The 72,089-nt window shown below is 44.8% G+C and overlaps 1 long non-coding RNA gene across 1 annotated transcript; it reads right to left on the reverse strand.

Annotated features, from left to right (window-relative positions):
* Positions 1–11,786: 11,786 nt before the first annotated feature.
* LOC135225719 (uncharacterized) lies at positions 11,787–34,742 on the reverse strand. Its single transcript, XR_010317071.1, has 3 exons — positions 34,662–34,742; positions 33,505–33,585; positions 11,787–11,968 (listed from the first exon to the last, which is right to left on the reverse strand). It is a non-coding gene; the product is annotated as an uncharacterized LOC135225719 (long non-coding RNA).
* Positions 34,743–72,089: the final 37,347 nt, after the last annotated feature.

Genomic DNA, 72,089 nt, shown 5'->3' on the forward strand with positions numbered 1-72,089 from the left:
TTGAATATTAATAAGTCTATTTTTGATTTTATAATTTCCTTTTTGTATTTTAAGGATTCAGAACATAATTCGTTCTCATGTTGGTGTGTTAAAGGGCACCTCCTTAATTTGGTAAAATTGTCAATACAATTTCGTACTGTGTCCTCTGTCTTGGTAGTTAGTTGGTTATATGTACTTACAAAGCATTCATTACAACCACAAGATGAAGCATGTTTGGTAATGTTAATTATTGGTTCAGAAGTTTTTGGTCTAGCTTTAGAAATTTCTGGTTTTGTAATTCTATTGTTCCTTTTCTGTAGTGATAAGGACTGTTGGTTTGAGGGGTTATTTGTTTTGTTGTTGTTAATGGGATATTTGGGTCTTGTGGATGGTTGGGGGGTGATAGTTATATTTTGGTTTGGTTTAATGGTATGATTTTCATTAGTATTATTTGATGGAAATTGTAAAGAGTGATCTTTACTGTCCAGATGTTGGCTGTTTGATTGAGATTGAGGGTAATTGTGTATTTCCACTTGTGATGAGGTTAGTTTAATATCTTTTTTAAAATGTTCTCCTGGTGTAGTTGGAGTCTCTCTGGATTGATTGTAATTTTCAATATTTACTTTTTTTCCCTTAGGTGGGGTTCTTTCTAGAATTCTTTTCTTTTTGCCAGTTCGATTATCATCATTATTAATTCTCTTCTAAAATTTGGAAGTTCTTTTCCATGGATAACTGAATCATCTATGTTAGTGGTGGTATTGGTTGTTGTAATATCACTTTTATTTTGGGTTTCAGTATTATTGGTATGAAATCCAGTTTCCATGTTTATACTATCTTGTTTGTCATTGTGCTGTTTGATGTGTTTTTTTTTAGTCACATTTGAAAAGGTGGGGGTTTTGGATGGATTGTTAACGCCTCTTACTTTTAGCTCAAGTCTTGGCTTCCATGACCGACATTCATGTCCTATTATTAAACAATGAAGTTCTGTGTTATATTGGTAAAATGAACACTCCTTAGATTTTTGCGTGATGGGCTAGTCCACAATTAATACATTTTGATTGATTACAGTTTCCAATTAGTGTATGGTCATCTGATGCACAGACTGCACATATAGCCTTATTTTACGGCATCTTTTGTATGTGTGTCCATACCTTGAGCACTGTGTACATTGTAGTTGGTTTAGGAACAAAAGGACGAACTTCTCTATTTTGTCCAAGAATTTTTATTTTAAATGGTAAGTCTTGGCCTGTAAATTTTATTTTGGCAATGTTGATATTTTTACTTTTATCTTTCCTACTTGAAATAGAGTATATTTCTAAATCGTGGATATTGTTATATCTCAATTTTAGGGAGTCCTAGCAATAGTTGTTTTGAAGGAAGCTCCTGCTCGCTATTGGGTAGGATGACTGTACCCTGTACATAATTCAATGTTTCATGGCTTGTAATTATTACCTTTATATTATTTATTTCTCTTATACTTAAAAAGGCAGTGGACTGCTTTTTATTGGTTACTTGGATAAACCATTCATTGTCCTTGAGTGTCTGCATTCCATGTCTTGAGTTGGATATATGTTTAGTAATTTGTTTTGTTTTCTAGCATCGCTGCTGAGATTTTGTTGTCAGCTTTGAGGACTAGAAATCTTGACCAATTATCTGGTCTAAAGAGGTCATCAAAATGTACCAATGTGGGATTAAGTCGGTAATTTTTGTTTCTTTTTGGTCCTTGTTTAATGTATGTTGCTTGTCTATTATGATTTTTATATTTTTCTGTATTGCTGGGAGGATTATTTGTCTCTAATTCAGAATTATTGTTCATCATATATGGTTCCATTGTTACGATATTGGAGTTTACCAATTTATTTTTGTTTGTTTCTTTTTTATTTATGCACTCTATTTGGTTTTCTGGCTCTGCTGTCTTTACTTGGAACGGATGTTCCTTTGTATCTTTTATAGTACTTTCACTACTTGTGGCAGTACCTAGGAAATTCGGGAGTGACGTGCCAATGGTCATCAACTGTGCCGTAGTTTTCCATCATGGGACCCAGGGGTACTCAAATCATTTATTTCACAGTTCATAAATTTTGAGTTAAAAAAAAAAAAAAAAAAAAAAAAAAAAAAAAAAAAATTCTTGAAAAGATATCATTTGCCCTTCACGAAGTAAAATCTTCTGCCAAAGGCACAAGTGAGAAAGGACTCCCAAATGTCCGCATTCCTACCCTACCCCAAAAAAGGGGATGGCATAACATGATTAGTATGGCCCAAGTGTAAGCAGAACCCGCTTGCTAGGACTAAAGAGTATTATGTTAATACAATTATCCCATCCTAATCACATTATGGGCAAACTGGATAGAATGCCGAGAGTTCTATTCCTAGAACCAGGCCCCCCCCTGGAATCCGTGGTCCAGCTCCACAGAATAGTTCCGCCTGAAAAACAGGTCCCGAACATTGTCGGGTGATGATGGATCTACCACAGTTCTCTCTATTTAGCTTCGGATTTAACTCCACGTTAAGCCAGGATATGTTTTCTCATTTATTTGCTTTCAAAAATTTTGGCAAAAAATGAAAAGTCTACATAAGTTTACTCGAAAATATATAATGTCATATGGGACTCTCGGGTTCGAACCTGGGAAGAGATTCCTGAGGTTCGAGAGCCCCTTCACCACGTCAAGGTGGTCCCAAAATGAGGGGGCTTCGCGAAAGAAAACCTCATTATAATTTGACTGGTATAAACTCGATTATCCAGTTGAATTGACCCAAGGCTTAGTCAGATGAGGTTGAAATACGGATAATTACAAGTAAAATACCTCTACGGGTGTAAAACAGCAGCTCCGTACCCTTAACATCCCCCGTCCCAACCAATAAACATCACTTAATATGAACTCACTATATGCTTATAAACAACATCCATCATACTTTAAGCTGAAAAATGTGTAAAATGCAATAATCTACCTTCCCCAAATTATCTTTTCAAAGTGATTTATGCAATATATTACTTTGATAAAAATGCAACCCCTTCCTTTTTCTCTCTCTGTTTACCCACAGCTTATCATGGTTTTACAGTAAGTACCTTTCTCTGAGGCCATCTTCATACAAAGGTAGAGCAACAAATTTAATTCTTAGACAAGTTACTGCCACATTGATGCTAGAACTCGCCAATTGCTGACATAAACACACAAGGATTATGGATGCCACTATAGTTTCTAAAAGATTTGTTTGCATAAATGTTCTGTTCAGATTCTAAAAAAAAAGTAAAGAAAGGTTCTTTAAATGAGGCACCAAAATACATTTTTTTCTGACTCACACAGATAGCACATAGTACGATACTTGAGGTTGTCTGATGAAGTAAATGATTGAAATTTATTTTCTTAATTGATGTGTGGGTTCTATCCTCCTGTAGTCCAAAGAAAATGAAAATGTTCACTATTTATGAACAGTCAATCCACTGGGACAAGAATAGTTTGCCTTAGCATGGACTGCAGACGGAAAGGAGCAACACCATCTATCAACTAATACCAAGAACACAAAATGACAATTTGTCCAAAATTGCATTTTTCCTAACTATACAAACCTGAGGTCCTTTTACAATAGGAAGGTACTAGCGGCCGCTGGTTAGGTCGTAAGCTTTCGAACAAGGGTTCGGTAGTTAACTGCTTGTCCGACAGGCGCGCGCGCGCGCGGATCTGGCTAGGTAAACAAATCACTTTTGCTTTTGGCCCAAGCAAAAACTGCAGAGTGAGGGGTGGCATGAGGTGGGGCTATGTGTAAAAGGACCTCAGGTTTGTATAGTTAGGAAAAATGCAATTTTGGACAAATTGTCATTTGTTCCGACACGGCATACAAACCTTCGGTCCTTTTACAATAGGAAGACTCACTTCTTGGTGGGAGGAATCTGAGTCTTTTGTGAACAGACTGGTGTTCGCCCAACCTTGGAATGCCTCCCTGGTCGTAAGAGCGAGGGAGGGATCCAAGCCTCTGTCCGATTGATCGGGGTGTGCACGCAGGATCAATGGTCAGACCTCTGGACCAAGTACTAAGAGAGAGGCAAGCGTATCTCTTCGTACCAGCAAACAAGAACAAGTTCCTATTTGCAAGAGGCAACATAAAGTTATGGTTTGTCTCTTGTTGGCATCCACTTCCCCCCCCTTGTAGGAGGAAGTGGTGGATATTCGCTCCCATCCCTAGTGAAAGAAAGGGATAGGATGGGGCTCTGTCGAGTAGCTCACCGGCATCTCGTCCTTATCCAGCAAGGTGATGACCGTATCCCTCTACCCACGAGGTAGAGGGGAGAAAAAGATAGGAAGAGAAGCCAGTCACTCTCTCATTCACTTATCTATTCTTACAGTCACACCAGGACTCGATGCTGTTCAGACCTGCTAGGGTATGGGTTAGCTAGACAACGTGTTGAGCAGCCACCACGGGTCCTAAGGAAAACGATCCAAGGACCTGTGGGCAATATCCAAAAGGTAGAAGGAGGTGCCGGTGGTCTGGTTGTACCAGACCCCTGCCTTCAGTACCTGCGCCACGGAGAAGTTCTTGTGTAACTCGAGGGAGTGTACTTCTAGGTCATCTTGGTGCTGACGAAGAGTCTTCAACACTCAGCCTGGGATGTCGAGTTTCTTCAGAAAGCGCGGTCGCGCTTTCACAGGACAAAGCAGCATCTCCTTCGCATCGAAGGCGGTGAAGTCCATTAGGGAGGGGATTGTGAAGGACTCTAACCGATCGTCAGGAACCGAAGGGTTCAGAGTCTTCGCTACGAATTCGGTGCGAAATCGAGCGTCACGAATCCCCATCCCTGGATGCTTGACTTCGCAGTAAAAGTCATGCAATTACCTCAGAGGAAAAGAAGGGAATGGTCGTATGACCTATCCCTCTTCTCAACTTCGGTGATGTCCTGTACCCATACTGGTCTATCCGTCTGCAGCGAAGTTGTTGTTCTCGGTAGTGGATAGGACACCGACACTCAATGTTGGGTGTCGATGGTATGGGTACTGTGACAAGCCGTTAGGACGAAGAAAAGATTGTTATGGAACAACCGAACTAAGTCCACAGCGAAGTTCGTAACAGACGTGGAGCTCTGACAGCTGCCGACTGACTGCGTTCGGTAGGAGGCAAGTTGTCCAAGCACCCGAGCAAGTCACGTGACCTTCGCCTTAAAAGGGTTATGCCAAGAGACTAAACAAATAATTTGTTCGTCACCGATGCCAGAAGGCAAGGTGATGACTCTCTTAAGGCATGTGCCCAACAGGCGAAAGTCACTTGCCTTCTAGAGACCGAGGTCCTTGATGGCAAGATAACTCATAGTATAGTGATTCTCGGCTAATTAGAACAACACTATGTGTCGTTGAAGACGAAGGTGTACAGAAAATGCAACCTACGTCTTCACAGCTGAACCGAGAGAAGGATTCTCAAGATTCTGAACCTGTGCTACAAAGACTGAGAACGCTAACGCTATTCATTGCTGTCCGGTGAGGATCGTAGTTGCAATAAAAGCGGAGCGCTTTTCAGTAATGAAGACAGGGAAATACTGCCTGAAGAACTGCTTCTCATGGGCTGAACATTTGGAAGTAGAGCTGTCAGGTCGGAGAGTAGGCGATGTCTTCTGACATATCTGTTAATTCGGGGCGAGCAATGAATAATTGCACACCTACGAATACGAGATATTTTGAAGACAAACTCAGATGTCTGCAAAAATCATTCGCATTATCGCGGTGCGATGAAGCGGTTGACTAGTACAGACTTCTGTTACCGTGCGGTAAACAGAAAGATGAAAGAGTCCAAGAGATATCTCTGTTGAAAATTCTCGCAATGTCGAAGGCGATGAAATCGAGCGTCACAGCAGTAGATGGTCCTTCATTATTGCGAGAATCCCCGTTAATCAGAGACCTAAGTCCATGATTGTTGGGCAGAGATACGGTTCGGTAGTCAATCAAACCAGGGGAGAGAGAGACGTAACCGACCGTGCATCTCCGAGACCTAGCTGATACTGAGCCGCTATCAGGCAGTTCAATACGCAGTAGCTCTCGGTGACTCGTCATCCTGAGTTTGGCCACGTTAATCCATTATTCCACGAAGGAATGCGTTCGGCTAGAACCATCGAGCATAAAGAATACGCTCGAGCAATTATATTTAACCGAAACGGATTTCGGTAAATACAAAAGCTGATTTGGTGTTGTCATGACAATACCAAGTATCTAAAATCGAAACTGGGATAACTGCTGGGAGGTTGCAGGCAACCCCGAGTTGCAGTTCAATTAAGATACAATTCGTCTCGGTCACAAACCGTAGAGTTAACTACGGTATGCGCCTACCCCCCGGACAATTCAACTGTTAAAAGAATCATGTCGCGAGGGTAATATACGTAGTATATTTTGTAGGTTCTGTACCACGACCTCCATCCTAAATTCTTTTCCCCTCGAGGAATGAGAATAAGGATTGGAGATCGACCACCTTCGTTCTCTAGTCAAGAGAGTGAAGGAGAAGTCTTTCCCAAAGGAAAGCTTCAATGGTGAACAGAATACCGAAGACGATAGTTCAAGCCAAACTGGAAGTTCCCGTCCGTTCTTCTCTATTCCAGGTTAAACGCGCCTACTGTGAGATACTCTTCTTCCAGCAGCAGTCTTCTTCCAAATGCTAGAAATTACAGGAATTCGAGCATAAGCGAGGTTCCCGATTATCGTGTAACAATTATTGGGGATTCTCGCTCACTTTGGACCGTGGTCTCGCCTAAGTGTTTGGAGATCGTAAAAAACTCGAACACTCTGAGTGCGCTAGAAATTCCGTAGAATTCTAAGCACTCTGCGAAACCCCCCACCGAATTCGTCAAACGATATCGGCTGGTGGTCCTCTCGATTCCCGTAGGAATCGAGAAAGGGGCAGGATCCCTCCTCAACGACCGGGGTTTACGTCAGGTAGGACCCGAAGGTCCCCCCGGTAGCGCAGCCCCTAACGTGGGATCTTACAGAGAAATCTCTGTAGGATCCCTCCCCTTTCCCTCGTAGCCGTAAGGAGAGAGGGAATGGGGGAGGAATTGGATACTGGCTCGCCTTCCCAGCGGAACTAGCAGTTGGAGAAGAAAAGGAGCAGCCATCGCCTTACGGCGATGGCCTCTCAGAGCCTGGGAAAACGTATCGTCAGGAGAAAACGTTTTCCCCCGAGGAGGGTTACGAACTCATACTGTAGGTAAGGGTCTGCCGCCACTGAACGTCGTCTGGGTGGGGCTGATCGACACCTGACAGGAGAGAGCCGATACCGTCCTCCGACTCATTCCAGTCCTCGTCGAGGTCGAAACCTCAGGAGGACCGAAGGGGTATTCAAATACGGTGTCCGAAGACACGTAGAAACGCCTCTGTCGCAGTAGAGGAAGTGAAGTAGCTTGTTCGACCGGCCAGAACTGAGAGAGCCTTCTTGTCCGGAGACGAGAGACTACCTGGTTCAACACAGTCGGCAAGCTCCGATCGCGGCAGACCCACCGTCGATTTGGGTTCCCTCTCGGGCCCCAAAACGACTCGAGCCGAGACGTGGCTCTGCTGGTGGGAGCGGCGATCCTTCCCCGAGGTCGTTGTGCTGACGAATCAGCGCCATAACCTCGGCAAAGTTCCTCTAGATCTCGGAAGTCACAGCATCTTGCAGAGTGGGGCCGTTAAGCCCTTCGAACAAGAGCATATTCCGAGAACCTTCCTCCTAAGAGGGGGAACAGCGACAGCCCTCTCGGTCTTCCCCATCCACTTGCGCATACGTCCTGGCCGGTCCAAGAACCGTGCTGGCACGTAGGGCGTCGTGGTGGGATCATGAGGGGCGCACCCCTCACGATCACTCCTCAATACCTCGCTCCTCCCGGTGTAACCCGAGGAGGTTGAAGGTACGGGAGAGGCAGACCTGACGCTCCCTCCTCGCTCGCTGGCAGAACCAGCAGGCTTGGAGGGCTGCAGGCGATCGTCAACCCGCGGTGGCGATCGAGCTGCAGGCCTGGTCGAACCGTCTCGCTGTGGAGAACGGCTGGACTGAGCACAGCGGCCCCGATCTCGAGTGTCAGAAGAGCTGGTGCTGGTTGCCGTACCCGATCGCTCTCTGTGAGAGCGACGGTCAGGCGACCTGCAGGCTCCACTGTCACAGTGAGACCGGTGCTTGTCCTCACGGCACGTCACGTCGCTGGTTCCAGCCGTGGCTGGCACCGGCGAACGGGAGGACCTCTTCCCAGCCTCAGCCCGTGGCCGGTCGTGGACCGTCACGTCCCCGGGTAGCCAGCTGGTTGCCGCGAGAGCGAGAGCTGGTCTGGTGAGAGTCGCGTGAGCGGCTGTCACCAGTCTTCCGCCCGTGCCGTGAACCTGACGCTGAGCGGACTCAGAGGTCTGGTTCCTGGCTGCACGGTCGCTGGTAGGCGACCGTACACTCGGTACCTCCCGCGAACGAGAGGCCGAGACGGACCCTGATGCAGTGGCAGAACCACTGACACCAGGCGAGGAAGTACCGGTGTTAGCCGGTACCCCTCTGGTCCCCGTAGTCTTCTTCCTTGCGGAAGAAGAGACGGGCCCCGCTCCCGAAGGAGCAGGAGGACCAGCGGAAGGAACCCTCCCGTCCCACCGAGGTGAGACGGGTCCCGAGAAGCTCCCGAGGGAGACTTCTTAGGAGGGAGGAGGCAACCTTCTTCTTCCTCGGCTGTGAAGCCTTAGAAGTCGAAGGGGAAGAGGCGGCAGCCGACGACGATAAAGAAGATGAAGACGACGACGACGACACCTTCCTCCTCTTCTTCGTCAGCTTCCTCAGGACAGACGTAAGATCTGCTATCCAGGGCGGAGCCGGGGCTGCTGTAGCCGAAGCCACAGGGCCCGGACGCACCTGTACAGACAGACCAAAGTCTGGGGTAGTACCACCACGAACAGGGACGACATCAGCAGGTATGGGCATCTCAGGAACAGCAGGCACAGCCAGCACAGCATCGGTAGGGACAGCCAGCGCAGCAACGGCAGGGACAGCCAGCGCAGCAACGGCAGGGACAGCCAGCGCAGCAACTGCATGGACAGTCAGCCCAGAATCGGCAGGTACGGCAGGCAGACCGGAAACACAGGAAGTGAGCAGCAGCCAGCAACATCCTGGTACCGGCGGCAGGTCCAGGGCGAGCTCTAGGGCAGCGGAAGTGTGGTCGCTGCAGCGCGGCAACCACGAGCGGCGGCGGCACGCCCCCCTCTCGGTACGGCGAACGGCACTTCACAGCGGCTGTAGGCAAGACTGTTACCACGTGAGGCGAGTACACCAGGTGAGGAGGGACGTCGTCACCTGGTTGCGTGGTCACCACTCCATGGGTGACCGCAGTAGGCCCAGACATAGAACCGCAGCCCTGGACACTAGCACGCCCTGCAAAATGGAAGGACGCCCATACCTCACCAAGGTCCACCCTCGTGGCAGTAGCACCTGCGGAAATAACAGTAGTAGCGATTAGTGGGGGGGAAGTCCCCTCGCGCGGGGGGGTGAGCCCTCTCCGAATGAGTGGAAGACCCCTAATACAATTGTACATCGGGCACCGAGCGCCCTCCCCCGCGCTCGACGGATCGGGCGAGGGAGAAGAACGCCGATAACCCCCCCCCCCCAAGGGGAAGGGCCATCTGTGGGAGCTGAGCGGGGGGGGGGGTTCTCGTTCCCCACCCCACACAGTACCCATGTACCCAACAACAATATAAGAGCCCGAGAGCAATCGTGCCATCGGCCCGAATGCAAGGGCATAAGGATCAATTCCCTGACCTGAGCGGAACTTGAACCAATAATATTGATGCAATCAATAATAAGGAATAAAATGAAAATGCATCTTGCATTACGATTCACTTCACAATGAATAAGGGCTCGGATCGAGCGCATTTGCGCCCTCGGTACCGAGCGCAAGGGTAAAAGGATCCATTCCTTACCTTTATGGATCAAGGTTTATGGAAACCTTGATCCATAATGAATTGATGCAATCAAAAAAATATATGAAAATGAAAAAGAATACTGCGCTTGCGATTTCACTTCGTACAAATAAAAAGGGGAAGGATCAATTCCCGGGAAATAGCGGAAACATTGATCCCAGTAAACAATGCAATCTCAATAAAAAATGAAAATGAAAAAGAACTGCACTTGCGATTTCACTTCATTCAAATAAAAATGGGAAAGGATCAATTTCCGGGTAAGCTCGGAAACTGATCCAAAATGAGTATTGCTACAATCAAAATAATATATGAAAAATGAAAAAAAAGAATACTGTACTTGCGATTCCACTTCCATACTGAATAAGTTTCCGTGCCGAGCGCATTCGCTCGGCAACGGGCATACAGGTCAAAAAAAAATATAAATGAAAAGAGCACTTACTTACGATTTTCATCTACACATTTCCAACCCAAATATACGCTCGGAGCGAGCGCCACGCCCTCGGCACCGAGCATACACAATACGAGGATCATTTCTGGGAAAATGAATTCCCGCACTTACGCCCTTCAGTCCCTGGCACTCGGGTAATCGGAGGGCGTGGTGAAACCAAGATCCTTTAATTCACAATTGAATTCAATGGAAATAAATATGAAATGATTGTACTTACAATTCAGTTTCACTAGATAAATAGAAAAAGAAAAACACAATCATGCGAAAGCAACGACGATGAAGCGGCAGAGAGCGATGATACACGTCCACACGCCAGCAGGCCGAAAGCAAAAGTGATTTGTTTACCTACCAGTCGCGCGCGCGCGCCTGTCGGACAAGCAGTTAACTACCGAACCCCTTGTTCGAAAGCTTACGACCTATCCAGCTGCCGCTAGTACCTTCCTATTGTAAAAGGACCGAAGGTTTGTATGCCGTGTCGGAACAAACATTTCTTTCAATGAGCACATAGCTATTTGCCCTTACTACTTAACTGAATGCTGACTCCATTTGCCTGAATCTTAAGAGGATGCAGAACATGAATCAATGGACGAACCTGGAGCATAGTAGTCCTTGATAAGAATAGCAGAAAGAAGGAGAGTTCCAGGGTAGGTAAGGAATGGCCATAGGTAACCAAAAGTAAAACTAATTAGGTGAACTTCCACTGATAACAATTCACATTTGTTTCCTAATTTTTGTATAGATAACCCAAAAGAAAACTGGAGCAAGAGGTGAAGAATATTGACCGCAAGTAGGAAGAGACCCTAAGGACACTGATTTGAAGTATAAAACCAAATAGGATGCAGCTGGGAGTCCAAAGGCTACTGCCAAAGACCATTAGTACTGCCTAGAACGTGCTACATGAAACATTATTGGCAGTGACTGCTTTAGGGCTTCAAACCCATTATCATATTTCTCCCTGGTAACCACCAATTGATGATGTCAAAATTACTATCTTAATTCAGATAACAGTTTTCAACAACCCTTGCCCACCTTTAGCATCATCAAAGATAGCTTGTTGAGAGCAGTCTCTCCATACCTTCATATTTTGGGAACAGCCAAAGAATGTTCAGATACAAACACAAACGCATAAATGTATTAGCAGATACCTTTCAAACAAACTATCACTAAAATCGGTCATAAAGGAAATGGATGATGAACTGAATAGTGTGCAACACACTATTACTATACTGACACTCCCAGATGAGTCTTATTCCAGTAGACAGTTTACCCACACTCAACATAATGGTTGTTTTAATTTAAGGAGATGTATTTTTGGATTGAGGTACATGTAAAATGAAATGTTAAACTTGTATGGAATCATTTTGCATATCATTCTGGCATTATTTTCCAGTGCCATAATGCAACAGCTAGTTTGCTATACAACTAATCAAAATTTGTCAGTAGGGATTGAATGAAAAGCATCAAGTGATCAAGAAACTTTATATAAATATTCTTTTCATATAATAATGTACATAGATACAAGGAATGGTATCAATGATGTTCATAAATGGCAAACACACTACATTTTTAAGAAATGAAACACACTAAGAAAGAACTGGCCTTCATTCCTTGATCTTCTGGGCACGAGGATCCTCAGGACGATATACTGTAAGTATAAACAGGGATGTCAATCAAAACCAGTTAACACCCATATGAATCTTGGAAAAACAAATGTATTGGAAATTTACTTAAAAGCATGTGGCCCCCAAAAATAATAGATGCCAACCATATATGTAGTGCATAATCTGTAGAACAAATATTTATGAAACAAAATCCAAGTAATTTAAAAAAAAACAAGGGCTTTTACCTAAATAAAAGAGAAAGGAATTAATGTTAATTTATTCTGGACTTATATTTTAGGTAAAATAAAAGAATTATTGCTTACATAATATCAACTACTACTACACACAAAAATAAAGTCCTTGCAGAAAACGTAAAATTCAGATAAAGGTTATCATTACCAGGAAGGAATATAAATCAATTCTCCCAATCAAGTCTTTCTGTTAAAATGGATTGCAATGTGGCTCATAAAAGTTCTTTATGGTATTATGTATTTTCAAATTTTTCCCCCCAATATTAATAGATAAGATCTTCCAGGGTACCAATCTTTCAAGACTACCATGTAAGATGAAGAAAATATTTTGGGTTTCCCTGAGGTAAAAGGGAAAACCAAAGCTAAACTTCCAAACTAAAAACAATAAATAAAAACAATAACCTTTACCTGCCCAATGAAAGCTGGGTTCCCTAGGTCCCTTAGTGAGGAGCAACACTATTATAACAAGGGATGGAGGCTTGTGAATTCTCCCCTGCCACTGATATACCACAAGGTGATGGAACAAGCACTGCACCTTCACTGACTCCTGATAAAGAATCCTCTCCTGATCAATAAAATTCCACCTCAAAAGGAACAACAAAAGCCCAATGAAAAAAGCAGCAGCAGTATTGGAAGGAGGTTTGAAGAAGGACTCTGATGCTATTCTCAATACTATTACTTTCTCTCTACACAAATTCCCTTCTTTGTCTCTACTTTCTGAGAGACAAAAGGTGAGATGGGTTTGGTGCAAAACCAGGAATTCTAAAGGTGAGAAGGCCTTCAATCTTGTTCATGGGGAAATAACTGTCCTTCAATAATTTAAGCTCAGAGTTTTGGCAAACCATCAAATTTGTGAGAGAGAGAGAGAGAGAGAGAGAGAGAGAGAGAGAGAGAGAGAGAGAGAGAGAGAGAGAGAGAGAGAGAGAGAGAGAGAGAGAGAGAGAACTAGTTTCCTATCACAGCAGTTTACCTGAGATGTCTCAAGACTTGACTGCCTTCTCCTTGAAAATATATACTGCTAAGACTATAATGAAAATATATAACGCTAAGACTTTAACAAGGGATATTCAGCAAAAGCTATAGAAACAATACCCAATAACATCTGAAGTGTTTCAAGCTCATGAGGTTCTATGAGACTTGAAGAAATCTGAAATCTCATGCCTAAATCATGAATTGCTATGACTCTACATGGGTCGAAAAAGCAAGTCATAATGGTTCCTCCTGATTTCAGGAATGGGTCAGAAAATTCTCAGATAGTGATACTCTGATCCTGGAGAAATTAAAGGAGGATTCCCCATGGAAAGAATTCTTAACTTAAATCCCAAAAGTAAAAGCAATAATTCCTGAGGTACAAAAGTCCCTCAACAGAAAGCAAGAGTTGAAGCCTGATGGTTGCATGAAAAGGTGATAGGCGCTAAGAAAGCAAGCACTGACACAAAAAATTGTCTGAAATACTAATGCCGGATCAGACAACAACCAGTTGGTAATGAGTCTACTTGGTACTGAGCACCATTTAGATGCTTAGTCTATAACTGGCACTAGCAACAAAACAAAGAACCTAACCATACCCAGAATAGTTGCTGCCAAGTGCAGTCTCTATAAAGTAACAGTAAACAGGAGATATTGTGAAAGAACTGTCCACAGGAAAATAGCAACAATGAACCTCCAACCATGATGATAATCCTTTAATGCCAAATCAACAGTGCAGGAAATGTCAAGCATATTTCACAGATCAAGCCAGAACTGATGCAAGGTACTGGAATGGTGGTGTTTAAAATTAAAGTGATGCTAATAAATAGACATCATAGCATGTAATAAGATATCCAGAGCTGCTGCCTGTGTGCTGGCAGCCTATCAGTAACAGGGACGAGTGTGCACAAACGCACCATTTACAAGCACAGGTAGTGCTTGTACTACTGTATTCAGGAAGAGATCATCAATCAGCACATGTACATGTCATATCTGCCTATGTACAGTACAGACAGAGGTAGTGCATGGATACTGTATAAGTACATGCAGCATGCAGGCACAGATAGTTCACAAACATAAGCAAATACAGCTCTGCACTGAGAAAAACATTGCATAAATATGAACAGTGTATGGGCACTGATAAACTTTTGAGCAGTTTTCAGACACAAGAATTGTAAGCACAAGCAATAACTGAATGAACATGACTAATAAAAAAAAGTCCGAATATTCAAAATTTCACTACAGCTCTGTCTATAGGGGGAGCAAGACTGCGAGCCTTTATTCAAGGGCAAGAACACTCCTGGGGATCCTGGAGGATTACCCACATGATATACCACTGATCACCTTAGTAGTGATCCATCCACAAAGAGATTACAAAATGATATTGTTATGATACAATAAAGTTTCACACATACTTACCTGGCAGATATATACATAGCTATCGACTCCGTTGTCCCCGACAGAAATTCGAATTTCGCGGCACACGCTACAGGTAGGTCAGGTGATCTACCGGCCTGCCGCTGGGTGGCAGGACTAGGAACCATTCCCGTTTTCTAATCAGATTCTCTCTTCCACCTGTCTCCTGCGGGGAGGCTGGGTGGATCTGCAATTGTATATATCTGCCAGGTAAGTATGTGTGAAACTTTATTGTATCATAACAATATCATTTTCACACATTCAACTTACCCGTCAGATATATACATAGCTGATTGACACCCTTTGGTGGAGGGTAAGAGACAGCTAACTACTGACTAGACAGGTAAACAACATATGTTGTAGGTATTTATAGACCTTGGTTCCTCTGTGTTTCTAGACGAAGGGTCGACTTCCTAGCTATTGCACAGGAGTCTGCTTCGTCTCAAGAGCCTTAGCAAGATAGTGATCTGTGGCCAAGAGTTCTTGTGGGTCTACCGATGGGGTCTTATCCACTTACTCGGTCGAGCCTAATTGGCATTTGTCAATGGGTGCTAATCTGCTTATATGACAATATGCCTATGCCTATTGGCATAACTAAGGAGCGCAACACCGATCCCGATCACCTGTTCCTAACATGAGGGTTCGCGCTAGAATTGAAAAAGAGTTATCCCCCAAACTCCTTTCAAACCTCAATAAAATTCACTAAGTTAAAATAAATTCAACTCTTTATTAAAGGATCAGTGACGGCTCCTTATCCCAGCAACGTATCCGCTGACACGTATAAACCAAGAGAGAAGGATCTCTCGTAGGTTAACTTGACGTCCTTCGTGTAATGAGCAGTCAACACATAGTTGCATCTCTCATATGTTAAAGCTAATATGTCTTCCTGACATATTGTTACGAAAAGAACAAGAATTTGCAAAAGCTCGCGCTTCATGAGCTTTTAAATTCTCAGCTGTTTTGAAGGTATCATCAAGTCACTTATGAAGTTGCTTTAGAGATCACCATTGTTTCAAAGAAGACTAGGACTTTCTTTGAACTGGATCTCATCTGGATGAAGCCTAGAGCCTGGCTGCGCCTGGCTGGCGCATCCTGTTTTGCCTGGCGTCTCGTGCCTGGCTGGTGCCTCGCACCTTGACAGTGCCTTGCGCCTGTTTGGAGCCTCGCGCCTGGCGCGTGGCTGACTTCTCCCCACTTGCTGGAGCTTCGAGCTTTGTTAAGAGTCCCGAGGAAAACTGGCGATGTCCACAACGGACACTTTTTCCCGATTTGTTCGCCTCTAGCGAACTGCGCCAGGTTGGAGGCCCGCTCCTTCTCCTCATCAGACAGTGACAGTGTTCATATTGACTGTCTTTCTCTGGCGTCTTCACGCATGTTTTGGCATTTGGCGCCTGACTGGCGCTACATTGTCCGTAAGTCCTGAAGATCCACCATCGTTTATCAGGAGACTGGAGAAGGGTGGAAGAATTCTTTCACTTTGAGCTTTTGGCCTTTCCGGCAAGGGGAGGTGATTTTAGTCAGCTACATCCAGTAGACGATAGGAAATCTAAAAGTCCGAGAGACAAGTCTTCCTCCGAGGAGGATCCTTATTGAATACTTCCGTTGCTAACGAGTTCTCCTCCTACTGTGATGAGTTTTCTCATTGCAGAAGCTTCCCTATCCTTGCCCGAAGGAAGGGAAGGAGCCTGGAAGTTTAAAGAGATTCTGAGCTGAAATTGGTAGGACTCCTGATTTCTAGCTCTTTAATGTATCTCTCTGAACCTTTTGGGAAGTAGTTTGAGCCCTCGTCGCGTTCCCAAGACTGTCAGTAAACGTTTAAACCTTGTCTTCTTCTGTAGATGACAACGTCAATACATTACCTGGACAACGAAACTTCTATCTGAAAGCGTTGATCCAGGAATAAAAGGCTTTAGTTCTTTTGCCAAACATACTATGCTGGCCAGAACCCATTGCCGAGTCTTCATAGAATTTGATTCCAGATTCTAAAGCCCAAAATTTCACTTGTCCTTTTGATCGTTTAGGACCAAGAGAAACATTTGATGAGGAGCAGTTCCATCTTGACGGAACACGGAATCTGAGGCCCAAATTAGGATCCCATTCTAAGTATAAGATCTCTTTACTCTTATCGTATAGAGGTATTGTATAAGATCCCGAAGATCTTAATTCTCTACTACCTCTAATATTCTTTGTCGAGACAAGAGTATATCTTTTTACTGTGTTCATTGATAGCATAAAATACCAAGGTGATTCTTCCCCCTGAAAGGGAAGAAAACCATTATGTGGTTCACAGAGGTATCGGAAGAGGACAGTTTCCACTTTCCATCTAGCACGATCTGCAGCAACTCTATGTCTTTAACATATTTGAAGGAATTATCAAGCTTCCCTTGAAAAATCCTCTCATTCATATTTACTTCTGGTCACTCTGCACGCAGACAGACTCAGAGTGGATAGATTTTTCAGGTCCAATATTTATAATAGATTCCGATAAAATCTCTACTCTCTTAGAAAAACCTTCCGACACATGCTGAGAGAAGAACGTGACCTCTGTGAATCCAACCTTTTTATTGCCAAAATGATGCATTCATCATCTTCCTTTGACGCCCATTTATCTTAATATCTGTTAAGAATATATATAACTAGGGGAAAAAAAGACTAAAGTTTATTCCCCTATTTAAATTAAAGATGGCGTATCTTGCTACCTCTCTTGTTTCGAGGAAAAGGAAGCAATCTATAAGAAGCTTGTTCGTCTTCTACCTTGCGAAGAGATCTGTGAATACTTTCCGCAGGTTCTCACAACTCTTTCCAATAAATGTTAAACATACGTTAACAGTTATTATCGTCGATCAAGAAGGTTCTCACGGACGTGCAAAATCCCGCATCGAACCTGGTAAGGATCGTTACGTTCCGTGTGTTTCCAAATAGGTTAAATCGTGCTCTGCCGAATTAAAATCCTTTATAATACCGTCACATTGTGGTAAACAGCATTCATCTAGGAAACTCTTGTAAGGATAGTAGGAATTCTGTAATTAACCACGGTGTGTGCATAAGGCTTAACCGTAACCGTTATCTTAAGGTGAATTTTCTACTACATTCTTTCCTCGCCGAGGCAGAGAGAGATCCTTAGCAAAACGAATACGATGTTATTCATGTTTGCCTAAAAATCCCCTCAATTCGTGGTTAAGTCCCTGATTGTAGGGGGAATATACGGTGAACCATTCGATCCCTTAGGAGAGAGATGTAACCAACCGCTCACGACCGAGAACCGGGTCCGGATGGTACTGAATTGGCTTACAATTACAGCCGTCTCGTTCACTGCCTGGCTGCATTCATTCTGAGTTGCCAGTTACTCCCTTCAATGAAGGGATATAATAAAATTATTCTCGAGCCTAAGAAAGCTCTCAATAATGCAAATTTAAGCCAAACAACCTTTGTTAAATACCGAAGCTGAGTAGGTATTGTCGTAACAAACCTTTTAAGCGAAGTCCTTACTAGGAAAATCCTGTAAGGATATAGATAATTCCGTAGCGAACCAGAAAGGCAACTATGGTATGCGTATATGACTTGTCATTCAGTAGTCGTATACACTAAGTCTTCTACGACATTCTATCCTCTCCGACATGCAGAGAAAGAATGGAAATCTTACTCTCTTCGTTCTTTTCGTCAATAAACCGAATGAGTATTAGTCGAAAGAGATCGCAAATGACAACCGAGGATCGAAGAGAATCTCTCCAGCTTTTATTATCTTGGAGATAAGTATGATATTGTTATAATACAATAAAGTTTCATACATACTTACCTGGCAGATATATTTACTTAGCTAAGACTCCGTCGTCCGACAGAAATTCAAATTTCGCGCCACTCGCTACCGGTAGGTCAGGTGATCTACCTGCCTGCCCTGTGGGCGGCAGGACTAGGAACCATTCCCGTTTTCTATCATATTTTCTCTCTTCCACCTGTCTCCTGCGGGGAGGCTGGGTGGGCCATTAATCGTATATATCTGCCAGGTAAGTATGTATGAAACTTATTGTATTATAACAATATCATTTTCATACAATGAACTTACCTGTCAGATATACTTAGCTGATTGGCACCCTTTGGTGGAGGGTAAGAGACAGCTAAAATGGAATAGACAGGTAAACAACATATGTTGTAGGTGTAAAAGAAAAACCTTGGTTCCTACCTGATAGGTGGTAGACTTCGTGGCTGTAGCCCGGTAGTCTGCATCACCTCAAGACTTTTAGCGAGATATGTGATCTATGGCTAAGAGTTCTTGTGGGTCTGTCGATGGGTATATGAGCCGCTTACTCGGCAGAGCCTGAAAGGACTTTGTCAATGGGTACTGGACCACTTCTATGACAACACACCTTATGAAGGAGCACAACCAATCCCGACCACCTGATCCTAACCACCATGTTAGTATAAAGAATTGTTCTGAGTTATCCCCGAACTCATATTACAAACACCCATAACTCGAAACTAATACACATTCATACAAAAATTCTCAAAAAAAAAAAAAAAAAAAAACAAAAAAAAAAAAAAAAAAAAAAAAAAAAAAAAAAAAAATTTAATACTCCTCTAAAAGATATCACAAGAGTTCCTTACTGAACAACAGTGACTGGCCGCCAGTGCAGCACCGAGCCCTCTTTGTCAGCAGAAATCTAGAACATATCTAGTAGAAGGTATGTACAAAGTTAAGGATTGGTGTTTGCTCCCGTACCCAGTATCGTATCCGCCGATACGAAAGGCCCCAGAGAAAAACATTTCTCGTAGGTCACGCGAACGTCTTTAAGATAGTGAGATGCAAATACCGAATTGCACCTCCAATATGTCGTATCAATGATTTTCTTTAGCGATATATTCTTCTGAAAAGAGAGAGACGTCGCCACGGAAAAGTGTCGTCAGGACAGAACTTGTGAGCATCTGTAATGACGCTCCTTATGAAGAAAGCTAATGCATTCTTAGACATGATTCTTGTGGGTCCTTAATCGAACACCAAAGACCTTGCCTAGAGCCTCCCATTTGTTTTCTTCCTTTGTAAGTAGAACTTCAAGGCTCTTACAGGGCAAAGAGACCTTTCTGTTTCTCTACCCACTAAACTCGATAAGCCTTTAATCTCGAATCTCTTGGGCCAGGGATTCGAAGGGTTTTTAATTTTTCGCTAGAAAAAGTGTTCTAAACGAGCAGAAGGCCGAGTCTCTGTTAAAGCCGACTTCATCTTCAAGGGCGTGAAAGTTCACCAATTCTTTTGGCTGTCGCCAAAGATAGGAGAAACAAGCATTTCCTCGTTAAATCCCTAAACGAAGCTAAATGAGGAGGCTCGAATCTGTCAGACGAAAGGAACTTGAGAACTACATCCAGGTTCCAGCTGGGAGGAGTTAGTTCCTTAGATTTTGTTGTTTCAAACGATCTAATCAAGTCGTGCAGATCTTTATTATCAGCAATCTCTAGGTCTCTGTTTCTGAAGACTGCCGAAAGCATGCTCCTGTATCCTTTGATAGTCGATACAGATAAGTGAGAGTCCTCTCTCAGGAACAAAAGGAAATCAGCGATTTCGGTTATAGAGGTACTGGAGGAGGACAACTTCTTAGACTTACACCACCTTCTAAAAACCTCCCATTTAGACTGATAGACTCATCTAGTGGAAGCTCTGCGGGCTCTAGTGATAGCGCTTGCAGCTTCGCGAGAAAACCCCCTCGCTCTGACAAGTCTTTCGATAGTCGAAAGGCAGTCAGAGCGAGAGCGGGGAGGTTTTGATGAAACCTCTCGAAGTGTGGCTGTCTGAGAAGATCCATCCTTCTTGGAAGGGATCTGGGGAAGTCTACTGTCCACTCCAGCACCTCTGCAAACCAATCTTGTGCTGGCCAAAACGGGGCTATCAGGGTCATTCTTGTTCCGTTGGACGCTACAAACTTTCTCAATACTTGCCCCAGGATTTTGAAAGGGGGAAAAGCGTACACGTCTACATGAGACCAGTCTAGCAGGAAGGCGTCGACCACGAGAGCTCTTGGGTCTTCCACCACTGAGCAAAAGACTTCCAGCCTTTTGGAAAGGAATGTGGCGAACAGATCTACATGAGGAGTGCCCCAAAGATCCCAAAGACTCTGACACACCTCTGAATGAAGGGTCCATTCTGTGTGAAGGACCTGGCTTCTCCTGCTCAGTCTGTCCGCCCTGACGTTTCTCGTACCCTGAACAAATCTTGTCAGGAGGGAGATGTTCCTCTGGGAGGTCCAAAGTAGCAGATCTCTTGCTATTTCGTATAGGGACAAGGAGTGTGTTCCTCCTTGCTTCCGAATGTAGGACAGGGCGGTAGTGTTGTCCACATTCACTTGGACCACACTGTTTGCCACAAAAGGTTTCGAAGAACTTTAGAGCCAAGTGAACTGCCAGAAGTTCTTTGCAATTTATGTGCCAGGACACCTGTGCTGCCTTCCAGGTGCCTGACACTTCTCTCGGTCCTAGTGTTGCTCCCCAACCCTTCTCCGATGCGTCTGAATATAACACTCGGCTTGGGTTCGGAACTTCCAGAGAAATTCCCTTGTTCTCTTTTAGAGGGGACAACCACCATTGCAGGTGTGGTTTCATTTCCATTGGGAAGGAGAAAACTGTCGGAGAGAAGTCCCGTCTTCCAATTCCATGATCTCCTTAGGAAAAACTGAAGAGGACGAAGATGAAGTCTTCCTAGAGGAAAGAACTGTTCGAGCGAGGAAAGGGTCCCTAGAAGGCTTAACCATTCCCTCGCCGAAGTTCGTTCTTTCCCTAAGAAGAGAGAGACTTTCTCCAAGCCTCTCACGATTCTCTCTTGCGAAGGAAATACTCGAAAACCCCGAGAATCCATCTGAATCCCCAGATAGACTAAGTTCTGTCTGGGGATCAGCTGTGACTTCTCGAGGTTCACGAGTAGTCCCAACGCCTTTATCAGGTCTAGGGTCAAAGAAAGGTCCTCCAAACACTGTCTCTCTGTTCTGGCCCTGATGAGCCAATCGTCCAGATATAGAGAGATGTTGACGCCTTTGAGGTGAAGAAACCTCGCCACATTCTTCATCAGGTTTGTGAAGACCTGAGGAGCTGTGGACAGGCCGAAACACAAGGCCCTGAACTGAAAGATCCTTCCCCCCGTCATGAAACGGAGGTACTTCTTCGAAGAAGGGTGAATCGGGACATGAAAATAAGCGTCATGGAGATCCAGCGACACCATCCAATCTCCTTGACGTAAAGCCGCAAGGACTGAGGCCGAAGTCTCCATAGAGAACTTCTCCTTTAGAACGAACTTGTTCAGAGCGCTGACATCTAGTACTGGTCTCCAGCCCCCCGAGGCTTTCGCAACCAGAAAAAGACGATTGTAAAACCCCGGAGAGTTTTGCTCCAGAACTAATTCTATAGCTCGTTTGTCCCACATTTGATCCACCATCAGACGAAGAGTATCCCTCAGTACAGGGTCCCTGTATCTGGCTGACAGTTCCCGCGGAATAGCCGTTAGGGGAGGACTGTCCTGGAAGGGGATAAGATATCCCTTCCTGATTATAGACATCGAAGAGGCGTCCGAGTTTATGAATGTCCAGGCGTTCTGCCAAATTCGAGAAGCCTGGCACCCACTGGTGTTTGGAGGTTGTCTGTCTCACTTCCCTTTCTTAAAGGGACGGGAAGAAGCTTTACCTCTCCTCTCAGGACCTCTCCTCTTAGAGGGAGCTCTGGAGGGAGGGCCTCCTCGAAAGGGCTGAACAGTAGAAGTCGGTCCTTTCTTGTCAACCGCAACTAGGGGTCTCTTCTTCCTTGCAGTGTGAAGGAGAAGATCCTGTGTCGCCTCTCAGTCAGTGAACGAGAAATGTCCTTCACTAACTGAGAAGGAAACAAGAAGTCTGACATGGGAGCGAAAACCAGGGCTGCTCTCTGTGAGGGAGAAACCGCCTTGGTTAAGAAGGCACTAAAAATACTCCTCTTCTTAAGGAGTACCGCTCCAAAGAGAGAGGAGACTTCTCCCGATCCGTCTTGTACTGCCTTGTCAATACATGACAGAATACTAAGAATGACTTCGGGGTCTCTAGACCTTCCGAGTCATGAGCCTTCTTAGACATCACCACAAGGGACCAGTCTAGGAAATTAAACACTTCCAAAATATGGAAGAGGCCCTTGAGGAGATGATCAGTCTCAGAAATCGCCCAAGTCACACGAGCTCCATTCAAAGCGTGTCTACGCGATGAATCATCAACCAAGGTTGAAAAGTCTGCTTCAGCCGACGCGGGACGGGAGAAAGGCACAAAGGCCCATGTTCTCCCCAGTTCGGTACCAGACACCTCTTTTACCAGAAAGTATGGCTGGAGGCATACAGAGGTGGGTTCTGCCCAGATCCTTCTTCGACAACATCCACTTGTCAAGAGACTGTAGAGCTCTTTTCATAGAGATCGTCGGTCTCATCTTCAAAACCGATGAAGACTTCGGTACGATCGCACTCGAAAACAGTGATTGAGGCGAAGGAGGAGCCGCAGGAGTCAACGGAAAACAAATCTCCATACTCCTGCAAAGAAAAGAAGGTCCGTCAAACTCTATAGTTAGAGAAGCCTTCTCTACCGTTAACCTCGTCTTCCGAATCTACGTCCACACCGTGCGGAGAATCGGCTTGAAATACGAGAGGATCTTCACCAAGTTCTCTCTCTACTGGCGACAAACTCCTACTAGGAGAGGGACTCATAGAGTGAACAGATTCTCTCTCAAGTCTACTAGTAGTCTCGCGTCTGCTTGACTTCTCACGCCTGGCAAGCTCTTCACGCTTGGCTGGCGCCTCGCGCTTGGCTGGAGCTTCGCCCTTGGCTGGAGCTTGTTTGCTTGGCTGGCATCTCGTGCCTGGCTGACGCCTCGCGCTTGTCTGGCGCCTCGCGCTTAGCTGACTCCTCGCGCCTGGCTGGCGCCTCGCGCTTGGCTGACTCCTCGCGCCTGGCTGGCGCCTCGCGCTTGGCTGACTCCTCGCGCCTGGCTGGTGCCTCGCGCTTGGCTGACTCCTCGCGCCTGGCTGGCGCCTCGCGCCTGAGCGTATCCTTGTCTGGAGCAACTCGCTCGGATAGCTCCTGATGCCTGAAAGAATCTTCGCGCCTGGAAGACGTCTCGCGCTTGTAAGGCTCTTCATGCCTGAAGGACGCTTCACGTCTGGCAGGCGAAAGAAGACGAGACTTCTTAATAGGAAGTCTAGCGTCCTTCTTGCGAGGGGGATCCCTCGAAAGAACTCCAACCAAAGAGGCTAACTGTTCTTGTACAGCTAGCAATATCCTCTTGGAAGCCACACCAGCGTCCTCTTCAATAGAAGAAGCAGGAGAACTCGAAGGAGTGCGATCCTCAACTACCGATCGAGGAGGCGTCGAGACCATCTTAGCCTTCTTGATAGAAGAGGGGGCTTCCTCCGAGAAGCGCTCCGGGCTCGAGTCAAACGCGCGTTCTTTCCAGTGCCTTTTCAGTGGCCTAGAAAGATCCGAGTCCTTCCACCCTCGTTTAGGTGAAGGAGAACCAGACGACGAGAAACAATCTCGTAGGACGCTTCTATTAAAGCGGTCCTGAGCAGACTGTAGCGAAACAGAACCTGCTGAAGGGACGCCTGACCGTTGGGGATTCCCCACAACCTCCGTACGACTTTCGACTTTCCTTCTCCTCTGGGTATGTGAGTTTGGAAGAGGTCTAGGCCTGGGAGCATCGCAGGGACGGTCAGACCGCCCCCTCCACAACACTGGGAACACTCACTTCACTAAGTAATTCACTATCACTTCCCTTACCTTGCTTGATGGCGCCATTTTTGTCTTCATCTTACGAAGAGTAGCCTTCAGATTGGCATTCAGAAGCCGAATCCGAATGCAAAGCCTGTGAGGGTTCAGATACATAGGGAGAATCAAAATCATTAATAACAGGAGAGTTAGACTCAGAAAAAGGCTCAATAGGCCTTGTACTCACACCCTTTTGTGCAGCCTGTCTAATTCTATCCCTCTCTAACTTCTTCAAGTAAGAAGTTAGAGTCTTCCCATTCATTAGCATTCAACTTTTCACACTCAATACAGGTGTTAGCTAAAGAACAGTCAAACCCCCTACACTTACGACATACAGTGTGAGGATCAACCGAAGCCTTCGGTGTCCTCACCTTGCAGCCTACATTCACACACTCTCTCACACTAACACTTGAATCAGACATTCTATCAGAAAAATCAAAAGCAAGTCCAAATCCAGTCCACAGTAGCGAATGCCAAAACAACGATCCAGTACGTCACCAAGAAATCCAATATACATGATCAAAAAGTCTTGAAAAGTGAATTTCCAGTCAGGAGGTAGTAACAACAATGTTGATACCACCGGCGACAGAGAAAATATGATAGAAAACGGGAATGGTTCCTAGTCCTGCCGCCCAGGGCAGGCAGGTAGATCACCTGACCTACCGGTAGCGAGTGGCGCGAAATTTGAATTTCTGTCGGGGACGACGGAGTCTTAGCTAAGTATATATCTGACAGGTAAGTTCATTGTATGAAACCGTATTTTACGCCTTTCTTATCTGGAAGAGCCTCTAATCAATGAATGAGAGCTCGTACGAATCTTGTTCAACTTCCAAATGATTGCCCCTCTTTCTGTAAATGGTTGGTTGCATTATTTTTTTAGAAGGAGGATGATTTTAATATCCTCTTACTATTGAACTAATTCTCACAATTCTGCTCTATCTTCCATTCCTCAAGTTGGGAGAAGATTGAGCAACCGGAGGAGAGCGCTTCTTCGAAAGGTGAAAGCTTTTAGCAGTACCGACTCTAACCTGACAAGGGCTACGGCAGCCTGTGCTACATCTTGAGTCCCTGCCAGGAAAAAACCGAACTTGCTCTTGCCTTTATTGCATTAAGACTATCCTGACAAGGGCGATGGCCGCCTGTGCGACAACTCCCGTCCCTATCAGGAGAAGCCTCGAATGTCTTTCACCTTTCGCCTGGAGGACTCTTGGCGGTTGTCAGACTCTTCTTGTAGGAGAAAGTGCCTGGCGCTAAGCAGGAGTATCTTGCCTAGAATACTCCTGGTGGCTGGGAGGAGTATCGCGATCGGAATCTCCTCGTGCTCGGAATACTCCTGGCGCCTGGCAGGAGTATCGCGCTCCGAATACTCCTGGCGCCTGGGAGGAGTATCGTGTTCGGAATACTCCTGGTGCCTGGCAGAAGTATTGCTTTCCAGGAGGAGTATCGTGACGGAATACTCCTGGCGCCTGGTAGGAGTATCACGTTCCGAATACTCCTGGCGCCTGGGAGGAGTATCATGCTCGGAATACTCCTGGTGCCTGGCAGGAGTATCGCGTTCCGAATACTCCTGGCGCCTGGGAGGAGTATTGTGATCGGAACACTCCTGGCATCTGGCAGGAGTATCGCGTTCCGAATACTCCTGGCGCCTAGGAGGAGTATCGTGATCAGAATACTCCTGGATCCTAGCAGACGTATCGCGCTTGGAAAGTTTTCTTGTGCGGAAGGTTCCGCGCCCCTGGAAAGTTCCGCTTATCCGGAAAAAGATTCCCGCTTGGAAAGTTCCGAGCGTCTGAAAGGCGATCCTCGCCTGGAAAGTTCTGTATGTCTGGAAGTTTCCGCTTGTGCGGAAGGTTCCGAGTGATTGTCAAATTCCGCTTATGTGAAATGTTCTGCACATTTGGAAAATATTCCTTCTTGGAAAATTCCAAGAGCCTGGAAGGCGATTTGAATCTGGAATCTTCCGCCTTCTGGAAGGTTCCGATCTCTTGTACACTTGTTCTTGCTTAGAATTCGACAATACTTCCATTTTCGTCCATAGCCCTCCCTTTCTTCTGAATGAGAAGGACTTCCATTTCCGATAAAGATCCTGGTTCATAGTGCTTCAGGCGCTTTGCGCCTCTATTCAGGCTCTTCAGGTGCTTTGCGCCTCGTTTCAGGCGCTTTGCGCCTTGTTTCAGACGCTTTAGGCGCATTGAGCCTCGTTACCGGAGCTTCATGCCCGAGGAGCTAGAAGCTTAAAAGTTATATATATATGTGTAATCACTAAACGAGATCCATATAATTCATTCGATCAACAAATATTCTTTAATATCTAATTCGTTCTTCTCAGAATAAATATATTTTCATATACACGTACCGATGAGGAATTTATTGAAATAACTATTTCAAACCCCCATGGGATAGAGCCCCCCCCGTCCAGCTGTACAGGGGACGAACCCGGATAGGGCAATGCCTCTACCGCAACTGTTATCGAATGATGTCTTCCTTTCTCCGTCTCTTCTGAGGTTTCGATAGCCAGACGAGAGCATTCTTGCATCTTCATTTAATCTATGCCATTGAATGTTTCTTCTCCTTATTCGTCAAGACGATAATAATAAGGGGAACACATTGAATTAGGATGCCTTTCCAATGGCTATCCCTGGCAGTCTGGGACGTCCTACAGAACCTGCCGAGGGGACGCCTGATCGGTGGGGATTCTCCATAACCTCCATACGGCTTTCGACTTTCCTTCTCCTCCGGGCCAGGGAGCTTGGAAGAGGTCTAGGCCTGGGAGCGAGACAGAGCCGATCAGACGCACCCTCTATTGCAATGGGGAACACTATAATCACTTCTTACCTTATAATAGCTCGTATCTTGAGCTACATTCCTTTATCTTCAAATTGCAAATGAATTTGTAGTTTCTGTGAAGTAAGAAGGTGATGAGGAAACAACACCACTAGTACTGTTAATATTCTAACTGCTCGTCAGAACGAGAGCTATTAAAGCTTCTAAAGAAAGCATATCTAGTTCTATGTTTTTCCTGATTTCCTCAAATAGGAAGTTACCTTATTTTCCTCAATCAAATTCTAACATTTATTACACTTTATCAATGAATAAATATTTATATTTCCCTTTCTTGCAAACTATGTAATTGCCTACCGAAGTTACCCATCCTCTATTCTTCGAAAATTTCGAAGTTAATTCATTAAAAGTTATTAAAAAGTTATTAAAAGCGTATGCCGAACCACCGATCCAGTACTTCCCTGTAAAAGTCGGCCCAGAAGATCGATGGCGATGAAACACGAAAATCAAATCAGGAGGGAAAGTAAACATATGTTTACATTCCCAGCGACAGAGAGAATCTGATTAGAAAACGGGAATGGTTCCTAGTCCTGCCACCCAGCGGCAGGCCGGTAGATCACCTGACCTACCTGTAGCGTGTGCCGCGAAATTCGAATTTCTGTCGGGGACGACGGAGTCGATAGCTATGTATATATCTGACGGGTAACTTGAATGTGTGAAAACAATAATTACAAAGAGGAAGAACTCAATGTCTCCCATTCTGGCCCCAGAAGTTTTTGCAGGAAGTGAAGAATCAGGATACAAAAGGATTAAGAAAGTCTCCACAATCACCATCCCATTCTTAAAAGAAATGTAGTGACACCCCACAACCCAAATGCCCTCCCAGTTTCAGCTGGTACATGGGACAGTTGGGGGTTAAGAAGTCAAACCCATAGGAGGAAGACAGAGGACACTGGCATCCTGGAGAGGGAAGAAGATAAGATGGTAGGAGTAGAGGAGCAAATATGACAATTTGTCCAAAATTGCATTTTTCCTAACTATACAAACCTGAGGTCCTTTTACAATAGGAAGGTACTAGCGGCAGCTGGATAGGTCGTAAGCTTTCGAACAAGGGGTTCGGTAGTTAACTGCTTGTCCGACAGGCGCGCACGCGCGACTGGTAGGTAAACAAATCACTTTTGCTTTTGGCCCAAGCAAAAACTGCAGAGTGAGGGGTGGCATGAGGTGGGGCTATGTGTAAAAGGACCTCAGGTTTGTATAGTTAGGAAAAATGCAATTTTGGACAAATTGTCATTTGTTCCGACACGGCATACAAACCTTCGGTCCTTTTACAATAGGAAGACTCACTTCTTGGTGGGTGGAATCTGAGTCTTTTGTGAACAGACTGGTGTTCGCCCAATCTTGGAAGCCTCCCTGGTCGTAAGAGCGAGGGAGGGATCCAAGCCTCTGTCCGATTGATCGGGGTGTGCACCGCAGGATCAATGGTCAGACCTCTGGACCAAGTACTAAGAGAGAGGCAAGCGTATCTCTTCGTACCAGCAAACAAGAACAAGTTCCTATTTGCAAGAGGCAACAACGTTATGGTTTGTCTCTTGTTGGCATCCACTTCCCCCCCATTGTAGGAGAAGTGGTGGATATTCGCTCCCATCCCTAGTGAAAGGGATAGGATGGGGCTCTGTCGAGTAGCTCACGGCATCTCGTCCTTATCCAGCAAGGTGATGACCGTATCCCTCTACCCACAGGTAGAGGGGTAGAAAAAGATAGGAAGAGAAGCCAGTCACTCTCTCATTCACTTATCTATTCTTACAGTCACACCAGGACTCGATGCTGTTCAGCCTGCTAGGGTCTGGGTTAGCTAGACAACGTGTTGAGCAGCCACCACGGGTCCTAAGGAAAACGATCCAAGGACCTGTGGGCAATATCCAAAAGGTAGAAGGAGGTGCCAGTGGTCTGGTTGTACCAGACCCCTGCCTTCAGTACCTGCGCCAAGGAGAAGTTCTTGTGTAACTCGAGGGAGTGTACTTCTAGGTCATCTTGGTGCTGACGAAGAGTCTTCAACACTCAGCCTGGGATGTCGAGTTTCTTCAGAAAGTGCGGTCGCGCTTTCACAGGACAAAGCAGCATCTCCTTCGCATCGAAGGCGGTGAAGTCCATTAGGGAGGGGATTGTGAAGGACTCTAACCGATCGTCAGGAACCGAAGGGTTCAGAGTCTTCGCTACGAATTCGGTACGAAACGAGCGTCACGAATCCCCATCCCTGGATTGCTTGACTTCGCAGTTAAAGTCATGCAATTACCTCAGAGGAAAAGAAGGGAATTGTCGTATGACCTATCCCTCTTCTCGACTTCGGTGATGTCCTGTACCCATACTGGTCTATCCGTCTGCAGCGAAGTTGTTGTTCTCGGTAGTGGATAGGACACCGACACTCAATGGTGGGGTGTCGATGGTATGGGTACTGTGACAAGCCGTTAGGACGAAGAAAAGATTGTTATGGAACAACCGAACTAAGTCCACAGCGAAGTTCGTAACAGACTTGGGCGCTCTGACAGCTGCCTACTGACTGCGTTCGGTAGGAGGCAAGTTGTCCAAGCACCCGAGCAAGTCACGTGACCTTCGCCTTAACAGGGTTATGCCAAGAGACTAAACAAATAATTTGTTCGTCACCGATGCCAGAAGGCAAGGATGATGACTCTCTTAAGGCATGTGCCCAACAGGCGAAAGTCAATTGCCTTCTAGACCGACCGGGTCCTTGATGGCAAGATATCTCATAGTATAGTTGATTCTCGGGTAAGGAGAAACAACACTATGTGACGTTGAAGACGAAGGTGTACAGAAAATGCAACCTACGTCTTCACAGCTGAACCGAGAGAAGGATTGCTCAAGATTCTGAACCTGTGCTACCAAGACTGAGAACGCTAACCGCTATTCATTGCTGTCCGGTGAGGATCGTAGTTGCAATAAAAGCGGAGCGCTTCGAGTAATGAAGACAGGGAACTACTGCCTGAAGAACTGCTTCTCATGGGCTGAACATTTGGAAGTAGAGCTGTCAGGTCGGAGAGTAGGCGATGTCTTCTGACATATCTGTTAATTCGGGGCGAGCAATGAAATTGCACACCTACGAATACAAGATATTTTGAAGACAAACTCAGATGTCTGCAAAAATCATTCGCATTATCGCAGTGCGATGCAGCGGTTTTGACTAGTACAGACTTCTGTTACCGTGCGGTAAACAGAAAGATGAAAGAGTCCAAGAGATATCTCTGTTGAAAATTCTCGCAATGTCGCCGGCGATGAAATCGAGCGTCACAGCAGTAGTGGTCCTTCATTATTGCGAGAATCCCCGTTAATCAGAGACCTAAGTCCATGATTGTTGGGCAGAGATACGGTTCGGTAGTCAATCCAACCAGGGGAGAGAGAGACGTAACCGACCGTGTATCTCCGAGACCTAGCTGATACTGAGCCGCTATCAGGCAGTTCAATACGCAGTAGCTCTCGGTGACTCGTCATCCTGAGTTGCCAGGTAATCCATTATTCCACGAAGGAATGCGTTCGGCTAGAACCATCGAGCCATTTAAAGAATTACCGATCGAGAGCAATTTGATATGTTTAACCGAAAACGGATTTCGGTAAATACAGAAAAAGCTGAATTGGTGTTGTCATGACAATACCAAGTATCTAAAATCGAAACTGATAACTGCTGGGAGGTTGCAGGCAACCCCGAGTTGCAGTTCAATTAAGATACAATTCGTCTCGGTCACAAACCGTAGAGTTAACTACGGTATGCGCCTACCCCACGGACAATTCAACTGTTAAAGAATCATGTCGCGAGGGTAATATACGTAGTATATTTGTAGGTTCTGTACCACGACCTCCATCCTAAAATCTTTTCCCCTATAGGAATGAGAATAAGGATTGGAGATCGACCGCCTTCGTTCTCTAGTCAAGAGAGTGAAGGAGAAGTCTTTCCCAAAGGAAAGCTTCAATGGTGAACAGAATACGAAGACGATAGTTCAAGCCAAACTGGAAGTTCCCGTCCGTTCTTCTCTATTCCAGGTTAAGCGCCTACTGTTGAGATACTCTTCTTTCAGCAGCAGTCTTCTTCCAAATGCTAGAAATTACAGGATTCGAGCATAAGCGAGGTTCCCGATTATCGTGTAACAATTATCGGGGATTCTCGCTCACTCTGGACCGTGGTCTCGCCTAAGTGTTTGGAGATCGTAAAAACTCGAACACTCTGAGTGCGCTAGAAATTCCGTAGAATTCTAAGCACTCTGCGAAACCCCCCACCGAATTCGTCAGACGATATCGGCTGGTGGTCCTCTCGATTCCCGTAGAAATCGAGAAAGGGGCAGGATCCCTCCTCAATGACCGGGGCTTACGTCAGGTAGGACCGAAGGTCCCCCCGGTAGCGCAGCCCCTAACGTGGGATCTTACAGAGAAATCTCTGTAGGATCCCTCCCCTTTCCCTCGTAGCCGTAAGGAGAGAGGGAATGGGGGAGGAATTGGATACTGGCTCGTCTTCCCAGCGGATCTAGCAGTTGGAGAAGAAAAGGAGCAGCCATCGCCTTACGGCGGTGGCCTCTCAGAGCCTGGGAAAACGTATCGTCAGGAGAAAACGTTTTCCCGAGGAGGGTTACGAACTCATACTGTAGGTAAGTGTCTGCCGCCACTGTGAACGTCGTCTGGGTGGGGCTGATCGACACCTGACAGGTCGAAGAGCCTTTCGCCAGTCCTGGTGTAGAAGACCATTCGGTCCCTATCACCTGATCCCGACGGCTGAGCGTGTCTGCTACTACAATCAAAAATAATATATGAAATGAAAAAGAATACTGTACTTGCGATTCCACTTCCATACTAAATAAGTTTCCGTGCCGAGCGCATTCGTTCGGCAACGGGCATACAGGTCAAAAAAAATATAAAATGAAAAGAGCACTTACTTACGATTTTCATCTACACATTTCCAACCCAATATACGCTCTGAGCGAGTGCTCCCGCCCTCGGCACCGAGCATACGCAATACGAGGATCATTCTTGGGAAAATGAATTCCCGCACTTACGCCTTCAGTCCCGGCACTCGGGTAATCGGAGGGCCGTGGTGACACCAAGATCCTTTAATTCACAATTGAATTCAATGAAATGATTGTACTTACAATTCAGTTTCACTAGATAATTAGAAAAAGAAAAACACAATCATGCGAAAGCAAACGACGATGAAGCGGGCAGAGAGCGATGATATACGTCCACACGCCAGCAGGCCGAAAGCAAAAGTGATTTGTTTACCTACCAGTCGCGCGCGCGCGCCTGTCGGACAAGCAGTTAACTACCGAACCCCTTGTTCGAAAGCTTACGACCTATCCAGCTGCCGCTAGTACCTTCCTATTGTAAAAGGACCGAAGGTTTGTATGCCGTGTCGGAACAAACAGTCTATACATACTGAATTCAACCCCTTTCATCATGATCCTCTCCAAACTACTTAGAAGCTCCTAAAGAGTGGGTGCACAAATGTGAGTAGCAAAGCACAGGGGTGGCTCTGAAGAAACCGGCAAACAAGGAAGTAACTGATCTATAACTCTCTTGGATACCTTGCTCAAGGTTGGTGCAAGCTTTGTAACTAACCAGCAGTTCTTTCTGGTAATCAGTCCCAATATATGCTTCCTCTACGGAAAGAATGCTCATATAACCCAGATGAAAACACTCCCAGCCAGGCCCCTTCATATCAACCAAAAGCCCAAGAAGGAAAGAGAATACAGGAGGGCAGAAATGTAACCCAACCTGCTCCTCTTGAGAAGTTCACATTACCAACAGTTTCCCCTATTATTCAAACCAAAAGTCTTATACATGAACAATTCATAACATGGTAAACCAGAGGCTTCATATAAGTATGAACTCTTCATAACATCATGAAAGCATGAACACTTCATAACAGGGTGAACTAGAAGCTTTATAAAATTACTATAAAAGATACACGCTGCTGCTACTGAAATAAATCAGGATCATACTTCTAGTATCCCTAACCTATTAGATAACCATAAATACAAGAACTGAGAAACACACACAAAAAAAATGGAGATGTCTTAACTCAAGTACAGCCTAATGAAGAAAAAGGACTAATGGGTTCCTGCCAGATGAGAGAATGGCACCCTGTTATTTACCTGCTTGCAACCAACTAACTGCTTGTTACTAAGCTTCAACGACCACTTCCAGCTTACGCTAGGAATACTTGTACGTATTCCCATGTAAATAGTGATAGTTTGTATTCTCAAGAAAACAAGAATACCTTTTTTGGGTTCCCTCCCAAAAAAATGTATAATTAAAATGCTGAAATGTAAAAGATGATTGCATATTGATATGCAATTAAGAAATGGCACGCTTTTATTATACCATATATAAAACAGAAACTAACAATTTACTACTCACCTGTGTACTCCATACGATATCGTTTCACATCTCCATTTTTACTGTCGTACATTTTACAGGCACCATAGGCAAGTCCCAAACCTGTATGGGTGAAGACCATGTCATTATTGTACCTGCTTTTAATAATATAGTAACCTGTTAAGTGTCACTTATGGGAAATGTTCACTCCTGTATCGTCATGTTTTCTCACTGCAGAGTGATCACTTGGTTTGTGCTGGTTTTTATGCTTTTTTAATATCCTAAAATTTATATGGATAAAACATAAAAGGGGAAAATTATTCTTTTATATGCCATTCCCTAAAACATAGAGCCATTACACAATGAATGGTTTCATTTAATTTACATTTGTATCACACTATTTTAGTGTACTATGTGATATTCCAGGCAAACTTTCTATGTATATATTCATCTAGAAACTATTTGGCAAATCTGTTCGTTTCTGTTACAATATGCTCCATTACTTTGTCATTAAAAAACTTCTCAAAAACTACACAGCTTTTTCCTTATCCTGATTGATAATTTCACACCTTTTGATGAACAAAAATAAAGGGACTCCTCTACTCTCATGGGATATTGCCCAGTCACTTGGCAAAGCAATGCTTGAATTTAAATTTTGGTTTTTGTCAGAATCAGACAAATCTTCACTGTCTATGTTGGAGGGTTCTGAGCTGCTACTTTCATCAAGTAGTGATAACATCTCTTCAGCCAAAATGTGTTTCTCTCACTTTGAAATGCTCATTATGGGGGTTAAAATGGAACAAAACTAAAAGAAATCAACTGTTTATCAATAAACTCTGTCAGCCTTGCTGTTACAAAAAGAAAAAAACAAAAGGGCAATTTACCCCTAAGTTAACTCAGTTTTGCCAAATGATGTTCCTACAATTTGTATAAGAGTAAAGTGTATTTCTGAACTTGATTAGTGTGGCACCAACCTTGAAAGAGGGAGATCTTGTTACTCCATTGAAGGTAGTAAGGCAGTGTGATATGAGATGAGGGTGACCTAAATACGCATACCGTTGGTAACACTTAACACTAAAAAAGTAAGAAACTCCTTTGTCATGACATTAAATAACAAACTTTACACAGAAATTAACACTAATTGTGTAACCATTAAAACTAATTACATGTTAACCATTACAACCAGTGAAACTACTGACCTAAGATAGCCATTAGAGATGATGCCATAACTTCTGGAATCTCAGCCCATCCTTGACGATGCAGCTGTTGACACTGACAAAGAATGAAAGAAAGAAAAAATATAAAACAAAAGAAAACTCGGCCACAACAGAGATGAAGTCCGCGACAAAGGGGAGCACTACATAACAAAATCAGTGAACTTTTTAATCTTCCTAAAACTAATAATCTAACAACTGTGAACATTATTACTAATAATGCTGTGATATTGATCAAATTGGTGGTCTTTCTTGGTAAAATGAAAGATGTATGTAGATAAGGTCTAAGAGAAACACAAAATGTTGAAAGTACAGTAATCTGTATGTTTTCTGCATCTAAACCTGAAGTTCTGTACATAAGATTTCAGTTCAAGCATGAGCTGGAAATGGCCAATTAAATCATTTGACAAGGCAAATAACCACTGACAATCAGGAGGACAAAGCTCACCCACCTGTCAGTCTGCACTCCACTTGCCTTTCAATCCAGGTGACAGATGAGAGGGGTGGCTGAGGTGGGCCATGTATCAGAAATGATATTGTTTATTTTACAATAAAGTTTTGTACATACCTGGCAGATATATACTTAGCTTACGTCTCTGACGTCACGACAGAATTCAAAACTCGCGGCAAATGCGACAGGTAGGTCAGGTGATCTACCCCACCCGCCGCTGGGTGGCAGGTGTATGAACCAATCCCCCTTTCCAGTCATAATTTTTCTTCACCTGTCTCCTGAGGGGAGGCTGGGAGGGCCATCAATCGTATATATCTGCCAGGTAAGTATGTACAAAACTTTATTGTAAAATAACAATATAATTTTTGTACATGAACTTTCCTGCCAGATATATACTTAGCTGATTGACACCCTTGGTGGAGGGAAAGAGACAGAGCTAACAAGGAAAAAGGGGAAACAACATCTGTTGTAGGATACTAACAAACCTTGGTTCTTACCTGATAAGGCTGAAGACTTCATAGTTACTGTCTATTAGTCTGCAAAGCCTGAAGACTACAGCGAGGGCGTGACCTACAGCTGAAAAGACTCTTTGGGTCTACCGAAGGGATTTGATATCCACTTACTCAGTAGAATCCAAGTCGGATCATGTCATGGGGATTCGCCCTCTTAAATGACAGAGCCTGACCACTACCAATGCAGGGAGCTCTAGCACAAACAGATCACCTAACCATTCTAATGTTAGCAATACGAATAGAAAGAGATGCCTACCGCATCCTCTTTCAAACAACCATAAAAACACAATAGGGGAAAAAATTTACAAAGGATATGCTTCAGCTCCCTGCCCCAGCACCGAATCCGCCGATACATACGTGGGCCTAAAGCGAAGCACTTATCGTAAGTAATCTTGACGTCTCTAAGGTAGTGGTTCGCGAATACTGAATTGCATCTCCAGAATGTTGCTTTCATCAGATTCTGGATGACATATTCTTGTTGAAAGCCAAGGACGTAGCAATGGCTCTTACCTCGTGAGCCTTGACTTTCAAAAGCTTGAACTGATCCTCACCGCAAGCCAAATGTGCTTCCTTCACGAGGCTTCTAATAAAGAAGGACAAAGCATTTTTAGACAATGGTCTACTGGGATCCTTTACAGAGCACCAAAGTCTGTCCTTAATGCCCTTAAGAGACTTCTTCCGCTGGAGGTAGTATTCTTAAAGTCCTCACAGGGCAAAGAGTTCTTTCCGGCTCTTCCCATACCAGGGGAGCTAAGCCTGGAACCTCAAAAAACTCCTTGGCCAAGGATTTGAGGGGTTCTCGTTCTTAGCTAGAAAAGAAGGAAGGAAGGAACAAATCACGAATCCTCCTTTGAAACCTACCCTTCTTCTAGAGCATGAAGCTTGCTAACTCTCTTGGCAGATGCTAAAGCCAAAAGAAACAGAGCCTTCTTCGTAAGATCCTTGAAAGAAGATGACTGGGGAGGTTCGAACTTCGAGGACCTCAGGAAACGAAGAACCACATCCAGATTCCAGCTCGGAATTTGAGACGAGGGTTTCTTGCAAGTTTCGAAAGATCTTAGCAGATCATGTAGATCTTTGTTGTTGGAGATATCTAGTTCCTGTGCCTAAAAACACAGCTGCTAACATGCTCCGATATCCTTTGATGGTCGAAAACTGCAAGACCGCATTTTTCCCTGAGAAAAACCAGAAAATCTGCGATTTGGGTCACAGAGGTACTCGTAGAGGAAAGCTTCTGGTTTCTGCACCAACGGCGAAAGACGTCCCACTTCGACTGGTAGACACTAAGGGTAGAGGGCCTTCTAGCTGAGGCGATAGCCTTCGCTGCCTTAGCTGAAAACCCTTCGCTCTGACAAGACTTTTGACAGTCGAAAGCCAGTCAGATTGAGAGCGGGGAGGTTTTTGTGATACCTGTCGAAGTGGGGTTGTCTGAGCAGATCTACTCTTTGTGGAAGAGCTCTTGGAAAGTCCACCAGCCATTCCAGTACCTCTGTGAACCAATCTTGGGCCGGCCAGAATGGAGCTACCAGCGTCATCTTTGTCGCTTCCGAGGCCGCAAACTTCTGAGTGTTTGACTCAGAATCTTGAATGGAGAAAAGCATAGACGTCAGACCTCTCCAGTCTAGAAGGAAAGCATCGACTGACACTGCTCCTGGTCCGAGATCGGGGAGCAGTAGAGGTCTATTCTCTTGTTCTTTGCTGTCGCAAAAAGGTCGATCTGAGGTCTGCCCCATAACCTCCACAGGTCCTGGCAAACTTCTGAGTGCAGAGTCCACTCCGAGGGGAGCACTTGATTCCTCCTGCTCAGGAGATCGGCCCTGACATTCCTTTCTCCCTGTACGAACCTGTGAGGAGAACGATCTTCCTTGCCTAGACCACAACAGCAAGTCCTTCGCTGTTTCGTACAGGGAGAAGGAGTGTGTCCCCCCTGCTTTCTTATGTAAGCCAAGGCTGTGGGTGTTGTCCGAGTTGACCTGAACTATAGCATTTCGGACGGGTGGGGCTTGAAGGCTTTTAACGCCAACCACACTGCCATCAACTCTTTGTTGTTGATGTGCCAGGACACCTGTTCCCCCTCCCAGGTGCCTGACACTTCTCTTGACCCTAGGGTAGCACCCCAACCCGTCTCCGACGCGTCGGAAAACAATACTTGGTTCGGGTTTGGCATGTACAGAGACAGACCTTCTGCAAATCGAGAGGATATGCCCACCACATAAGGTCCTTCTTGATTCCTTTTGATATCATGAAGGAGAATTCCAGGTCTAGAGAGAGACACCTCCAGTTCCGGTAAAGGAAGAATTGGAGAGGTCTGAGATGCAACCTTCCTAGAGAAACGAATTGCTCCAGCGAGGAAAGTGTCCCCAACAGACTCATCCATCCCTCGCTGTGCATGCATCTTTCTCTAGGAAGGTCTTAGTTTCTCTCGGCAACGAGCAATCCTCTCTGGTGACGGATATGCCCGAAAATCCGGAGAAAACCATCCGAATCCCCAGATATATCAGCTCTTGACTGGGGATTAATTGTGACTTCTGGAAGTTCACCAGAAGCCCCAACGAACTTGCTAAAGTAAGTGTCTTTTGTAGGTCCTCCAGACATCGTTCTTGTGAGCTTGCTCTGATCAGCCAATCGTCTAGATAGAGAGACAGCCTCACTCCCTCCAAATGTAGCCACTGCGCTACATTCTTCATTAAAAGAAACCCGTGAAAACTTGAGGGGCTGTCGAAAGGCCGAAGCACAAGGCCCGAATTGGAAGATCTTCCCTCCCATCATGAATCTCAGAAACTTCCGTGAAGAAGGATGGATAGGCACATGGAAGTAAGCGTCCTGAAGATCTAGGGACACCATCCAGTCCCCTGGACGAAGAGCCGCCAACACTGAAGAAGTTGTCTCCATGGCGAAACTTCCTTTTTTCTACGAAGACATTCAGGGCGCTACATCCAGAACGGTCTCCATCCTCCTGAGCTCTTGGGAACTAGGAACAGTCTGTTGTAAAAAACCCGCAGAATGAGGATCTTTCACTAGTTCTATTGCCTCCTTCTCCATGCATAAGATCTACTGCTAGAGAGAGGGCTTGATTCATGATGGGGTCCTTGTACTTGGCTACCAACTCCCTCGGAGTCGTCGTCAACGGAGGTCTTGATAAGAAGGGAATGAGGTAGCCTTTGCGGACAATCGAGAGTGACCAGTTTGTCCGCCCCTTTCTGGGCCCAGACGTCGGCAAACTTCAGAAGTCTGGCACCCACTGATGTCTGGAGAACTTGAATCCTACTTCTTCCCTCTGATGGATCTAGAGAAGGTCTTCCCTCGTTTAGTGGGTCTAGATCCTCTAGAGGAAGAAGCTCTGGCAGGAGGGACTCCTCGAAAGGGCTCCTGCCTAACTGGTCTCTCTCTCTTGGTTTTAGCCTGGAAAGAAGAGTGAGGCTTCCTGGTAGAACTGGGCTAGCATGTCCTGTGTAGCCTTAGCTGAAAGGGCACAAGAAACATCACCTGAAATGATCTTCTTAGGGAAGAGTTGAGGAGAGAGCTGAGAATACAGGAGAGAGGCTCTCTGAGCATGAGATACTGATTTCGTCAGGAACGAACAGTAAACAGATATTTTCTTGGATTACTCCCGCTCCGAAAAGGGAAGCTACTTCACTCGATCCATCTCTCACTGCCTTATCCATACACGTGAGAACACTGATAAGATCCTCAGGTGAAATTGAATCCGGGGTCTGGCGTCTTCTTGGCCAAACGCCCAAAGACCAGTCTAGGAAGTAAACACCTCCAGGACTCGGAACATTCCCTTCAACAGGTGGTCAAGCTCATTCATCCCCCATGTCGTCTTAGCAGACATGAGGGCAGAGCGTCGAGAGGAATCCACCAGTGAAGAGAAGTCCGAGTCTGCCGAGGAGGGAAGAAATAACGAGGCCCAAGGGTTCTCCCGATTCATACAGAATCCTAGTTTTCCCAGTTAGCTTAGAAGAGGGAAAGAGAACACCGTCCTTCCCCTTTCTCTTCCTTCGAAAGAAGCCACTCACCAAAACCTCTAAGCGCCTTCTTCATAGAGATTGCAGGCTTCATCCTGACACAGGATGAAACCTTCGAAGTTTTCGAGGTCGAAAATAACGATAGAGGCGAGGGCAGGGAGACAGGAGAAAGGGCGTCTCCGAAATTCCTGAAGCAACAGGTCCGTCAAACGCTTGTATGAAGAAACGGAGGAATCTTTAGGAATTTCTTCTTCTGAGGGATCCTGTTCTTCTTCCACCGAAGATCCTTCACGATCCTTACGATGATAGGCTGTCTTGTCCTCAGCCGAGAGTCCATCCTTGGAAGAACGTCTGGAAGAACTCTGACATCTAACCGGGGAAGTCATAACTTCCGTTGAGATTCTGCCTGAAAATTCCTTCTTGTTAGGATGAGGGCGTATTCTAGGCTCTTGGCGCCTAACGAACGCAGGGCGAAAATCTGGCGAAGAGCGCCTATTAGGCAAAAGCGTCTATCAGGCTCCTGGCGCCTGTCTAAAGGAGAGCGGCTGCCTGGCGAAGAGCGCCTGTCATGCGGGAAGCGATTATCAGGGCTCTTGGCGCCTGCTGCGAGGAGAGCGAATCTCTGGCGACGAGCGCCTACCAGGAGAGAAGCGTCTGACAGATTCCCGGCGCCTAACTCGAGGAGAGCGAAAATCGGAGAAGAGCGCCTACCAGGCTCTTGGTGCCTGCTAAGCGAAGGGCGGCTGACAGGAGAAGAGCACCTGTCTACCAAAGGGCGTCTGGTCACAGGAGAGCGGAAGCCTGAAGGAGAGCGGCTACCATGAGAAAAACGCCTACCAGGCTCCTGGCGTCTGCCAGCGGGAGAGATCCTGTCTCGAGACGAGCGCCTGTCAGGAGAGGCTCGTCTACGGGAAGCATGCCCCCTTGTCCGACGGAGAAACGATGTCCGCAGGAGAGCACCTGTCCGTTGAAGAGCGCCTCGTACTACGATCCACTCCTGGAGAGAGGGCGGTTTACTGACGAATAGCATAAACCTGGAGAAGAGCGCCTGGACTTCTTTACCGGGAGCGAGACGTCCTTCCTACGACAAGAAGTCACAATCAAAGAGTCAGCCAGAGCCGTAATCTGCGCCTGCAGACTAGCCAAAACACGTGAAGGAGACTTAACAAAGTCCTTCACGGGAGACGCAGCTCGATCCTTACTAGTGGAGAGCGAAACTCCAAAGAAATCCTCGGTTTCTTCACATCCAATCCAGGATCTTCCGAAAAAACTTCAGGCTGGAGGGGGGAGAGAAGGAAGAAGGCCTGCCAGGCTCTCTTCGACGGCCGAGAAGCTTCCGAGGAGCTCCAACCACGCTTGGGCAAAGGAGAAGGGGCGAAGACGAGAAGCATTGCCGGAAGACTTCTCTCTTGGCGCGATCCAAGGTAGCCTGGGAGCGAACATCAGGCGCTACTGAGGGGACGCCTGACCGGTGGGGGTCTCCTAACCTTCCTGCGGCTTTCGACTTTCCTCCTCCACTGGGTCTGGGAGTCCTGGAAGAGGTCTAGGCCTAGAAGCCATTAGGGAGCCGATCAGACGCACCCTCCACTGCACTGGGATCACTGCACAAATTGCTATCACTCTTACCTTCTAGCACTTTAATTTTCAGCTCCATGCTGCGAATAGTGGCTCTATAGTGTCCACCTCCGAAGGCGCATCTTCGGGTTCGATGCAGGAAGCAGGGGCTGAAACTGGTAAGGCGCTACGTCTACAACAGGGTTATCAACTTCAAACTCGCTAGCGCGAGACCTACTAGAACTCCTAGATGAAGCTTTCCTAACCTTGTCCTTCTCAAGCTTTCTTACATAAGAAGAAAGCGCCTTCCATTCTTCTTCATTCAAATTACCACATTCATTACAAGGGTTAATAAATGAGCAGTCATTCCCCCTACACCTCATGCATACTGTGTGAGGGTCTACCGCAGCTTTCGGTAGCCTCACCTTACAATCGCTAACAGAACAAACTCTGAACATAGTTGATTTCTTAATTTCTAAATCAGACATAATGAAATTCCAAGAATAATCAAAAGAATAATCAAAAAACCGTCCACAAATCGCAAATGCCAAGCCAAGGAGCAGGTACTTCACCAAAAGTCCGATGAAACAATCCAGGGCGAAAACGAGTAATAATCCAAAATCGAGAGGTATCGACAACAGATGTAGTCGACACCGGCGACAGAAAAATTATGACTGGAAAGGGGGATTGGTTCATACACCTGCCACCCAGCGGCGGGTGGGGTAGATCACCTGACCTACCTGTCGCATTTGCCGCGAGTTTTGAATTCTGTCGTGACGTCAGAGACGTAAGCTAAGTATATATCTGGCAGGAAAGTTCATGTACAAAACTTTAGGTTGTATATTAAGAAAAAGCAAATTACTTGAACACTTTATGTTTGTTGCTACTGAAACTAAAAACTTTGTTCTTTACCTGGAGATTTACCCATTGGTAGGTGGGAATCTAGGTACACTCTGAGCTGACTGGTAGGAGTACCTGACCTGGGAATATCATATTGGTCTAATAACAGCAAAGAAAGAAAGACCCCACACCTCTAGTTTGTTGCTCATATAGGCTGTTGCACCTATTAGAATTTGGACCATTAAATAATGGATTTGCAAAAAAAATTACTTAATTATACTGAATGAACCCCAAGAGGAAACAGATATGTTGGAGACAGCAAAATAGACACATCGACTGATGGACTGTTATACTGTATGTCCTCCTCACCTCTTGCTAAAAGAGAAAGAAGACTTGCATCCGTGACCCAAGAAAGACTGGTGCCCTGTCAAACAGCTAACCTGCACTCTTGTCCATCCAACTTATTTAAGTACTGGATTGGCACTGTCACTCTCACCATCCTCCTTTGCTCAGTGAATACCCAGACAAGATGCTACCCATCCTAAAGGAGATGGACTAGCTACCAACAAGTTGAGGAACCATAAACAGGTCCAAGGAGAGTGGGTTAGTGGAAACATCCCACAAGTAAAGTGTCTTGCCTGTGATCAGATAAGACCACACCACATGTCATAACCTGGTGATCAGACAGGTTCCTACAGAACACTAAGAATCGGGTGATGCCCCAATATTTAAAAGCTCTTGTCCTGACTACAAACTCACCTTTCTTACACAGTAAATCATACTCCCACCAATGTCAAGGCTGCTGAAAACAGTCTCCAATGTCAGATCTCCTTCTGACAATTCATATACAAACTTGTATAACTACAAGTCAAACTCCTCAGGATGAGAGTCACTTCCTTTCCAAGGGACCTGAGTTCCCCATCAAGAAAACTTTTTAGAGCATCTTAGGAGTAGTATAGATATCTACCTTGAAAATGCAAGAGCTACTCCTGTAGTCTCAAAACCTGGCGGTCTACAGTTGATCTATGCCCTGAGCAGCTAACCAACAAAAGAGATACCCCATCTATGACACCAACCACAGAGGATAGCCATTCTTTGATAGGCAGCCACCAAGGAACTAAAAATATTCTGACATCTTTGCAGTCCAGTGAGAAAAACCTCTCACTTGGAGATGTTGGATAGCCTTCAGGCATGAAGTGCCAGCACTCCATGTCGATGATACCTCTACATGTCGCTGATACCTATGGTGTGCAACAAAGGAATACCTCTTATGACCTCTTGACATAAGAGGAAGCAGGTCCAGATGCCACTCAGCATGTGATCACTTTGGAACGCCAGTTAGCCCGAGATTTGAGGAAATCTACATCCTGTTGACTATCTTTCAATAGGTGGAATAGCCTTTAATTGTATACCTCAAGGTTGTTCTACAGGTACTGAAAAAATATCCTCTATGCTGAGTTGCTGACTACATGTCCAGTTATGGAAGACATAACCGGACAGCTTCTTGCTGTGTCAAATGGCAAACAGGTCTATCCTCAGAACCTCCAAAGCTCAAACAACTTTCCTGCCACAAAGATGCTTAGGGACCATTCTGTCCCTGCTACCTGTCTCTGCTGGTTGAGCTCATCTACCAGTAGGCCAGAGGAAGTTCTAGACTTTGTTCCTATTGTAAAGGGCCCTAGACTTCTTTCCCAATGAGAAAGGAATTTTGCGTTGGTTTTTCAACCACTCATCCGTTTTTAAGAAGGGCAGTAAAGGGAAGAAGAAGCGAGGAGGATGCTAGGGTGGCATTCTCTCCCACCAGCTGTTGTTAATAAGGGAGTGCCTGTCAAGTCATTGAGCAACATGACAGACATACAATGGAGGACCTGGGTAGTAGATGCCCAGGGTAAACTACTTTCTTCTTTGAGGCTTTGATACCACTTGCTCTTGTACCAGTCCATTTCCCTACGAGGTTTCTAGACTCTGTAAAAGGTGAATGAGATGCTGAAGAATGCTGTTATAAAAGTCAAGAGAGTGATTTCATGCTTTTGGTAGATTTCAAGGATGGTTACATTCCAAAACACATCCATTGATCCCTAAGAAGTACTTCACTTTTGTTCTTGGGGGAAGGGGTTGGGGTTTTGGTGTCCTCAAATACATATGTTAATACTAGTGTCAGCTTGAACCCATTCATAAAGCATACATTTATTGACATTCTGACAATTGGGTAGTCTTGGTAAGCTTGTTGCCTCAGTTGATACAGACAGGATCATGTTCTTGAGTTTTGTCTTGATAAATTATGAGAGATCAGTCCTCATTCATAAACTGAGGTTAAAGTACATACTTCGGTATGCTGATACAACACCAATAAGTGTCTTTCATTCAGATTCTGGCGTTGGTAAACTCATGGAGGTTGCACGCAATTTCTGCCATGCCATGAACAATCTGTTCATGTTCTTGCTGCCTTACAGAAGCTGATCCCTATGGGCAGGTTCCCTCCCAACCTTCGCAAACTCACCCTGGCATGGAGACTCAAGGAATTCTGGTCTTTAGGATTATCACAGGAAACCTCATAGTGAGAGCACTACTAGGCACTCTCCCTCAAAGATGCTTGTTTTCTGACACAACAAGGGGTGAATCACACACCTGGAGTTCTAGGTTTCAGAGAAGGAAGGAAGGGCCAGCTGAACTTGAAAGGTTCAACTCCAGTGTGATTGTAGGCCCAGGAGCCTTGTAGGACACTGCCTGGCAGAAAAAGTCCTGTTATCCAACCACACCCTCTTCACCTCTTTCCCATGACCAAAGAATTTCTGCCGCTGTACAGCAGTTGACTGGGGAGACTTCACACCATTCACCCCCCTACCACCAATTAATCTTGTTAAGCTTCAACGGCTGTTCCAGCTTGCACTGGAAAACTACACAAAAAGGGAATGGCTTGCATTTCCATAGCAACAATAAAGTTCAGCTTTATGGCAGATTAGCTAGGGACCTCACCCACTCACCTCTCTACCACCAATTACCTCTAGTGTTATCAGTGAGCAGTAAGCACAGTAGGGAGACACTATTCAGTGTTACTTTGGGGGTCTGGGGGGCAATGCCCCTGGCCAGGTCAGAGCATGGCACCCTAAATTATGTTAGAAAGGTAAGGTTTGGTTGGGTCTACGGACATAGGATTTCTAGGCAAGGTTAGGATTTCTCAAACCTACCTGCTCTCCCTACTCTGCATTCGCTCCTTAAGTTTCATTGGTCCTTTTTAGCTCAAGATGAGGAATACATATGTACTCTTCTTAGGAACAATATACAGCTTCCCCCTCCTTCCTCACCAAGAAAAAAAAAAAAAAAAGGTGGGGGGCGGGTGGGGGGCAAGTATTGTAAGCCTGACAACAGCAGAAGGAAAAGTGTTTTGGGATTTTGTTTTGCACTTACATCATGAAACACAGACATCTGTGATGCTTGGGCAGTATGTATGAGGGACACATCAAACCTGTTTAGATATTCTTATGTGACAGATTGATAAACCTAATTTATTAAATAGTATGTACGTTATTTTGTCAAAATAAGTCGGGCGTGGTTGTTATTTTTGATGATTCTACGTATATTATGCCAAACTTAACAAAATTATACTAAATGGATCGTTATGCCAAATTTGCTACACATCAAAATTTACCTCAAATATGCTAAAAGCCTCAAATGATACTAATACTTCTGGTAACATTGGTGACGGTGGCACTACACTTTGTTTAAAACTTGACCATTCCACTACTATTGTTTTGGAATGTGCACAGTTTTCACCTTTGCGGGATTTTCATGGTGTACACAAGCATCCATCCTCGATTTTTTAAGACATAGTCTTAGTCTAAAAACTATGCACGAGCGCACACACACACACGTATGCATTTCATAGTAAATGCAATGTTTACGTGTGAGGTTTGGTAGTAAGAAAAATTTCATAAAGTCAACAATTAATAGAAAAGTATGAAAAATATAAAAAGACTTTCGAAACCTGTTTTGAGGTTTGGTAGTGAGAGTGATGTGTCATAAAAATCAACAATTAATAGTAAAGGATGAAAATATACAGGGGCTTTCGACATCAATGGTGTTCAAAAGTATTTGTATATTTTACATAGTTGATTTGATTTGATTTGATTTATGGGATTTTAGGTACTACATAGTAATGTTCTACTTTATAATATAATTATGGATTTTATGACACATATTGTTCTTCACGAGATTGTGAATTTCTTCGCAAGCGAAAGCAATGTTTACTGTTTAGTATGTGTGTGGTTCAGTAGCAAACGAAATCTTTACCCTTTGTTAAGCTTCCTGGTAAAGAAGAGGTTAGTAATTTGCCGCCGCAGAAGACGCATCTCTATTTTACAAGGACATATATATGAAAAAATTTTTAGTATCATAATATTTATTGAAAGATAAAAGTGATTTTGTACATAGAGCATATATACATAAATATTAACACAGGTTTGTTTACATGCGCTCATGCCACAAGCTGTCGATGCAACATTAAATAGGCAAATTTCTGTAAGTTATAATAAACATAATTCGACTTATTTTTAATATTTTATTAATTTACTGTAATAGTTAGGCTTGTTTTCAATGTTTTATTATGTTAGCAACAAGTTTTGTGCCTACCCGCTACTCTGCATTCTGTGTAGTAGCTAGTCTATGGCGCCCGGTTAACCATTGGTAATACGACTGCATTGGACATAGGCCAGTTTTTTTTTATACAGTATACTAATTTGAAAATAACAAATATCGTCTAATATGATATTTATTTAACAATGAACTTGTTTATTTGTGATTTATGAGTACTGTTTTGTATAATAAAACAAGGTTAGGGTAATAATGGATGGTCAGGAATAAATTAATCGATTTTCTGTTATTTCTTATGGAAAATATTGATTTTTGAAAAAATCAAATTCCGATACCTCTTCTGGAATGGATTATCATTGAGGTCTGGGACTCTACTGTAATAACTAATTATGTCAACATTTAATGCTTCACATTATTTCATAAACTTCTCGAAGTGTAAATGGTAAAAAGAAAACAAAACCTTGATTAAATAATACAGTTTAACTTCCCAAGTCCACTATTGAAGCTCAAAGGCATGAATAATACAGTGATATCTATTTTTGCCAAAAAATAATAGTGTACCGTAATGTTATGAATAAAAATAAACATCTTTTTTTCCACCGTTATCCCTACATTAAGGGGTCAGTTGCCTCATGTGCCTTTCCTTACAAAATCATGCATGGTTTATTATTTGGCAAAGGGGTTTTTACGACCGCAAGCCCTTGCTGTCATCAACCAGTTACTGATGGTGATCCTCGCCTTTGACTAAAAAGTCCACCTGCAAGGCAGCAGTTTCCACAGCTATTGGTGGTGGGCCTAGCCTTTTACTAAAAAAGTAAGACTGAAAGGCCTCAGCTGTCCTTTTAGTAGCCTTTTACGACACGCAGGACCTACCAGGCTATCGAATCAATTTGCAAAGGTCACGTTGAAGATGAAAGATAAATGCACATCCAAGACGGTGTGAAAATTAAATATGAAATTTGCTTAAGCAGAATAATTACATTTAACGAACTGAAAATATACTTTTACGCAATACCTGAATTTTACATGAGTGAACAAAAACCTTAACTGAGGCTATTATGTTTTTTGGTAGATCTTTTAAACTGGGACCAGTTCACTGCCCAAGTCAGGTAAGATCTGCATACCTTAGGTTGAAATCTGCATACCTTAGGTTGAATTACAACAGCCTATGGCCTACTATGTATAGGGAAAACAACCGACTGGACTAGCTGAGCCACTTTCTACCATGTTTGAAGCCACCCTCCGAAAAAGTACTTTAACACGTCATGACACCAGAGATGGTCATCAGTCATAAGTTGTTGGTGGTGAGAGCAGGAGCTCGAGACCTCTACACTCCTTTCGCAGTGAGTATTTTCTCCAAAGTTAGAAATTAAGGCCATAATTTAAATTAAACGCAGAGTAGTGAAAAGTCTGGCCCTAAGCAGTGCACACTACCGCAATGGCACTTTCAAAATTTTTACTTACAACTATGAATATCTCAAGGATTGATGCCATCTCGATGTTTGCGGAGTTGCTTGTGTCAACAAACTTCCCATTTCCTGTGGTAAATTCGCACACCACTTGTACCCATAGACGCTGGGGCATTTTCATCACAACAATCGTAAACACCGACTTCCAACAACTACTTTTAAAGAAAACTACGATTTTTGGTAGAAGAAGCATGCACTAGATAATTATTTAAATAAATAGTTAAACGGCAGTACAAGGTCACGAATTGCATAAATATTTTTACATATTCATGATTATCTTTCCCAGCCTTCCCACCACTCATTTGAACAATGTTAGCGTGTATATGTAACGTTTATTAATCTTACTCAAGATTGGAGTTGTAATCAGCACAATAAAACAAAATTTTGTTGCGTATATTAGCGAAAGTTTGAAACTTTTTATTCCCGGGGTCATGGTTTGAACTGAATTCATTTTTTTTTTACCTTGTAATCGGTTTTTATTTTTATCCTTACTGCCATCACAACTGAAAACTCCCACAGTGCTTATTTGATTGTATTATACACACCTTTTGCGGTCTCAACTTCACTCCACATTGCACTTTAACAAACAAGTTGCGTTCCTGGTTCCTAAACGTGTGCGCCACAAACACAGGCTGGCTACGAAAACAGCAGATGACGGACACTGCAAAGTTTTTGTTTTATTCCCTAAATTGTTTACTTCACTCGTTATTTAGTTCAACTTACTTTGTTATTTAAAAATTTAATTTAATTCATGTCTATTATCCCTTTTTTTGCTTTTTTTGAACCAAATTACCCCGAAAAATTAACAGATACGTATTTCTAAAGTAGATACAATCCAATGTTTCTAACCTTGTCATACATCTGGCTGCTGAAAACCATAGAGGAACAGACTACAGATAAGTGGATTATATATATATCTTTTTTTAATTTTTTTTTTTTTGCTAGCACTTTTCATTGATTTGAGTCTATATTAGTATTTTGATTGTCTTTAATAACTGTATGCCAGAAATAAATGTAACCTTTAATTTTTGTATGCTAAGAATGGCAAAATCATCGTTGCCACATTAGTGGAGCTTCCCACATACGCCGATGCATTATTATAAACTGTTTCCATGAATTCTAGTTTTCATAGTAATACAATAATGATAGAATTGCTTTAATATTTATGTATATATACTTCCAACACATAGCCTAATTTCACTAATTTCCACGTTTTGTGTAAGTCTTATACCCAGTTTGGAGGGTGAACACACCAATTGGCAACAGAGAGAGAGAGAGAAAGGAAGGTGAAGGAAGGAAGAAGGGCAGGGGTGGCGGTGGAGGTGGGAGGAGAGGGTAGGTGGAGCTTTTCACGCATGTTCGTATTCATTTCTGAATATGTAATGGAGTTTTTGTCTCTTGGTACAAGGACAAGTGTCGTTATTCTTTACGATTAGTGATTCATGATACCCTTATAAATTACGGCACTGGGTGTAACGCACTATAGTAAAATCTCGTTCTGATACGAGTGTTCGTTACAGAAATATTGCCAAAAAACTTACTTGCACTGTCTCTGAAACCCATAGTAGGTATGCTGCTTAGTTGTCAATCAAGTTTTTTGTAATCAAGTATTTTTTACAAGCTAGCTATTGTATAAAGCTAGCTATTGTATACATTTGTATTTTTCTCAGTCAAAACATATGCCCCTCAATGCAAACTTTCCTCTTTTAACGACTTTCTGGTCATTGCAAATTCGGCCCCATAATTTCTTATGGTGCGAAAGCAGACTAGAGGCCCAGGGACCAAAAACGATTGCGTCACACTACGGCGGTAATCCGGCAGTAAAACATCTTCATATATCCAAAAATGTAAATAATAAAGATATATATATGCACATTACGATCATAACAATTACATGAATAGCTGATAATCTGCATGAATAACTGGTAAACTGTTCGGCAAGAAAGTTGAGTAAAGCAATTATTTACAATAGGTACGAAAGCCAAGATGTCGTGACGTCATAATAGTACAGGACTTAAACGAACGTTCTAATTCCAAAAAATAATTACTTAAATTTGAGTCAGAATCGCGTTACTTTTTCAATTACGAATATTTTCAAATTAATCATCATAAAATATGTAAAAATATTGATGTTTTACTATTTATTTAAAAATTATCAAAGTGCACGCTTCGTCGTCTTCTTCTACCAAAACAGTTGTTTACTAACAAACCAGCTGGTAAGTTTCCGTGTTCCGATTGTTCTGATGAAAACCCCTGCCCAAGTCTGGGTGCAAGTGGTGTACGGATTTATCACAGGAAATGGGAAGTTTATTGACACAAGCGACTCCGTTAACATCGAGATGGCGTCAATCTTCTAAATACTTCGAGTTGTAAGTAAAAATGTTGAACACGTTTTGGTGAGATTGGACTGCCGTGTTCACCCTTTTCACTATCCTCTGTTTAAATATGTTATGTTATAATACAATTAAGTTTGTTCATACTTACCTGGCAGATATATATAGCTGTATTTTCTGAAGTCCGACAGAATTTAAAAATTCGCGGCACACGCAGTGGGCGGCAGGTGGTAGTACCATTCCCGCCGCTGGGAGGCGGATATCAGGAAACTATTCCCATTTTTCTATTCATATTTTATCAGTGCCACTGTCTCCTGAGGGGAGGTTGGGTGGGCACTTTAATTATAATATCTGCCAGGTAAGTATGAACAAACTTAATTGTATTATAACAATAACATTTTGTTCATGAAACTTACCTGACAGATATATATATAGCTGAATCCCACCTTCGGATGGTGGGAAGAGACAGAATAGGATTTTTGGGAAACTCAATTAAGTAGATGATATACATCTTGGTTCCTGACTGTTAGCATAGCCGACTTCGTGATTACTGTCACCAAAGTCTGCTTCTGCGTTACTAGAGTTGCCAGCGAGGTAGAGACCTGTAATGCTGGTGCGCTCTAGATGATCTGTCAACGGGGGAGTGCCACAATGTGACTAGACCATATGACCATACTTTTGAGGGCCACCGAAGCTAAAACCACCACCTGACCTAACCTATCAAAGTTAGTTCCATAACTTCTAGGCTAAAGAAAAGGAACGCGCCTCAAGCGACCAACCCTTCAAAGTTAAAAGCACACCTATCCCTTTTCTATAGGATAGGATTCGTGTTGCTTCTTGCACCCAATAATATATCTACGGATATGTATGGTCATAGCGACTTACGGATCTGAAATGTCGTCTTCACATCCGTCGGGAGTGTGAAGCGAACACAGAGTTGCTTCGCTAAAGCGTGGCACTCAGGATGTTTACTGAGTGTCATGCTCTGTTGAAATGCTTCCGAGGCCGCGCCCTCACCTCTTGAGCATTCATATTAAGAAAAAATCTCAAATCTTTATGCAAACATAATGAATGAGACCTCTTAAAAGAACTCCTTGGCTATAATGCCAGGGTGTTCTTGGACATGAACCAGTCTGGTCTTTTTTTACGGAACACCGCAGATTGTCGGGAGTGTGAACGCGAACCAGAGTTGCTTCGCAAAAAGCGTGGCACTCAAGGATGTTACTGAGTGTCATGCTCTGTTGAAATGCGTTCCGAGGCCGCGCCCTCACCTCTTGAGCATTGATATTAAGAAAAAATCTCAATCTTTATGCAAACATAATGAATGAGACCTCTTAAAAGAACTCCTTGGCTATCATGCCAGGGGTGTTCTTGGACATGAACTAGTCTGGTCTTTTTACGGAACACCGCAGATTGTCTGTGGACCTTGACTTCTATAGTTTTTATCAAGATAAAACTTGAGAGACCCTACAGGGCACAGGACTCTCTAATGCCCTTGCCCAATAATTTGTGCCATACCCTTGGTCTCCAAGCCTTCGGGTCAATGGTCAGACAGGTTTTCGTTCTTATCAAGAACGGAAGGCTTAGCGGACAGACCGCATTATGTCCTTTAAAGCCAAAACCTCTGATGATGGCTAAAACCTCACTAACCTCCTTGCCGTGGCTAGAGCGGTTAGAATATTAGTCTTCTGGTCACGTGTATTAAGTTCGCAGAAAGGATAGGTTCGAAATGCCTTTTGGCATCAGAAACTCAGACTACGTCTAAGTTCATGCCGGAACCTTTGATCCAGAGAATAACAAGATCTCCACAGACCTCAAAGATCGTGAAGCTTTGTTGGTTGACAGAACCGAATCTCTGAGCCTAGAGGCCGTCAACAACATATTTGCATATTCTACAAACAGTTAGGACTTCTATCTTATCTCATACTTCATACGGAAAGATAGAACCATAACGAAATTCACAGAGGTGGAGGTGGAGAAACAGTCATTTCCCTTCACTATCTCCAGAAACGGCCCCCTCCGATTGAAAACTGAAAATAGGCAGCACTGCTTTGCCTTGGCCAAGAGACTGCCATTAATCTTGAAGATCTTATCGCTTCTCGATAGTCTGAACGCTTTCGTTAGACTCAGAGAGGAGAGATATTAGATACTTCACTAAGTGACGATGTTTGATTACACCGAATTCTCTCGGGAAGGTCTTTGGACAATTCTCTGAATTACCTGACCTCTGTGAATCCAACCTCTTAGAGGCCAACATGTGGCGACTAAAGCTAATCCTCTAGGATCATGAATAAGGGAACAAACTTAAGAGGCAAGCTCCTTCGTCTTCAATATTACGAAAAAACTTAACGAAAGGACTCCCTCAGTCTCTCCTCACTTTCGACATACTTCTAAGTGAGGATTACTCAGACGTCAGTAGTTGTTGCCTTCGATCGAGAAGACCCCCACGGACGTGCACTAGATTAACGAAACCTATTGAGGATCGTTACGTTCCGTGCCCAAAGCCCATAACCAATTCTCTCTTCTCGAGCTATGAGAGAGCTGAGAAATTATCCGAGATGATTTGGGCCACTCGATCCAACCTCACCCTTCGAGGAACTGGAAAGCCGACTAATTTGGCTTCCAATTCTTTCAGACAATGTGCCAGAACATCTGTTCTCTGTTCGGATGTCTGGCACCCTCTCGCTATCACCTGAGGTGATCCTCAAGCCGTTGAGAGAAAATTAGAATTACAAAATCTTTGATTTGTTATTCCAATTTCTTCGTGAGGAAAATTTGTAGAGGTCTGAATTGCTGTTTATTCAGGGAAAACAAGCTTCTCCAGCGAGGAAATGGTCCCCAGCAAAACTCATCCATTCCCTCACTCAGCCTGCTTCCTTCCCTAAATAAGGCTGCGCTTTGCATAAGCAGGAGAGCATTATTATAGTGCTATGCCGCGGTAGATTCGTACAGAATGTTACCGTGCGGTAAACCCGCACCTAACAAGTATAAGAGATATCTTGTTGAAATTTTCTAAGTAAACGGCAGGAATGATCATTCAAGATTACTAGAAAATTTCTTCAACCCGAGGCTAAAATAAAATCCATGATTGTAGGGCAAAGAGACGGTTTAAGCCATTCCCGCAAGGGAGAGAGACGTAACCAACCGCCGCATGACACCGAGCTAGCCGGTACTGCGTAGATCACAGCTAACAGCAGCCTTGATCATCGTCTCGCACTATATGCCTGAGTTGCCAGCTAACTCCTTTTACGAAGGGATAGGTATGAAATTATCGAGCCAAAAAAGGAAACTCTCAAGCAGGCATATTTAAACGAAACAAAATTCGCTAAATACAGAAGCTGAGTTGATGTTGCAGTTCAATTAGAATACTTCTCGTCTAAGTCGCAATCCGTAGAATAACTAGGATATGCGCCTACCCCTCGGACAATTCAACTGCTTAGTAGAATCATGTCGCAGAGGTTAATATACGTAGTATATTATAGTATTCTGAACAACGATCTCATCCTAAATTCTTCCTTAAAGAAAACAAAATAAGGATTGGAGATCGACCACCTTCGATCTCTATCAAAAAGAGTGAAGAAGAAGTCTTCCTCGAAGGAAAGCTTCAATGGAGAACAGAATACTATCATGCCTGAGTTGCCAGCTACTCCCTTTACGAAGGAATAGGTATGATATTATCGAGCAAAAGGACACTCTCAAGCAGGCCTATAAACGAAACAGAATTCGCTAAATACAGAAGCTGAGTTGGTGTTGTCGTAACAATACCTGAAGAGTTGTTCTTACTCCGAAAACTCTTGGAAGGTTGAAGGGAGTGTCAAATAAATACATTAGAACAACAGTTCTTTCGGCTTCTATCCGCAGAGGTAAATACGATATGCGTATATGACTCGACCCATGCGTTAGCAAAATGACGCAAAGATAAACTACGTAAGTATTGTAGTAATTTGAACATCGAATTCTCTACTACATCTTTCCTGGACGAGGAAGAGAGAAAGAAAGGAAAACGACTGTCCACGTTCGGTTCTGAAAATGAATGAGAGCTCTTCCGAAATTTGTTACTTATCCGCTTAGCGATAAAATGTTATGAAGATCTTGTCAATGAGAACTAACCCATTTACATGACAGAAAGTAATCCAGGAATTCGAGCATATAGTTTTCCCGATTCCACCCGCAGAAATCGAGGAAGGGGCAGGATTCCTGATTAGAGACTGGGCTTACGACAGGAAGGACCTTAATGTTCCCTTCGGCAGCGCAATCCCGAAAGCAGACGAGGCAGTTTTATGACACCGAAATCTGCTTACAGTTTTCCTGGAATTCATCAAGTGATGGATTCTATTGAACGCTCCCTCGTAGAAAGCGAAGTAGACATCTTGACGAGACCAAACTCCTTCCTCTTACTTCGACGACGCGTCTGAAGAGCGTTCTTGCAGGAACTCCTGCCGAACGTCTTTGATGCGTAGGACGCCTATCGTTCTGAAGAACGTCCTGGCAAGTGCTCTACCGAGCGTCATGACGTGTTAGGATGCCGAGCGTCTTCAAAAGCGTCCTGGCGAGCGTCCTCGCTAGCGTCTGGCGAGCGTCCTCGCTAGCGTCCTGGCGAGCGTCCTCGCTAGCGTCCTGCCGAGCTTCCACCGAAGCGTCCTGGCGAATGTCCACAAAAGCGTCCTGCTGAGCGTCCTCAAAAGCGTGTGGAAAGCGTCCTGCTCGAGCGTCCTCAAAAAGCTTCTGCCGAGCGTCCTCAAAAGCGTCCTGGAAAGCGTCCAGCTACGAGAGTGTCTGAGCAGAGAACACCAAGTCTTCTGAACGACGTTTCAGAGAGGAACTCGTTGAGCGCCTTGATGCATGCAAGGCCCGCCAAGAGGCGTCCTGGTGCGAGCGACCTTGCAACATCTCAATGTTATGACGAACCGCGTTTTGCGTATGACAATTGAATATTTTTAAGGGACGTCCTCATGCGAGTCTCCATGGAGAGCCGCACGCTCCTCCTGAAGAGTGTGAACACTAAAGGAAGACGTATGGCTTTCGTCTTCCGCAAGGTGCTTGCGAGCGTCCTGGAGAATGTCTCTACTTATAGGACGTCGAGCACCTCCAAAAGTTCCTCACGTCTAAATTGCCCTTCTTATGCCGACCAGAGACATAAGTTGTTTGACTGTGCAAAGCAGCTTGCCGGCAGTCAAACTTATCAGCTTGCTTTATCGAAGTAAAGCGAACGTTACATAACGTATACGGAGCGCAATGAGGAGAGGAGACGAATACTGAGTTGCTCTCCAAAAGGTCGGAATTCAAGAATGTCCTTGATTACCAAATCTTTTGGAATGCTAGCGAGGTTGAAACAGCTCTAAACTTCATGAGCGTTCACTCGCAGGAGGCTCAAATCACTCTTCTGGCAAGATGAATATGAACTCCTTAATAATGTATAAGTGATATATACATGAGCGTTCACTCGCAGGAGGCTCAAATCACTCTTCTGGCAAGATGAATGAGCCTCCTTAATAATGTATACATGATGTATACATGAGCGGTCACTCGCAGGAGGCTCAAATCACTCTTCTGGCAAGATGAATGAGCCTCCTTAATAATGTAAATGATAAATATACATGAGCGTTCTCGCAGGAGGCTCAAATCACTCTTCTGGCAAGATGAATGAGCCTCCTTAAATGTCCCTTAGGAAAAGAGCCAGTGCATTCTTCTAAAAGGGAAAATGTGGTCTCTTTACTCTCTCATCCTCTCGTGACGAGAGAGAGGACGTGAAGCGTCCTCTTCTCTAAAGCTTCTTTAGGGGGCGCGAGTCCTTCCGAGAACTCCAACCCCTGTGTGGGGAGGACGCCTCGGAGGACGAGAAGCAATCTTTCAAGATTCGCGCACGTGCACGATCTTTAGCAGCCTGGGAAGAGTCAACAGGTTCTGCCGAAAGGGACGCCAGATCGGTGGGGAGCCCCCGTAACCCTCTTGCGGCTTCGACATGCCCTCTCCCTGAGTCCTGGGAGTCCGACAGAGGTCCAGGCCTAGAGGCATTATGGGGCCGATCTGACGCCCCCCCCTCCACAACACAAGGGGCACTACACTTCACAACACTGGTTGGAGAGCGAGCACTTTAGTCTAAGATTACTTGATGTAATCCTTTAGCAGACACTTATTCTAGGCTCGTAAGCCATACCACAGGGTTAGGCAAAAAAAATCTACAGGAGGTTAGAAGGTTCATTATTTCTAACTTCTGTTTACTGTGGAGGAAAACTCCTGATTCTAACACGCTCTAAAATGCGTAATTGAATCCTCCTTCTTCCGTAATCAGTCACACATTAACACTAATTACCTTATGCAAAGAAAACATGTAACCGTCATATATACTAAGCGAGTGTCTACCGAAAGTTACGGTAGCCTCACCTTACCATGCAGACAACAAAGTCTGAAACTAGGCTAACTAGCTTCAGACATCAAATGCAATGAAAAAATTTACGATAGCGTATGCCTAGCCACAAATCCAAGTTAATAATCGAAAGAATAATTAGGATACTTAAGTGGCTAATGAAGTTTCAAAATCCTAGGCGGAGGTCTGTAAACAGTTTGTGTACCGACGGCGACAGGAAAAAAATTATGAATAGAAAATGGGAATAGTTCCTGATATCCGCCCTCCAGCGGCGGGAATGGGTACTACACCTGGCCGCCCACTGCGTGTGCCGCGATTTTTAAATTCTGTCGGACTTCAGAAAATACAGCTATATATATATCTGTCAGGTAAGTTTCATGAACAAACTTAAAATTTGGCCTTAATTTCTAACTTTGGAGAAAATAGGGTAAAAAAACCGCATGGTACAGGGGTGGACCATGTACGATCAATGTGTACATCCCCAAGAAAAGTACATTATAACGCGTCCTGACACCGGAGTAGAGGTCTTTAGGGTAGAACATCACGGCAGGCCAACCCTCATCACGGTGACGGGTCTTATTCACTCGATATTTAATTAGTGAAACAAGAATACAATTGCAACTCTAAGCATACCATTTAAAACACTGAAGTTTCGTCAACATAAATGTGATATATGAAAGCCCCATACGAACTAAAATAAGCATGTGAGCTCTTCGTAAAATATGTTTTCAAGGCAGTTTTGAAATCCAATATGGCGGCTACGTTTGCATGGACGGTTCTCATCAGTGACGGCCACCATCTTTCCCCAGCCTTCCCAGCACTCATTTGAACAATGTTAGCGTATATATGTAACGTTTATTGATCTTACTCAAGATTGCAGTTGTAATCAGCACAATAAAACAACATTTTGTTGCCTATATTAGTGAAAGTATGAAACTTGTTATTCCCGGGGTTATGGTTTGAACTGAATTCATTCTTACCTTGTAATCGGCGGTTTTTTTTATCCTTACTGCCATCACAACTGAAACTCCACAGTGCTCATTTGATTGTTATTATAAACATTTTGGTCTCAGTTCACTCCACATTGCACTTTAAACCGTTGCTGTTCCTGGTTTCTAAGCGTGCGCGCCATAAACACAATTACGAATAGCAGACGACGACAGACGACGAAACTGCAAAGTTTTATTCCCTAAACTGTTTACTTTACTCGTTATTTAGTTTAAATTTACTTTGTTATTTAAAAATGTTATTGTTATAATACAATTAAGTTTGTTCATACTTACCTGGCAGATATATATATAGCTGTTATTTCTCCGAAGTCCGACAGAATTTCAAAATTCGCGGCACACGCAGGGGGCGGCCAGGTGTGTACCCATTCCCGCCGCTGGGAGGTGGATACAGGAAATATTCCCATTTTTTCCATTCATATTTATCAGTGCCACTGCCTCCTGAGGGGGAGTGGGTGGGCACTTTAATTATATATATCTGCCAGGTAAGTATGAACAAACTTAATTGTATTATAACAATAACATTTTGTTCATGAAACACTTACCTGACAGATATATATATAGCTGAATCCCACCTTCGGTGGTGGAAGAGACAGAAATGACAATTTGTCCAAAATTGCATTTTTTCCTAACTATACAAACCTGAGGTCCTTTTACAATAGGAAGGTACTAGCGGCAGCTGGATAGGTCGTAAGCTTTCGAACAAGGGGTTCGGTAGTTAACTGCTTGTCCGACAGGCGCGCGCGCGCGACTGGGAGGTAAACAAATCACTTTTGCTTTTGGCCCAAGCAAAAACTGCAGAGTGAGGGGTGGCATGAGGTGGGACTATGTGTAAAAGGACCTCAGGTTTGGTATAGTTAGGAAAAATGCAATTTTGTTTTGGACAAATTGTCATTTGTTCCGACACGGCATACAAACCTTCGGTCCTTTTACAATAGGAAGACTCACTTCTTGGTGGGAGGAATCTGAGTCTTTTGTGAACAGACTGGTGTTCGCCCAACCTTGGAATGCCTCCTGGTCGTAAGAGCGAGGGAGGGATCCAAGCCTCTGTCCGATTGATCGGGTGGGGGTGTGCACCGCAGGATCAATGGTCAGACCTCTGGACCAAGTACTAAGAGAGAGAGGCAAGATCTCTTCGTACCAGCAAACAAGAACAAGTTCCTATTTGCAAGAGGCAACATAAATTATGGTTTGTCTCTTGTTGGCATCCACTTCCCCCCCCTTGTAGGAGGAAGTGGTGGATATTCGCTCCCATCCCTAGTGAAAGGGGGGATAGGATGGGGCTCTGTCGAGTAGCTCACCGGCATCTCGTCCTTATCCAGCAAGGTGATGACCGTATCCCTCTACCACAGGTAGAGGGGGAGAAAAAGATAGAAGAGAAGCCAGTCACTCTCTCATTCACTTATCTATTCTTACAGTCACACCAGGACTCGATGCTGTTCAGCCTGCTAGGGTCTGGGTTAGCTACACAACGTGTTGAGCAGCCACCACGGGTCCCAAGGAAAACGATCCAAGGACCTGTGGGCAATATCCAAAAGGTTAGAAGGAGGTGCCAGTGGTCTGGTTGTACCAGACCCCTGCCTTCAGTACCTGCGCCACGAAGAAGTTCTTGTGTAACTCGAGGGAGTGTACTTCTAGGTCATCTTGGTGCTGACGAAGAGTCTTCAACACTCAGCCTGGGATGTCGAGTTTCTTCAGAAAGCGCGGTCGCGCTTTCACAGGGACAAAGCAGCATCTCCTTCGCATCGAAGGCGGTGAAGTCCAGTTAGGGAGGGGATTGTGAAGGACTCTAACCGATCGTCAGGAACCGAAGGGTTCTGAGTCTTCGCTACAAAGTCGGTACGAAATCGAGCGTCACGAATCCCCATCCCCTGGATGCTTGACTTCGCAGGAAAAGTCATGCAATTACCTCAGATGGAAAAGAAGGGAATGGTCGTATGACCTATCCCTCTTCTCGACTTCGGTGATGTCCTGTACCCATACTGGTCTATATGTCTGCAGCGAAGTGTCTCACATTCTCCCTATCCCCATGCAGTGAAAGTTCTTCTCGGTAGTGGATAGGACACCGACACTCAATGGTGGGGTGCGATGGTATGGGTACTGTGACAAGCTATTAAAAGAAGTAATGATTGCTTTGTAACAACCGCTAAACTAAGTCCAACAGCGTAGTTCGTAACTGACTCGGGAGCTCTGACAGCTGCCGACTGACTGCGTTTTGGAAGGAGGCAAAGTTGTCCAAGCATCCGAGCAAGTCACGTGACCTTCGCCTTAAAAGGGTTATGCCAAGAGACTAAACAAATAATTTGTTCGTCACGATGCCAGAAGGCGAGGTGATGATTCTCTTAAGGCATGTGCCCAACAGGAGAAAGTCAATTGCCTTCTAGAGACCGAGGTCCTCATGGAAAGATATCTCATAGTATAGTTGATTCTCAGCTAAGGAAAAAACAACACTATGTGTCGTTGAAGACGAAGGTGTACAGAAAAAGCAACCTACGTCTTCACAGCTGAACCGAGAGAAGGTTCTCAAGATTCTGAACCTGTGCTACAAGACTGAGAACGCTAACCGCTATTCATTGCTGTCCGGTGAGGATCGTAGTTGCAATAAAAGCGGAGCGCTTTTCAGTAATGAAGAGACAGGGAATACTGCCAGAAGAACTGCTTTCTCATGGGCTGAACATTTGGAAGTAGAGCTGTCAGGTCGGAGAGTAGGCGATGTCTTCTGACACATCTGTAATCGGGGCGAGCAATGAATAATTGCACACATAGAATAAACGAGATATTTTGAAGACAAACTCAGATGTCTGCAAAAATCATTCGCATTATCGCGGTGCGATGCAGCGGGAGACTAGTACAGACTTCTGTTACCGTGCGGTAAACAGAAAGATGAAAGAGTCCAAGAGATATCTCTGTTGAAAATTCTTCGCAATGTCGAAGGCGATGAAATCGAGCGTCACAGCAGTAGATGGTCCTTCATTATTGCGAGAATCCCCGTTAATCAGAGACCTAAGTCCATGATGTTGGGCAGAGATACGGTTCGGTAGTCAATCAAACCAGGGGAGAGGGAGACGTAACCGACCGTGCATCTCCGAGACCTAGCTGATACTGAGCTGCTATCAGGCAGTTCAATACGCAGTAGCTCTCGGTGACTCGTCATCCTGAGTTGCCAGTAATCCATTATTCCACGAAGGAATGCGTTCGGCTAGAATCATTTGCGCATTTGCGCCCTCGTACCGAGCGCAAGGGTAAAAGGATCCATTCCCGATTATGAACGGAAACCTTGATCCATAATGAATTGATGCAATCAAAAATATATATATGAAAAATGAAAAAGAATACTGCGCTTGCGATTTCACTTCATACAAAATAAAAAAAAAAAAAAGGGGAAGGATCAATTCCCGGGAAATAGCGGAAACATTGATCCAAGTAAATAATGCAATCTCAATAAAATATGAAAATGAAAAAGAACTGCACTTGCGATTTCACTTCATTCAAATAAAAAGGGGAAAGGATCAATTTCCGGGTAAGAGCGGAAACTGATCCAAAATGAGTATTGCTACAATCAAAATAAAATATATGAAAAATGAAAAAGAATACTGTACTTGCGATTCCACTTCCATACCAGAATAAGTTTTCGTGCCGAGCGCATTCGCTCGGCAACGAGCATACAGGTAAAAAAAAAATAATAAATGAAAAGGCACCTTACTTACGATTTTCAATCTACACATTTTCAACCAAAAATATGCTCGGAGCGAGCGTTCTCCCGCCCTCGGCACCGAGCATACACAATACGAGGATCATTTTCTGGAAAATGAATTCCCGCACTTACGCCCTTCAGTCCGGCACTCGGGTAATCGGAGGGCGTGGAGAAACCAAGATCCTTTAATTCACAATTGAATTCAATGGAAATAAATATGAAATGATTGTACTTACAATTCAGTTTCACTAGATAAATAGAAAAAGAAAAACACAACCATGCGAAGCAACGACGATGAAGCGGGCAGAGAGCGATGATACACGTCTACACGCCAGCAGGCCGAAAGCAAAAGTGGTTTGTTTACCTACCAGTCGCAGCGCGCGCGCGCCTGTCGGACAAGCAGTTAACTACCGAACCCCTTGTTCGAAAGCTTACGACTATCCAGCTGCCGCTAGTACCTTCCTATTGTAAAAGGACCGAAGGTTTGTATGCCGTGTCGGAACAATAGGATTTTTGGGAAAACTAAATTAAGTAGATGATATACATCTTGGTTCCTCACCTGTTAGCATAGCCGACTTCGTGATTACTGTCACCAAAGTCTGCTTCTGCGTTACTAGAGTTGCCAGCGAGGTAGAGACCTGTAATGCTGGTGCGCTCTAGATGATCTGTCAACGGGGCGTGACCACAATGTGACTAGACCATATGACCATACTTCTGAGGGCAAACGAAGCTAAAAACCACCACCTGACCTAACCTATCAAAGTTAGTTCCATAACTTCTAGGCTAAAGAAAAGGAACGCGCCTCAAGCGACCAACCCTCAAACTTAAAAGCACCTATCCCTTTTCTATAGGATAGGATTCGTGTTGCTTGCTGCCCCCAATAATATATCTACGGATATGTATCGTCCTAGCGTTACTTACAGATCTCAAATGTCCGTCTTCCACATCCCGTCGGGAGTGTGAAGCGAACACAGAGTTGCTTTGCTAAAGCGTGGCACTCAGGATGTTACTGAGTGTCATGCCCTGTTTGAAATGCTTCCGAGGCCGCGCCCTCACCTCTTGAGCATTCATATTAAGAAAAAATCTCAAATCTTTATGCAAACATAATGAATGAGACTTCTTAAAAGAACTCCTTGACTATAATGCCAGGGTGTTCTTGGACATGAAACCAGTCTGGTCTTTTACGGAACACCGCAGATTGTCCGTTGACCTCGACTTTCTATAGTTTTATCAAGATAAAACTTGAGAGACCCGACAGGGCACAGGACTCTTTAATGCCCTTGCCCAATAATTTGTGCCATACTCTTGGTCTCCAAGCCTTCGGGTCAAGGGTTAGACAGGTTTTCGTTCTTATCAAGAACGGAAGGCTTAGAGGACAGACCGCATTATGTCCTTTAAAGCTAAAACCTCTGATGATGGCTAAAACCTCACTAACCCTTTTTGCCGTGGCTAGAGCGGTTAGAATGTTAGCCTTTCTGGTCACGTGTATTAAGTTCGCAGAAAGGATAGGTTCGAAATGCTTTTGGCATCAGAAACTCAGACTACGTCTTAAGTTCCATGCCGGAACCTGCGATCCAGAGAATTTCAAGATCTCCCCAGACCTCAAAGATCGTGAAGCTTTTGTTTGTTGTTTGACAGAACCGAATCTCTGAGCCTAGAGGCCGTCAACAACATATTTGCATATTCTACAATAGTTAGGACTTCTAGCTTATCTCATACTTCATACGGAAAGATAGAACCATAAAGAAATTCACAGAAAAAATATGAATAGAAAATGGGAATAGTTCCTGATATCCGCCTCCCAGCGGCGGGAATGGGTACTACCACCTGGCCGCCCACTGCGTGTGCCGCGAATTTTGAAATTCTGTCGGACTTCGGAGAATACAGCTATATATATATCTGTCAGGTAAGTTTCATGAACAAAATTTTGATTTAATTCATGTATATTATCCCTTTTTTGCAACCAAATTACCCCGAAAAATTACAGATATTTCTAAAGTAGATAAAATCAAACAAATGTTTCTAACATTTTCGTACATCTCGGACTGCCGAAAACACCTAGAGGAACGAATACGGAAAAGTGCATAGAGGAACGAATTAGTGGACTTTTTTTTTTTCGTACGGTTTTTTTGTTTTTTTTGCTTTTTTGTTTTTGCTAGCACTTTTCATTGATTTCAGTCTTTATTAGTATTTTGAATTTCTTTAATAATCGTATGCCAGAAATAAATGTAACCTTTAATGTTTGCATGCTTTAATGTTTGCATGCTAAGAATGGCAAAATCATCGTTGCCACATTAGTGGAGGCTTCACACATACGCCGTTCCATTATTATAAACTGTTTCCATGAATTCTAGCTGTCATAGTAATGCAATAATGATAAAATTGCTTTAATATTTATGTATATATACTTCCAATACATAGCCTAATTTCACCAATTTCAACGTTTTGTGTGTAGTCTTATACCCAGTTTGGAGGGTCAACACATACGAATGGCAACAGAGAGAGAGAGAGAGAGAGAGAGAGAGAAGAGAGAGAGAGAGAGAGAGAGAGAGAGAAAGGAAGGCGGAGGAACGAAGAAGAAAAGGGATGGCGGTGGAGGGGGGGAGAGGGTAGGTGGAGCTTTATACGCGTGTTCGTATCCATTTCTGCATAATGGAGTTTTTGTCTCTTGGTACAAGGACAAGTGTCGTTATTCTTTACGATTAGTGATTCACGATACCCTTATAAATTACGGCACTGGGTGTAATGCACTATAGCAAAATCTCGTTCTGTTACGAGTGTTCGTTACAGAAATAGGTATTGCCCAAAAAACGTGCTTGCACTGTCTCTGAAACCCATAGTAGACATGTGCTTAGTTGTCAATCAAGTTTTTATAACCAAGTATTTTTTACAAGCTAGCTATTGAATAAATTTTGTATTTTTTCTCAGTCAAAACATATGCCCCTCAATGCAAACTTTCCTCTTTTAACGACTTTCTGGTCATTGCAAATTCGGCCCCCATAATTTCTTATGGTGCGAAAACAGACAGAGGCCCATGACCGAAAAACGATGCGTCACACTACGGCGATAATCCAGCAGTAAAACATCTTCATATATCCAAAAAGTAAATAATAAAGATATATATGCGCATTACGATTATAACAATTACATGTATAGCTGATAACAATCTGCATGAATAACTGGTAAACTGTTCTGCAATGACAGTTGAATATAGCAATTATTTACAATAGGTACGAAAGTCAAGATGTCGTGACGTCATAATACAGAACTTAAAAGAACGTTCTAATTCAGAAAAATAATTACTTAAATTTGAGTCAGAGTCGAGTTACTTTTCAATAACGAATATTTTCAAATTAATCATCATAAATATGTAAAATATTGATGTTTTACTACTTATTTAAAAATTAGCTAAGAGCACGCTTCTCGTCATTCTTCTACCAAAACAGCTGTTTACTCCTGGCTTGTTTGTTGGTGAGAAATCGTGTTTCGATTGTTGTGATGAAAGTGCTCCAGCGTCTGTGGGTACAAGTGGTGTGCGGATTTATCACAGGATATGGAAAGTTTGTTGACACAAGCGACTCCGTAAAACATCGAGATGGCGTCAATCTTCGAAACCTTTTAGTTGTAAGTAAAAATTTCTAAAGCGTTTTGGTGAGATTTCCACTCCGCCGTGGGCGCCATTTTTCAGTACCCTCTGTTTAAATATGACAATTTGTCCAAAATTGCATTTTCCTAACTATACAACCTGAGGTCCTTTTACAATAGGAAGGTACTAGTGGCAGCTGGATAGGTCGTAAGCTTTCGAACAAGGGGTTCGGTAGTTAACTGCTTGTCCGACAGGGGCGCGCGCGCGCGCGACTGGGAGGTAAACAAATCACTTTTGCTTTTGGCCCAAGCAAAAACTGCAGAGTGAGGGGTGGCATGAGGTGGTACTATGTGTAAAAGGACCTCAGGTTTGTATAGTTAGGAAAAATGCAATTTTGGACAAATTGTCATTTGTTCCGACACGGCATACAAACCTTCGGTCCTTTTACAATAGGAAGACTCACTTCTTGGTGGGAGGAATCTGAGTCTTTTGTGAACAGACTGGTGTTCGCCCACCTTAACCTTGGAATGCCTCCCTGGTCGTAAGAGCGAGGGAGGGATCCAAGCCTCTGTCCGATTGATCGGGGTGTGCACCGCAGGATCAATGGTCAGACCTCTGGACCAGGTACTAAGAGAGAGGCAAGCGTATCTCTTCGTACCAGCAAACAAGAACAAGTTCCTATTTGCAAGAGGCAACATAAATTATGGTTTGTCTCTTGTTGGCATCCACTTCCCCCCCTTGTAGGAGGAAGTGGTGGATATTCGCTCCCATCCCTAGTGAAAGGGGGGATAGGATGGGGCTCTGTCGAGTAGCTCACCGGCATCTCGTCCTTATCCAGCAAGGTGATGACCGTATCCCTCTACCCACAGGTAGAGGGGGAGAAAAAGATAGGAAGAGAAGCCAGTCACTCTCTCATTCACTATCCATTCTTACAGTCCACACCAGGACTCGATGCTGTTCAGCCTGCTAGGGTCTGGGTTAGCCTACACAACGTGTTGAGCAGCCACCACGGGTCCCAAGGAAAACGATCCAAGGACCTGTGGGCAATATCCAAAAGGTAGAAGGAGGTGCCAGTGGTCGGTTGTACCAGACCCCTGCCTTCAGTACCTGCGCCACGGAGAAGTTCTTGTGTAACTCGAGGGAGTGTACTTCTAGGTCATCTGGTGCTGACGAAGAGTCTTCAACACTCAGCCTGGGATGTCGAGTTTCTTCAGAAAACGCGGTCGCGCTTTCACAGGACAAAGCAGCATCTCCTTCGCATCGAAGGCGGTGAAGTCCATTAGGGAGGGGATTGTGAAGGACTCTAACCGATCGTCAGGAACCGAAGGGTTCTGAGTCTTCGCTACGAAGTCGGTACGAAATCGAGCGTCACGAATCCCCATCCCCTGGATGCTTGACTTCGCAGGAAAAGTCATGCAATTACCTCAGAGGAAAAGAAGGGAATGGTCGTATGACCTATCCCTCTTCTCGACTTCGGTGATGTCCTGTACCCATACTGGTCTATCCGTCTGCAGCGAAGTGTCTCACATTCTCCTATCCCCATGCAGTGAAGTTCTTCTCGGTAGTGGATAGGACACCGACACTCAATGGTGGGTGTCGATGGTATGGGTACTGTGACAAGCCGTTAGGACGAAGAAAAGACTGTTATGGAACAACCGAACTAAGTCCACAGCGAAGTTCGTAATGACTTGGGCGCTCTGACAGCTGCCGACTGACTGCTGCTTCGGTAGGAGGCAAGTTGTCCAAGCGCCCGAGTAAGTCACGTGACCTTCGCCTTAAAAGGGTTATGCCAAGAGACTAACAAATAATTTAATTCGTCACCGATGCCAGAAGGCGAGGTGATGATTCTCTTAAGGCATGTGCCCAACAGGCGAAAGTCAATTGCCTTCTAGAGACCGAGGTCCCTCATGGCAAGATATCTCATAGTATAGTTGATTCTCAGCTAAGGAGAAACAACACTATGTGTCGTTGAAGACGAAGGTGTACAGAAAAAGCAACCTACATCTTCAGCTGAACCGAGAGAAGGATTCTCAAGATTCTGAACCTGTGCTACAAAGACTGAGAACGCTAACCGCTATTCATTGCTGTCCGGTGAGGATCGTAGTTGCAATAAAAGCGGTGAGCGTTTTCAGTAATGAAGAGACATGGGAAATACTGCCTGAAGAACTGCTTCTCATGGGCTGAACATTTGGAAGTAGAGCTGTCAGGTCGGTGAGTAGGCGATGTCTTCTGACACATCTGTTAATTCGGGGCGAGCAATGAATAATTGCACACCTACGAATACGAGATATTTTGAAGACAAACTCAGATGTCTGCAAAATCATTCGCATTATCGCGGTGCGATGCAGCGGGAGACAAGTACAGCACTTCTGTTTTACCGTGGCGGGTCAAACAGAAAGATGAAAGAGTCCAAGAGATATCTCTTGAAAATTCTCGCAATGTCGAAGGCGATGAAATCGAGCGTCACAGCAGTAGATGGTCCTTCATTATTGCGAGAATCCCCGTTAATCAGAAGGACCTAAGTCCATGATTGTTGGGCAGAGATACGGTTCGGTAGTCAATCAAACCAGGGGAGAGAGAGACGTAACCGACCGTGCATCTCTGAGACCTAGCTGATACTGAGCTGCTATCAGGCAGTTCAATACGCAGTAGCTCTCGGTGACTTCGTCATCCTGAGTTGCCAGGTAATCCATTATTCCACGAAGGGAATGCGTTTCGGCTAGAACCATTGAGCATAAAGAATACGCTCGAGCAAATTATATTTTAAACGAAACGGATTTCGGTAAATACAAAAAGCTGATTTGGTGTTGTCATGACAATACCAAGTATCTAAAATCGAAACTGATAACTGCTGGGAGGTTGCAGGCAACCCCGAGTTGCAGTTCAATTAAGATACAATTCGTCTCGGTCACAAACCGTAGAGTTAACTACGGTATGCGCCTACCCCCCGGACAATTCAACTGTTAAAAGAATCATGTCGCAAGGGTAATATACGTAGTATATTTGTAGGTTCTGTACCACGACCTCCATCATAAATTCTTTTCCTCTCGAGGAATGAGAATAAGGATTGGAGATCGACCGCCTTCGTTCTCTAGTCAAGAGAGTGAAGGAGAAGTCTTTCCAAAGAAAGCTTCAATTGGTGAACAGAATACCGAAGACGATAGTTCAAGCCAAACTGGAAGTTCCCGTCCGTTCTTCTCTATTCCAGGTTAATCGCCTAACTGTGAGATACTCTTCTTTCAGCAGCAGTCTTCTCCAAATGCTAGAAATTACAGGAATTCGAGCATAAGCGAGGTTCCCGATTATCGTGTAACAATTATCGGGGATTCTCGCTCACTTTGGACCATGGTCTCGCCTGAGTGTTTGGAGATCGTAAAAAACTCGAACACTCTGAGTGCGCTAGAAATTCCGTAGAATTCTAAGCACTCTGCGAAACCCCCCACCGAATTCGTCAAACGATATCGGCTGGTGGTCCTCCTCGATTCCCGTTAGAAATCGAGAAAGGGGCAGGATCCCTCCTCAACGACCGGGGCTTACGTCAGGTAGGACCCGAAGGTCCCCCCGGTAGCGCAGCCCCTAACGTGGGATCTTACAGAGAAATCTCTGTAGGATCCCTCCCCTTTCCCTCGTAGCCGTAAGGAGAGAGGGAATGGGGGAGGAATTGGATACTGGCTCGCTTTCCCAGCGGAACTAGCAGTTGGAGAAGAAAAGGAGCAGTAAGGCGATGGCCTCTCAGAGCCTGGGAAAAACGTATCGTCAGGAGAAACGTTTTCCCGAGGAGGGTTACGAACTCATACTGTAGGTAAGGGTCTGCCGCCACTGTGAACGTCGTCTGGGTGGGGCTGATCGACACCTGACAGGAGAGAGCCGATACCGTCCTCCGACTCATTCTAGTCCTCGTCGAGGTCGAAACCTCTCAGGAGGACCGAAGGGGTATTTAAATACGGTGTCCGAAGACACGTAGAAAGAAAACGCCTCTGTCGCAGTAGAGGAGGTGAAGTAGCTTGTACGACCGGCCAGAACTGAGAGAGCCTTCTTGTCCGGAGACGAGAGACTACCTGGTTCAACACAGTCGGCAAGCTCCGATCGCGGCAGACCCACCATCGATTTGGGTGCCCTCTCGGGCCCCAAAACGACTCGAGCCGAGACGTGGGCTCTGCTGGTGGAGCGGCGATCCTTCCCCGAGGTCGTTGTGCTGACGAATCAGCGCCATAACCTCGGCAAAGTTCCTCTGGATCTCGGAAGTCACAGCATCTTGCAGTAGGACCGTTAAGCCCTTCGAACAAGAGCATATTCCGAGAACCTTCCTCCTAAGAAGGGGGAACAGCGACAGCCCTCTCGGTCTTCTCCATCCACTTGCGCATACGTCCTGGCCGGTCCAAGAAAACCGTGCCTGGCACGTAGGGCGTCCGTGGTTGGGATCATGAGGGGCGCACCCCTCACGATCACTCCAATCAATACCTCGCTCCTCCGGTGTAACCCGAGGAGGTTGAAGGTACGGGAGAGGCAGACCTGACGCTGCCCTCCTCGCTCGCTGGCAGAACCAGCAGGCTTGGAGGGCTGCAGGCGATCGTCAACCCGCGGTGGCAATCGAGCTGCAGGCCTGGTCGAACTGTCTCGCTGTGGAGAACGGCTGGGACTGAGCACAGCGGCCCCGATCTCGAGTGTCAGACGAGCTGGTGCTGGTTGCCGTACCCGATCGCTCTCTGTGAGAGCGACGGTCAGGCGACCTGCAGGCTCCACTGTCACAGTGAGACCGGTGTGCTTGTCCTCACGGCACGTCACGTCGCTGGTTCCAGCCGTGGCTGGCACCGGCGAACGGGGGGGACCTCTTCCCAGCCTCAGCCCGTGGCCGGTCGTGGACCGTCACGTCCCCGGGTAGCCAGCTGGTTGCCGCGAGAGCGAGAGCTGGTCTGGTGAGAGTCGCGTGAGCGGCTGTCACCAGTCTTCCGCCCCGTGCCGTGAACCTGACGCTGAGCGGGCTCAGAGGTCTGGTTCCTGGCTGCACGGTCGCTGGTAGGCGACCGTACACTCGGTACCTCCCGCGAAAAAAAAAAAGAACGAGAGGCCGAGACGGACCCTGATGCAGTGGCAGAACCACTGACACCAGGCGGGGAAGTACGGTGTTAGCCGGTACCCCTCTGGTCCCCGTAGTCTTCTTCCTTGCGGAAGAAGAAGAGACGGGCCCCGCTCCCGAAGGAGCAGGAGGACCACCGGAAGGAACCCTCCCGTCCCACCGAGGAGAGCGGTCCCGAGAAGCTCCCGAGGGAGACTTCTTAGGAGGGAGGAGGCAACCTTCTTCTTCCTCGGCTGTGAAGCCTTAGAAGTCGAAGGGGAAGGAAGGAGGCGGCAGCCGACGACGATGAAGAAGAAGATGAAGACGACGCGTGACGGACACCATTCCTATATTCTTCGTCAGCTTCCTCAGGACAGACGTAAGATCTGCTATCCAGGGCGGAGCCGGGGCTGCTGTAGCCGAAACCACAGGGCCCGGACGCACCTGTACAGACAGACCAAAGTCTGGGGTAGTACCACCACGAACAGGGACGACGTCAGCAGGTATGGGCATCTCAGGAACAGCAGGCACAGCCAGCACAGCATCGGTAGGGACAGCCAGCGCAGCAACGGCAGGGACAGCCAGCGCAGCAACGGCAGGGACGGCCAGCGCAGCAACTGCATGGACAGTCAGCCCAGAATCGGCAGGTACGGCAGGCAGCACCGGAAAAACAGGAAGTGGAGCAGCAGCCAGCAACATCCTGGTACCGGCGGCAGGTCCAGGGGCGAGCTCTAGGGCAGCGGAAGTGTGGTCGCGGCAGCGCGGCAACCACGAGCGGCGCGGCACGCCCCCCTCTCGGTACAGCGAACGGCACTTCACAGCGGCTGTAGGCAAGACTGTTACCACGTGAGGCGAGTACACCAGGTGAGGAGGGACGTCGTCACCTGGAGCGTGGTCACCACTCCATGGGTGACCGCAGTAGGCCCAGACATAGAACCGCAGCCCCTGGACACTAGCACGCCCTGCAAATGGAAGGACGCCCATACCTCACCAAGGTCCACCCTCGTGGCAGTAGCACCTGCTGAAATAACAGTAGTATTGATTAGTGGGGGGGAAGTCCCCTCGCGCGGGGGGGTGCCAGATAACCTCCCCCCCCCGAAGGAGAAGGGCCATCTGTGGGAGCTGAGCGGGGGGGGGGGGGGGGGGTGGGATTCTCGTTCCCACCCCTCACAGCACCCATGTACCCAACAATAATAATAAGAGCCCGAGAGCAATCGTGCCCTCGGCACCGAAGCAAGGGCATAAGGATCAATTCCCTGACTGAGCGGAACTTGAACCAAATAATATTGATGCAATCAATAATAAAAGGAATAAAATGAAAAAGAATCTTGCATTACGATTCACTTCACAATGAATAAGGGCTCGGATCGAGCGCATTTGCGCCCTCGGTACCGAGCGCAAGGGTAAAAGGATCCATTCCCGATTATGAACGGAAACCTTGATCCATAATGAATTGATGCAATCAAAATATATATGAAAATGAAAAAGAATACTGCGCTTGCGATTTCACTTCATACCAAAATTAAAAAAGGGGAATGATCAATTCCCGGAAATAGCGGAAACAAAAAAAAAAAAAAAAAAACATTGATCCAAGTAAATAATGCAATCTCGATAAAATATGAAAATGAAAAGAACTGCACTTGCGATTTCACTTCATTCAAATAAAAAGGGGAAAGTATCAATTTCCGGGTAAGAGCGGAAACTGATCCAAACCAAAATGAGTATTGCTACAATCAAAATAAATATATGAAAATGAAAAAGAATACTGTACTTGCGATTCCACTTCCATACAGAATAAAGTTTTTCGTGCCGAGCGCATTCGCTCGGCAACGAGCATACAGGTCAAAAAATATAAATGAAAAGGGCACTTACTTACGATTTTCATCTACACATTTCCAACCAAAATATAAGCTCGGAGCGAGCGTTCTCCCGCCCTCGGCACCGAGCATACACAATACGAGGATCATTTCTGGAAAAATGAATTCC

This window comes from Macrobrachium nipponense, chromosome 13 (genome assembly GCF_015104395.2).
Source record: "Macrobrachium nipponense isolate FS-2020 chromosome 13, ASM1510439v2, whole genome shotgun sequence".
NCBI classification, from domain to species: domain Eukaryota; kingdom Metazoa; phylum Arthropoda; class Malacostraca; order Decapoda; family Palaemonidae; genus Macrobrachium; species Macrobrachium nipponense.